The sequence below is a fragment of the Lytechinus pictus genome, chromosome 8, assembly GCF_037042905.1.
Source record: "Lytechinus pictus isolate F3 Inbred chromosome 8, Lp3.0, whole genome shotgun sequence".
In the NCBI taxonomy this organism is placed as follows: Eukaryota; Metazoa; Echinodermata; class Echinoidea; order Temnopleuroida; family Toxopneustidae; genus Lytechinus; species Lytechinus pictus.
The window spans coordinates 32097302-32169390 of NC_087252.1; the positions used below are offsets into that span (position 1 = coordinate 32097302).

Sequence of the window (72089 nt, forward strand, 5' to 3'; positions counted from 1 at the left end):
ACTATTATTATTTACAAATAATGAAGTATTACTTGGAATTATATACAAATAATTAGAAATGTTATTTTATATAATAGTAATTATTTACAAATAAAATGTAAATTATATATAAATAATAGTTATTATTTAATAAATAATGATTATATAACAAATAATTGTTCGATATAATATTGGTACAATCGGCGCCTCATAGAAACCTCGGATGGATTTCTAGTCCGAGGAGACGACTGTAGTTAGACTTCCTTGTATTGTGTGTTGGGTCTTTTGCACGCCATGCCAGCAAGAGACTATACCAGGGCTTGCTCTTTTGGTAGTCTGGTTGGTCTGGAAGCGGACGGTTCTGAATCTTTAGCAGACGGCTGGTGGTCCGGAGCAGACAGGTTGGTCTGAAGCGGATGGTTGCTGGTCTGAAGCAGACAGTCGGAGGTCTGGAGCAGACAACGGTGGAAACTACAAGCAGAGCCAATGGGTATGGTCGTGAGAGCCTGACTGCAGAAGGATCCATACATATGGTCGAAGAACCAGACGTAGTTTCCGGTACTGAACAGATGTCAGTGGTTGCAGTACGGACTCAGACGTGGTCGCGGTATTGAACAGACATGGTTGCAGTACGGTCCAGACGTGGTCGCGGTACTGAACAGACGTGGTTGCAGTACGGTAACAGACGTGGTTGCGGTACTGAACAAACGTGGTTGCGGTACGGAATTAGACGTGCATGGCTGCAGTACTGAATGCAGTCGTGGTTGCAGTACGGAGTAGACGTGGTTACTGGTCTGAAGCAGACAGAATGAAGTCTGGAGCAGACGACGGGGGAACCCATACCTTTGGTCGAGAGAGCTTTAACTACACAAGCTAGATGCATATGGTCGGGTGAGCTGCAGGAGCTGACGGCAAAAAGTGTAGCCGTCTGGAGGTTGACTGGTGGTGGTACTGGCTGGTTCGAGGCTTGTGCAAGTGTTTAACTGCGGCAGTATATCTCTGCCAAACGGATCTGCGACTAAAAGTTTGGAAATCGACGTGGAAAAACGACCCGCCGGCGGCAGGCATCCTGACAAGAGCGAGCTAAGCGGACCACCCAACAGCCCCGCCAGTCGAATCCGTCACAGTATTCATTGTAGTGTCCCTATTTATTTTACACACTGTCATTTATGTCCTCTTCAGATTTCTTGCAACGTTAGTCTTCTTGGATAGAACCCTCAGGTCTGATTGTATTTTTTGTTTATCTTGCAATCAAATGTGCAAACTCATATAGAAAGTGGCATATTTAAAGGCACCATCTTATGCATTACTCACTGCAATTACCATGTTAATTGCATCATTGCTCAGATCACAGACAACATGTATTCCATCTATACTATACATAGAGCTAACCTATCATGTGAACCACAGGCAGATTAATTTCTTATGTTTATAATGATATTTCATGGAGCACAAAAATATCTGATACGGAACATGAATTAGACAGCCATATGAACTTTCCTCAGACATCACTTTCAGCTATTCAATCTTCAGTCAACCAACATGTTTTCAAAAATTTAGTAAATGAGGCCTGTTTATCGAGCATTTTTCCAGCAAAGCCTCTGAGGAATCACTTGTATTAATAAAGCATAACATGCCCGAGGTTGCTCTCTTAATAATTTTCCCCCCAAATATAGGTTTTCCCGTCCAATTTCAACAGAGTTGCATTTAAATTAATGAAAGGACGTTCAAATTCAAAATATTTCATCCACCCTCTGCACACACGGTTCATTTTCATTTATTCAGCATTCAATTCCGTTCTATATCAATCTTTTGAATTTTGTAGAAATTCAATTTAGAGAGAAATTCGTTCAAATTAATGGCCCAAAGGTGTCATTTAATTTCGCGACGACGAACTGATCGTTTAATTTCGCCTAAAATACCATTTTCAATTTCATTTATCGGCACACATATTTGCACTTTAAACGTCCAAATTCAGATAACATGTTTCTGTGTTCATTTTTTTTATTACGTTATACAATATTTTTTTTCAAACTTTACCCTAACTGTCTGTTTTTTCTGATCTTTTCAGTTAGAATCATTTTATTCCATTATGTTTGATAAAGACGTATTAAATGCATGTAACACTTATAGGATATGGTTGTGAATGCTTATTCTTTTAGTGATTGATGAGTGGGTGGGGGCACATTTTCCAGAGGAATTTGACGAGCGAAAAAAAGAAAAGAATTTTTTTTTTAAACCAAAGAATAACGGTATTTCGTCCACGAAAAAAATAATTGTGCCTCTGAAAGGGGGGGGGGGGCACGGGCCGGCTGTGCCCCCCTGGATCCGCCAGTGAGTGGGTGGATGGCCTATGCCAATGGTGGGTATTTTTTCTTCATTATCTTGTTCTTTTTTATCTTGCATAATTGTAATTTATATTCTTTTGGGAGAAGGGATAAGAAACATTGTATTGGCCATATAGTTATGAAAGTGGAACAAAAACGAGTTGCTGTTCCGATGATGGTTTGTCAGATGGATGATACATTTCAGTAAAATTGTAAACATCCAATTTAGAAGTAAACCCATTTCCATAATTATTCAAAATAAGTAAAAACAACAACAATGAAAAACACTGTCCATATGATTGCATATTAATGATTTTGAATTCCTAAACGTTCGCAAGGAGGGTACATTTGATCGTTCTTTATACATGTTTAAATGAGATAACCATGAAAGCGCGTGCGAAAATAATTAAACTGAATTAAGTATTTGGCTATTTAAATGCTGATCTGATAGGTCATTCAGATTAGTTGCAAATTGAATTATTACATCATTAAAATGGTTGAAATTTTGACGAAATTATACATTATACAGATACATGATTACAACAAAATTTCAGTATTTGGAACATTTATTATGTTCTTCTCATGCACAGCTTTCTTTATTCCACGGGAGATCATCAAACCACTTCTGTAAATGGTACCACTAGATTGATTACTAAAAACCTTTGTATGGTATGATACGAGAGTTGATTCTAGCATGAATATAAACATTCATGAGAGCGCTCTTGGAGTTGGTGTGTGTCAACTTGTATGTATTACAAAAGTTATTATGATTTATAAATTACCAATCTGTATTGATTTCCAATCAATCTCAATTGTCCATCTTTTCCCCAACCGGAACATAGCTCTTTTGTGAACACTTATCCAATCATTTGACCAATGATTACATTGTACTAGAATACAGTTCTTTTAGAGGTGCCTCTCCTTGTCAGTTTAAAAAGCAAATATTTATGTCTCAATTTTCAAATCCACTCAGCTGACCAATCAGGAATGTGATGTAAATATTGCAACCAAACAGCTCACTACAATGAAGAGCAAATGTTCATTGTTATTACAATCTAATTTACCCCCAAAATTTGCATTTCTAAGTTTGTGCATCACATTCACTTGATTACCTATCAAATATGTATTGCAATCAACACAGCTGTCCGAAGTCACAAACTGAAAATTTACAGCAAAGCGCTTGTTACATGCATCCATATTAATTCATGGCATGCTCTTGCCAGGCAATATACCAAACGTTTCTCATTATCTATTAAGATTGGACTATTTAACATGCAAAATACATATAGAGTAAGGTTTATTCACCTAGTAGATTTTTTGGTTTCATTCATATTTTCTTTTCGCCACCCCCCCCCCCCATAATCACGGCCCACCCTTTAACCATGTTTTACAATAAAAAGAAATGAATGTTTTAATGACCATTAATTAAATTTCTGTCTTTTAAACTTTTTTAACCAGTTTTATTTTGTTTTACATATTTTGTTTTCCTTTATGAATTTGACATAAATTCATTACTTCATTTTGGAGCTTACTGCATGTCAATGTCATTTTATGGATTTTTCAAGCATATTTAATTCATTATAGCAGCTTTAATATCACTGGCGTAAATCCGTGTTGATGGGTGGGGGGATGACTGAAATATTTTGTCATTTTTTTTGCAATCATGTTTTTAGATATTCAAGGAATGGTCATTGATATTTCCACAGTGGCGTACCGTGGGTCACGGAATGGGGGGGGGGGGGGGGGGGGGGGGCATCAGCTAAATTTTTGAATCACTGAGTGAGCGCGCTCAGTTGCCAGTTATTCTGACCTAATAGAGACATGGACAATGTCATTAAAGGGATATGTATCTCACTGATCAAATAATGCGAGCGCGAAGCGCGAGCTGAATTTTTTTATACTCACACCTAAAAAGGGACATTGTAATCAAATTTGTGTAATCATGATAGGTACCTGTCTCGCTAAACAATGCGAGCGCGAAGCGCGAGCTGAAGTTTTTGTATATTTTGACCCCAAACAGCGAGATTTTACGGAATATATTTTAGGAATCCATTAAGAGCATGCATATCTCACCATAGTCATCTAATGCGAGTGCCAAGCGCTTGCTGATTTTATCAGAATTACATCTGAACACATAAAACACATTTTGTAGTCATTGCAATCATGATTATCATACGCATCTCACTAATCAAATATTGCGAGCGCGAAGCGCGAGCTGAAAATTTAGATAGTTCAGACCTGAAGTGGACATTCTAAGGTTTCTTTGTAGGAATTAACTAGGACCATACGTATTTCATTAACCAAATGATGCGAGCGCGAAGCGCGAGCTGAAAATTTTTTATATTCAGATCAGAAGAAGGGACATTTTAAGGATAAGGAATTCATGAAGAGCAGACATATTTCACCAATCCACTAATGCGAACGTAATCACAGACAGGAAATGTTTCATATATTTTGACATTCGATCTTGATCGATCCCTTCCCAAAGACCCCAACATTGATGAATTGGAAGAAACGGGGGTTTCTCTTCAATGTTATAATAAGGACATAAGTATTTCGTTTGGAAATGGTGAACTGGCTCTTTATTTGCATTTTATGATTCAATAAAATTGTTTTATTTGTTAAGCGGTATTTCAGGAAGAATTTTCACCAATAAACAAATTATCTTTTGTGATTTTTTTTCATTTCTTTCGTAAAAAATGGGGGGGGGGGTGTTTGTACAGGCCACCCCCCCCTCCTCGAAAAGTGGGGGGATATATCCCCCCATCCCCCCGGGATTTACGCCAGTGTTTAATATCCATGTACTTGAATCAATACCTTGCATTTTATTCATATGATATGGCTGATGGAACTTGTTTTGATGAATATAGTTTATAGTTTTAATACCTTTTCCTTAACTTTTCTTCATATACATCTCATAACGTTCTGTAAATGCTGCAATATTGGAGTATGTGAGTAAAAATGAATAAGGGTCTGCCAAATATACCAATCAGCATAAGGTTATTCACCTACGTCATAGGTCACATGGTAAGGTCAAAGGTCATTTTCAGATCAACATTAAAGTTTATGTGCAAGACTCTCTTATGACACCTAACTCCGCAACCGCAAGGCACTTTTCAACCAAACTTGGATTGTAGATGTTGTTAAGAGACCTGCATGCCATACTGCAGTCGAAGGTCACATGGTAAGGTCAAAGGTCATTTTCAGGTCAACATTAAAGTTTTTGTGCAAGACTCTCTTATGACACCTAACTCCGCAACCGCAAGTCACTTTTCACCCAAACTTGGATTGCAGATGTAGTTAAGAGACCTGCATGTCATGCTGCAGTCGAAGGTCATATGGTAAGGTCAAAGGTAATTTTGAGGTCAATGATATTACACATAACTCTGCAACCATTAGTCACTTTTATACCAGACCTGCATGTTGTTGTGTTCGGAGGTCACATGGTATGGTCAAAGGTCTTTTTGAGGTCAACATTAAGTTTACGTTAAAGACTCTTATGACAAGTGTTATTCTATCTCAGTCATTTCACAATGAAGTTTCGATACAATTCTGTTGCGTGCCCTCGCAAACATGAAATTTCTGGATATTTTCATAAGTGGGCGAGACACGAAATCAACTATGTCTTGTCTTATTTCATTTTTTATCATTTTTTCAATAATCTATTATTTTTTATTGAAGACCTTTACAGTTTCAAATTCAATGACATCAACTCATGTGTACTAATGATCATTACAGGATTGAAACAAACTTTCATGTCATATGTATTTTTATATTTGCCTTTTCCAGGAATCTTAGGTACTGAAGTACAAGAAGCAGGTAGAAAATGAGGTTCTTCATTTGCTTTATTGGGAAAGATTTTTTTTTTTAAATGGCATTCATCAATTCAATCATCTTTCGTATATTCTTTGTTGCATTTTCTTTTCAAATAATGGTTTGGATATCTTTAAAAATTAAATTACAATAAATGAGCAATTGATAAAAAAGGAAATCAATAAGAGGCTCAGGTGAAATAACCGTTCTAAACACAGGGCCTATCTGAAACTAGGTTGAATTAAAACTCTGGTCCAAATTGGGGTTTAACCATGGATAAACAAGTGTGAAGCAAATCTCTGTAGGAGATTCAAATTATATGATGAGGGAACAGAAATGTGCAATGTAAACAAAGTTCTTACCTTTTTGGCTTCCATAAATTATTAGAACAGAGTAAGACCATTGTCTTAAAAATGAAAATGAAACTGCTCATCATACTATGAACAATGCTATTTTTGCCATTTTTTTTCCTTTTTCAAGAAGCGAATAAATAATACATGCGATATATTAAAAGTATAACCTTCATTCTTATGTTGATAAGAATGTTTTAATTATAACATGCTTTCAAAAATCTGCATCATGTTAGCTTTTACTCTTAGTTACTTGGATAGCTATTTAATTAAATGAAATCAACTGCTTTCATACTTTAGATATAATGCGGAAAGGGTACTATAATCTTTGCATTTAACTTATATCTTTAGCTCAGCCGCATAGTAGCAGGAATTTCGATAATTTGGATTTATAAAGCTTTTTTTTTCATTTGCCCCTTTGATATTGATTAGAATAGACAAAATAACTACAATACCATCACTTATAATTTGTATTTTATATCTCTTTTGAAATAGAGCCATAGACCTATCACATTCAAACCAAATATATTTTTAGAAACTTTGCAAATAGATTACCCTTATTGGTTCACAGTTCAATTTTTTTCAGTAGTTTCAGAGGTGGTTGTCATTTAGCTATCTAGGGTACTTTTAAAATGTATCATTGGTTTGATTCGTTGGGTTTCAAAGGGTTTTCAGATAAGTGTACAGGTATTCAGATTCCCTTTTCGAGAAAGGTTGTAAAGACTTACAAGTAACCAAGTTAAAGGAAAATATGGGTTGAAGTATAATTTACACATGATATCGCTTATGTCTAATATTTCTGAAAAGCTTGTAAGTGAACCATAGGTTGGTATACTTTAAGAATCAAAGTCTTATATTAGAGGTTTGGATCTCTCATCAAAGTTTCTAAATTGATTTATAATTTATATAAGTTATTTATAGATATGTAAATCTTTTTAAGGATCAAGTCCACCCCAGAAAAATGTTGATTTGAATAAATAGATAAAAATCAAACTGGGAAAACTCTGAAAATGTTATTAAAATCGAATGTAAAATAAGAAATTTATGACATTTTAAAGTTTTGCTTATTTCCCACAAAAACAGTTGATGCACAATTCATTAACATGCTAATGAGACTGACTATTTCTTTTGGTTTTTATTGTTTGAATTATACAATATTTCATTTTTTTCAGATTTGACAATAAGGACCAACTTTACTGAACTATGTAGTATTAAAACAGTGCTATATTTTAATTTTTTTTTCACTTCACAATTAGAAGAACATTAGAATATTTCATATTTCATAAAACAAAAGAAATAGTGAGTGGATGACGTCATCAGTCTCCTCATTTCCATACCAACCAGGATGTGCATGTAACTGTTTTGTGAAATTAAGCGATACTTTAAGATGTTAAAACTTTCCTATTTTACATCCGATTTTGATGAAATTTTCACTGTTATGCTTGCTGAAATTTTCTCTTTTTATTCAAATCAACTATTAGTTGGGGTGCATAAAACTTATTAGTAGTGTATGATAAGGCTCTTCATGTTTTCTTTTATTTCATTTTGTGCTTTTTATATCTTATCCATCTGGTTTTGCAATGTGTGGGCAAAGTACACATTTTTTTGTTAGCTTTTCTTTTCGACTATGTATATGTATCGTTATTAAGATTATATAGCCATAAACGATATCAATTATGTAATCTCTAATCTCAGGCTAAGCAAACAATTTTTTGGGAGGTAGTTTTATGATTTGGTGTGACATTCGGATAAGTACTTGTTACACAAATGCAGATCTATGCTAATTAAGACTTAACATCTTGACATGCTTCAAGCTGTAATGATTATAAGACTATCATCTCTTTTCTTTTCCACGCATGATGCATTATCGTGTATGAAGAGCAAATGTAATTGTATTTTGAAATTCAATTTTCTTACAGCTAAATCTTCAGATTCCTCTTCCTCTTCATCATCTTCCGCTCTGCCTCCGATTCCAAAGTCAAATAGTCAGGTTAAGCAGATGAAACAATCCCTTGCGTAAGTATTCTTTTCTTTTTTCACTTTTTGCTTTCTTATTTTTAATTGATTTTTTTTCCAACATCATGTATTTTTATCCATTTCTTCTTCTTTTCCTCTTCACGTTTTTGTTTTCTACTTCTTTCTCCTTATTCTTCATCTTTCTCCTTCCATTGATTTCTTCTCTTCTTCTTGTTCTTGTCATTTTTTCGTAGTATCCTAATTTTCTTCTCAGTTGTTTTTAACTTGTAATTGTCTTCTCTTTCTCATTTTTGTTGCTGTAACTTCTTTTTTTTTGTTTACATGCCCCATCCCCTTTGTTTCTCCATTTCTTCATTAGTAGCTTCGTTTTCCCATTTCCCATTGAGACATTGTGTTTCTCTTCCAAAAGTTTCATATATCTTTATTTCTACCTTTTCACAATTTTCTCTTTTCTTCTCTGATAGATATTTTTTTCTCTCTTTGTACCCTTTTTCTTCTTTCTTCATTTCTATTCATGTTTTTGCATCATTCATATACTTAATTTCCCTTATTTTTTTTTCTTTATTGTATATTCACTGTTCTTTATATGAATTGTATTTTCCACTTAACTGTCTGTATCATGTAAATATCCATATTTTTCTGCATTCTGTTTCTAATCCATCCATCTGATAAAGGCCCATTCATGAATGTATTTATCCTTCCAGCTAATCAGAGCTGACCATCAAGCAAATATTTAATTTTAATATCTAATTGATTTGATACTGACCTAGCTCCTATGATAAGAAGAAACATACATTTACCTTCTAAAAATTTAGTTAAGTCTATTTGTATTTTTGTATTTATATAATCATTTTTATTATATCTAATACGCGAAAGCGGATGAATTTTTTTGTACATCTAAGGCAGTGCATACTTAACTATGTAATTTGCTCAATTCATCTAACAATTGTCCTGTAGATATTAGTGGAATGATAAAAAAGAAAGATAACCCTTATTTAGCATGATCAAATAAATTCATCATCGTAGATTAGGCTTGGAAAAAAAGAGCTTAGTATAATTCATTTATTTGGCTTACACGAATGTTAACAATATTGAAACTTGGGTAAATTTAATTATGTACATAAATGTAGGAATCTCATATGTCTTCCAATTGCAACAATGTCAAGTGTATTTTTTAATCACAAATAAATCACAAATATGCATCCCATGTACGTTCAACACATGTGTGTGGAATGTAAATTTGGTGTTCATATACTGCATGACATGGCATCACAACATCTCATCACCTTAACCAGATATTAATGTTGACTTTTGATAATGGATTATTGTCATTTACAAATTCTTTGAACAAAATTGCTTGAGGTTCTTACACTTCTACATGTGTATTAAAAAGATTTTATTTTGATTGAAAAGATTTACATTTGTTTATTCAATTAGAATTATTATTTGTATCTTCAGCTGAAAAATTGAATAAAAATTAAATTTTCAAGATCAATTTGCAAGGTTGTTACCGTTCTTGCCAAAGGTGATGATGTACAGGAAGCCCATTGTATGTACCTATCCTTTTATCCATGACAATGACCCCCATGACCCCTAATAATCCTCCCTACTCCTCCAACTTCATGTCTCGACAAACAGCTTGAAAAATAGACGAGCTTCATACTCCCAGTCCTACGGCCGCTGGTAATCACTGCATCCGTATTTGATCTATTGGCTAATTCCATACAAGAAAAGTTACAATTCATTTTCCAACCATCTTTTGGCATTCAGCTTCAATATCATGCATGATTCCCACAACGTCTACTTGAAATGATACAAAAGCAGATCATGAAAGAAAGTGTTATCGATTTTAAACTCCATATCGTACTCATTTGCAAGATGTGTCTTGCCAACCCAGCACAGTTGCAGTGTGCAGCTTACTGTAGTCATGAAATGGCATAGACATCATGCACAAGTGTTTAGCTGTAGGCCTGAAGAGGGTTTAGACATAGCCTCTTGTCGAGGCCCTGTCGGCTGCTTTCCGAGCGAACATGGCGAAGCAAGGGAGAGAGCGAAGCAGAGCGCCGCGAGACAGGGCCTCTTGACATCTGGGCCGAATTTCACCGACTTTCTTTTGTTAATTTATTGTTTTTACCAATATACCGACCAAAAACTAAAAACTGGTCGGTGAAAATCATCCAATGAGAGCGCGGGCTGCTATGACGTCATATTGAATATTCATGAGCTCATCTTGAATGGCGACCCGTGGATTCTTGGCGAAGAGTGACGACGAAATATCAAAGAGCATTGAATATGCCTCTAAAATGCTATATATTGACCGATTTAAGGATTTGCAAGTCGATAAAATTAAATCTGCACTGAGAGGACGAGATGATTTTGTAAATCTACTCACATGATATGGACAAAATGTTATCTTTCATGCGATTCCACTATGTGTCGATTATCTATCTCCGCGGTGCAGTGAGGGAATGCTGGAGTAGAGTTGTTTCCCTTGACTCGAGTCTGACCAGCGGCTGACCAGTATCTCCAGGGAAGTTTCGGGGCGGTGATGGGTCTTTTACGGCCAGTACTAGTAGTAGTAGTAGTACCACTGCTTGTAGCATTTTGCTGGTTATATCCCCTTTAGTGTCCCGCAATTAATCCCCTGCAGAATAGTGGACTACTATAGTATTCCGAACCCCGGACGAAACAGCTTCGACATTTCATTGGTTTACTAGGTGACCGGCGATATTACAACTCATGTATATTCATTAGGAAGACGTTCCTCATGAATATATAATTCAGCCCAGATGTCAAGAGGCCCTTGCTCGCGCCAGGCCTAATTCTAGGAAAGCCCTCGCTTCGCCTGGGAAGCAGCCGCCAGGGCCTCGACAAGAGGCTAGTTTAGACATGGCTTTTTAATGAAGGGTAACTTTGTTAGAATGACCTTCTGTCTTGCACAGAGATTTTAAATTCCAAACCGCTGAATGATGCTATTTTCTTGTAAAGTAAAGTCTTGAAAAAGCTTTTAAATATGATTTTGCTACAGCAAAGTTTTATTTTTATTTTGCACCTTTTGAAGCAGTGAAGAAATTGGATGTTTTACAAGTAAATTGCCAAGTGATGCTTTTACATGTTAATTGAAATAATGGTGTGACAGTCTATTTTCATTATTATGCATACATTTATATCTGAATATGCCAAAGGTACAAAATGGCACTTCAAAATATCGTAAATCCCATAGCGTTGCAATTATTTTGGCATGTTAGAGTTATGCCTACTAGATTCTGTAAATACATAGGCTTTGTACAGGGACAATGCACTTCAAACTGACAACTGGTTAATTTGGTATCCATTTGAAACCGGCTATGAGCAAATTATCAAGACATACACTTTTCTCAAATACACATGTAAAATATAACAATGCCTTATACAGTGCGTCCCACAAAAAACGAAACCGAGATTTACAGATGACTTATCCTTAATCGCAAATACAATAGACAAATGACCTATCATTGTAAAGCGCAGGGTCTCCTCTTTCATTTGTAATAACTTCGATTATTCTTCATTCGTGCATGAGTGAGCAAAACCAATTTGAAGAAATGAAACCAAAAAGTCACTTGGTGGGCGGTGTCCGAGTTTCAAAAAGAAAATCACGTTTAAAAAAGTTTAATATCTGCTCTTTAATTTGATACCTGAATTACAGAAAACGGTCAAGAAATAACAAAGTTCTGTTTCCAATTCCAATAATTTCATAAAGTGAAGAGGTTTTACAGGATAGCTTTTAGACTTACTCGACACTCCGTTTTGTTGACGATCAGCTTCGGTGGGAAACCGGTGAAAGCACGTATGTTTCATGAAATTATGGAAATACAAGCGTTATTTCGAAGAAACATAACTTTGTTATTTCTTGAACATTTTCTGCAATTTAGCTATCAAATTAAAGATCACATATTGAACCTTTTAGGCATGTGATTTTCTTTTTGAAATTTTGATACCTCCCCCGCCAAATGACTTTTTGCTATCCTTTCTTCATATTGTTTTTACTCACTCAAGCGAGGATGAAAAAATCTTGTATGTTATACCAGCTAGGAGAGGATATTCTAAGCTTTACAATGATAGGTCATTTTTCTATTGTATTTGTGATTAAGTTATGATAAATTATCGCTAAACCTCGGTTTCGTTTTTTGTGGGACGTAATGTTCTTACATGTGCAGTCATCATCCCAATTTTTAAAAAACCGGTATAAAATGCATGTCATACAGATGATTAGAAGTAATTAAGTAGGGCCTCAAGAATAATCAGTTAACAGCTCTAATGAAGACACACTTTCAAGAAACCCTAATTATGATTTCCAAGCTACTGCAAGCTGCAAAAAAAGTGAAGGCATGAATAATTTGATTATTTTTCTGTTTTAGACTTCTTTATCTTCAGCTTTCTTGTGCATGTTGCTACTTTCTATTGCTCAAAAGCATTTCAGAATCCCAGTTGATGATCGTACGCATCATCACGTTCTCTGCTCTTTATGCTTGTTAATGTTTTGTAACAGCCAACGTTTAGTTTTAAATTTCAAAATTTGATATCCTTGTCAGTTAAAAAGAAAGATTGTATTAGTTTGTAAAACGTTCATGAAAGTGCTTTTTATAGATTACACGTTTTGTTAAAGTTTACTTTATAACAAAATAAACAAATCAGGTTTCCAAAAGTTCATTTGTCTTGATAAACATCTCTTCACAAGAATGTTATTAGAAAAAAATTTAACGGATATAAATTATCTTCTTTCTTTTAATTTTAGCATTCTGATAAATTAACTACAATATATTTATTAAGAGGATGGATGTGTAACTCAGAGAGGCTGCAAAATCAGATTTAACAGTTCTATTATTTTTTGCAAAAAATCAATGAAAATTAAATAATGGTAATATACCCTTGCTTTTTTAACAGCTTAATACTGCAGTATTTTTCAAATCTAAAATAAGTTTATTGTTTGTTGCATTTTGATCCCCGGGGGGGGGGGGCACTTACATGGACGAGTGGATACCATGCGCGACCCAAAAAACACGTAAAAAAGATGTCTTTTTCAAGATAGCGCACGTTACGTACGTAACGTAATAAGGATGTCAAAAACACTAAAATAATGAAAAAAGGGTATCTATTTTCGCTAGGAAAGCTACGTGTTTAGGGTCAAATTTGCGAGGGTACAATAACTTAAAAGACAAGTCCAACCAAACAAAAAAATTGATTTTATTAAAAAGAGAAAAATCCAACAAGCATAACACTGAAAATTTCATCAAAATCGGATGTAAAATAAGAAAGTTATGACATTTTAAAGTTTCGCTTAATTTAACAAAACAGTTACATGCACATCCTGGTTAGTATGTAAATGAGGAGACTGATGACGTAATCCACTCACTATTTCTATTGTATTTTATTATACGAAATATGAAATATTCTAATTTTCTCCTCATTGTCGAGTGAAACAGTGATCAATTCCTCCCTGAACATGTGATATTAGCATTGCCTAATACTATATGATTCGGTCAAGTCGGTCCCTATGGTCATATCTGTAAAAAATGAAATATTGTATAATTCAAACAATAAAAAACATAAGAAATAGTGAGTGGTGGACATCATTGACTGACTAATTTGCATGTCACTGAGTTGTGCATATCACTGTTTTGTGAAAAATAAGCGAAACTTTAAAATGCCATAACTTTCTTATTTTACATCCGATTTTGATGAAATTTACAGTGTTATGCTAGTTTGATTTTTCTCTATTTATTCAAATCAACATTTTGCTGGGGTGGACTTGACCTTTAAGACTAAAATGTTTTATGAAGGATGTACTTTTGCCCCAAGAGTTAACATTACGTGTTTAGAGTACGATTTGCACGAGATGTGAGGTGGGGCTGTACTAAACCCAATGATGTAGGTAAAACCGACGACCGATTGAAATATCGCTGTACTTGTTTAGGGGTCCAATTCAGGGAATACTTGCCAAGAGTATCGTTTTTTTTACAATACTTGTTAAGGGTAGGGTTTTACACGCCAATACTTGTTAAGGGGTGCATTTTCAGAATAAGGAAAATACGTGTTTAGGGTGCTTTTCGAGACCCCATGGTCGCGCATGGTATCCACTCGTCAATGGAAGTGGCCCCTCCGGGATTTTAATACCTAATATCTAATATTGGCTTCATTTGCGTTTCAGATGTTTGTACTTTTCAATGTTTTCTTTTTTATGTAAAAATAGTACATTATTTAGTCTATTGAACTGATGGAATTATCACTTTTATAAACCATTTTAGTAGAGCGGATAAGACGAACAATTGTGCAAATTATGACTAAAGCATGAAACTTTCACAAGTATTAGTATATGCTGTAAGATTTATTTTAAAGATGGGAGGTAAATTTATAAATGACATTTTCGGCCGTTGCCATGGCAACGATTAATTTATCAAAAATAACATATATTCCCATGTAAATGGTATATAAACATGATATAAATGACCAAAATGATAATTTTCAGGCTCCCAATTGAAAACATATGAAATTTAGAGATATTCAAGATCACCAAGATAGTTCCAATTGGTCCGTTGCCATGGCAACGGCTTGTTTTTCCCAGAAAAATAAAAATTTTGATTAAAAAAACGTTGTAGAATATGATTTATCTTTAATTTTCCATAATTTTACAGTGTTAAACAAAGATATTTTGGTTGCTAAATGTATAAATTACATCTCAAGCCATTGCCATGGCAACCAAATAACATCTAATTTACAAAAATAACATGGTTGACAAGACAATGTACAGGTAGAAAATACAATTAATCGAGATGTTTGTGACTAAATTTATAAATAAAGCATCTTAAGCCATTGCCATGGCAACCAGATAACATCTAATAAAAAAAAACAACATGGATATGACAAGGTTATGGATAGGTGAAAAATACAACGAAAATTAACTTAATGTACATGCATAAGGTTTGACCTACTCAATTTATTTAGGGAAATAATACAGTGAGTGTTCTGCATGAACTAATTAGAATGATACAGATTGATGATGCCTTGGTAATACTTGAATTCAACGATAAATATCAATGTTGCAAATGGCCTGTTGCCATAGCAACGGATTTCTTTTTATCAGTTTTAATAAAAAAAAGGACTGTAGAATCTGATTTTTCTTGCATTTCCCCTAATCTTAGTGTGCTAAACATAGATATGTTTGATGCATAATGTATAAATAACATCTGAAGCTATTGCCATGGCAACCAAATAATATCTAATTTACAAAAAAATAATAATTTGGATGACAAGATTATGGACAGGTGGAAAATCAATTACAGATAACTGTGCGAAAGGCTTTGCCAGTCATTTAATTTTGAACAAACAACTGGATATTATTGTAACCAGTCTAAACGTATTTTTAAACCTTGAAACAAAAGTGTGAACACCAAAATCATTTTTCCTTTTTAATTAATGTTGCCTTTGTAATACTTGAATTTAATGATAAATATTATTATTTCAAATGTTCCGTTGCCATGGCTACAGCTCATTTCCCCCCCCCCCAAAAGTATCAGCAGCTTTGGTAAACAAAAACATTGTAAAATCTTATTTTTCTTTCATTTCCCCTAATTTTAGGGTGCTAAGCATATATATGCTTGCTGTTAATATATAGATAAGATCTTCAGCATGTCAAAACTATGCTAAATGACTTCTAGGCTGTCAGCAGTTTAGGGGGTGAATTATGGTTCTGACAGTTTACATATGCATTAATGGTATAGGCCTACTTTATCCCTAGAAGATCAGATAACACTAAGAATGCTGTTAATACTAAGAAGCTATAATTATTTCCATGCAAGTAAAGAAATTAATGTTAGTGAAAAAGAATGTAATTGATAATAATGTGAGTAAAATTGTAAAATTAAATTATTAAGGTCTTCTGGCAAACTTATTGTTTGAAAAAATTGAGGAAAGGTTGTGCATAAAAGATGGACCTCTTGTATGAATTTGGCAATCCTACCTCGAAGATATAGAAAGTTATTGTGTGTACAGCACAGCACAGTGCCAGTCATGGAAAGTTCATTGACCTTTGACCTTATTCAAATTCGGCTCACATTTGAACTTGACCTGCACCTTCAAGAGATGGACCTCTGTTATGAATTTGGCGATCTCACCTCGAAGCTATAGAAAGTTATTGTGTGTACAACATAGCAGTGCCAGTCATGGAAAGTTCATTGACCTTTGACCTTATTCAAATTCGACTCATATTCAAACTTGACATGTGCCTTCAGGAGATGGACCTCTGGTATGAATTTGGTGATCCCACCTCAAAGCTATAGAAAGTTATTGGGTGTACAACACAGCACAGTGCCAGTCATGGAAAGTTCATTGACCTTTGACCTTATTCAAATTCGACTCATATTCGAACTTGACCTGTGCCTTCAGGAGATGGACCTCTGGTATTAATTTGGTGATCACCCTCGAAGATATAGAAAGTTATTATGTGTACAACATAGCAGTGCCAGTCATGGAAAGTTCATTGACCTTTGACCTTATTCAAATTCGACTCATATTCAAACTTGACATGTGCCTTCAGGAGATGGACCTCTGGTATGAATTTGGTGATCCCACCTCAAAGCTATAGAAAGTTATTGGGTGTACAACACAGCACAGTGCCAGTCATGGAAAGTTCATTGACCTTTGACCTTATTCAAATTCGACTCATATTCGAACTTGACCTGTGCCTTCAGGAGATGGACCTCTGGTATTAATTTGGTGATCACCCTCGAAGATATAGAAAGTTATTATGTGTACAACATAGCAGTGCCAGTCATGGAAAGTTCATTGACCTTTGACCTTATTCAAATTCGACTCATATTCAAACTTGACATGTGCCTTCAGGAGATGGACCTCTGGTATGAATTTGGTGATCCCACCTCAAAGCTATAGAAAGTTATTGGGTGTACAACACAGCACAGTGCCAGTCATGGAAAGTTCATTGACCTTTGACCTTATTCAAATTCGACTCATATTCGAACTTGACCTGTGCCTTCAGGAGATGGACCTCTGGTATTAATTTGGTGATCACCCTCGAAGATATAGAAAGTTATTATGTGTACAACATAGCAGTGCCAGTCATGGAAAGTTCATTGACCTTTGACCTTATTCAAATTCGACTCATATTCAAACTTGACATGTGCCTTCAGGAGATGGACCTCTGGTATGAATTTGGTGATCCCACCTCAAAGCTATAGAAAGTTATTGGGTGTACAACACAATTGCTGACGACGACGCCGACGCCGGAAATAGTGATACCTATGTCTCGCTCCGCTACGCAGGCGAGACAAAAATGAATTTTGCTCGATACGTCATATCTGGCCCCCTCAAAATTACACTACTGATTTTGACGAAGAAAATTTTGAAATACTGTGATAATTATTAAAGTAACATATAAATCAATTCAACACGAAGTGTAATCTATTCACTGGTTATTTTACATGAAAAGTAGACTGGTCAATATAAGATCAAAAATACCCTTACTGGTTGAACGGTTGAAAATAATTTAAGCACTCCAGGGTAACAGGAAAATCCAAGATGGTGTCCTCACTGGCTGCCGTAGGCTAAAAATCAACAATTCATCCATTACTTGAAAAAACGGCTTTAATTTGGTTTCTATTCATTGGTTTTAAGGATCAAGTAGTACATTAGGCCAAGTTACAGGGAAAGCCAGTGGTCTGGACCTGGAATGTCCAAAAATCCAAGATGGCTTCAAAAAATTGAATCTAAAATGGTTGCTGATACCCAAAGCGGACGTAGCTCATTTCATATTGGCCTGGGGGATGTGATTTTGGTGTCTAAATAATTAGTTTCAAGAGTCTAACAATATTATGACAAGTTACAACGACAGTCAGGTATGTTCGAAAATCCAATATGGCTTCCAAAAATGATTCTAAAATGGCTGCTGATACTTAAAAGGGGAATAGCTCCTTTTATATACACCTGTGAGATATAATTTTGGTGTCTAAACTACAATTTTAAAGGTCAATAATACATTAAGACAAGCTACACGGACAGTCAGTGGTCTAGTATGTCCAAAATTCCAAGATGGCTTCCAAAAAAGGTGTAAAACAATGTCTAATGTTATTAACAAATAAACATAGTTTGTACAATATCTGTCTGGGGAATATGATTTTGGTGTCTAAACTATAATTTAAAGGGTCAAGTAATGCATTAGGACAAGTTACAAGGAAAGTCAGTGGTATGGTATGTTAAAAAACGCAAGATGGCTTAAAAAAAATGGGGTCTAAAATTGACTGTTGTTACTTAAAAATTGACATAGCTCATTCTATATACGCCTGTGAGATGTGATTATGGTGTCTAAACCATAGTTTCAAGAGTCAAATAATAAATTATGACATAGTTTGTTCAATATCTGTCTGGGGAATATGATTTTGATGTCTAAACCAATAAAACTATGGTTTAATGCATTCGAACAAGTTACAAGGACAGTCAGTGGACTGGTATGTTAAAAAATCCAAGATGGCCTCCAAAATGGGGTCTAAATTGACTGTTGTTACTTCAAAATGGACAATTAGTTCATTAATAATACCCATTGGGGATATGTTTTTGGTGTCTACACTAGTGTTTAAAGGGTCAACTAATACTGTACATTGTGTCAAGCTGAAATGACAGTCAGGTGTCAATTGTGTCCAAAAATTCAAAGATGGCTTGAAAAATGGGGGTTTTAATGTTACTTAAAAGTGGACATAGTACATTAAAAATACACCTGGGGATGTTATTTTTGGTGTCTACACTGGGGTTTCAAGGATGATACTTTGGGACTGGTTACAATATGATGTATAGTTGTCCATTTTGCCTAAAAAATCCAAGATGGCTTCCATAAATGGGTTCTGAAATGACGACTGTTACTTTGAAGTGGATATAATATCCACTTGTGAGAAATAATGTTGGTGCCTACATTCAAAATGCAAGTAGATAAGAGTTGGTAACAGCACCCATTTTGATGTAATTTTAAAATCTACCTTGGATTTTGGACAAAATTGAAAACTAACCATCCTTGTTACTTGTCCTAATGTAATAGTGGACCCTTCATACCGCAGTGTAGACACCAAAATAGACACCAAAATTGTTTCTCACAGGTTGATGTTGTATGAACTCTGATAATTTTTGAGGGATAGAAGTAATTTTAGATGCCATTTTGAAAACCCTCTTGGATTTTTTAGGCAAAATAAACAACTGGATATTATTGTAACCAGTCTAAACGTATTTTTAAACCTTGAAACCAAAGTGTGAATACCAAAATCATTTTTCCTTGGTGGATTTTAAGTGAACTATGTCAATTTTTAAGTAACAGACTCAGATTAGACTCCAATTTTGGGAAGCCATCTTGGATGTTTAGACATACTGGATTACTGACTGTCCTTGTAACTTTGTCCAATGTACATGATGTATTTACTGACTTTTAAAAACCATGGTTTAGAACTTTAGATATCAAAATAATATGCCCTTGGCAGATATTACACGAAATATGTTGATTTGTTAGTAGCAGGGGCTATTTTATATTCCATTTTTGGAAGCCACCTTGGATTTTTTAACATACTTGACCACTGACTGTCCTTTTAAATTGTCCTGATGTATTACTTGACCATTGAAACAATAGTCTAGACACCAAAATCATATATCGCAGACGGATATGAATGAGCTAGGTCCATTTATATATCAACAGCCATATCAAACTCCATTTTTGGAAGCCGTCTTAGGGTTTTGGACAAATCAGACCACTGGCTGTCCTTGTATCTAGTCCCAATGTACTACTTCACCCTTAAAACCATTGCATAGAAACCAAATTAAGCCACTGAAATTAGATGTTATTTGGTTGTCATGGCAATGGCTTAAGTTATTTGTATATCAACAGCAAACATAATGCTTTGCACCCTAAAATTAGAGGAAATTTATGACAAAATGCAGATTCTAAGCTGTTTTTCGATCAAATTTGGTACTTTTCTTGGAAAAAAGGAGTCGTTGCCATGGCAACGGGCCATATGCAACATTGATATTTATCATTGAATTCAAGCATTACCAAGGCAACCTCAAATTTTATCATTCTAAGACACAAATACGAAACACTGTAATCTTTGTTCAAAATCAATTGACTGGGTCAAACCTTAAGTTAATTGTTATAGATTGCAATTTCCACCTGTCCATTATTATGTCAGCCATGTTATTTTTTCAAATTAGATGTTATTTGATTGCCATGACAATGGCTTTAGATGTTATTTGTATGTTAACAGCAAACATATCAACTCTCACCCTAAAATTAGGGGAAATAAAAGAACAATCAGATTCTACACTCCTTTTTCTAATCAAAACTGGTACTTTTCTTGGGTAAATGAGCCGTTGCTATGGCAACAGGCCATTTGCAACATTGATATTTATCGTTGAATTCAAAGTATTACCAAGGCAACATCAATCTGTATCATTCTAATTAGTTCATGCAGAACACTCACTGTATTATTTCCCCTAAATTAATTGAGTATAGGTCAAACCTTATGCGGGTACATTAAGTTAATTTTCATTGTATTTTTTCACCTGTCCATAACCTTGTCATCCATGTCGTTGTTTTTTTTTATTAGATGTTATCTGGTTGCCATGGCAATGGCTTTAGATGTTATATTTATAAATTTAGTCACAAACATATCTCGATTAGTACCTTACAATTATTGAAAATGGAATGATGATCATACATGTATTCTACATTTTTATAAATATTTTTACCTTTCTATAGGGAAATAAGATGTTGCTATGGCAACGGGTCCTTTGCAACATTGTTTTTTTTAAGGTTTAATTCAAGCATTACCAAGGCAACATAATTCTTTTATCTTTATAAAGAACTCCTGCAGAACACTTTCTGTATTTTTTTGTTCAAATGAGGGGTTAAAACTCAAGCAAACAGATTAAGTCAATTCTACCTGTCCATTTTCTTGTCACGCATACATTCGTAATTCCGAAGCTTCGTTATTCCGAAGGTTCGGATATTCCGAAGGTTCGTATTTCCGAAGGTTCGTATTTCCGAGGGTTCGTTATTCCGAAGGTTCGTTAGTCCGAAAACGAAATGAGGTTCGTAATTCCGAAGGTTCGTTAGTCCGAAAACGAAATGAGGTTCGTAATTCCGAAGGTTCGTTAGTCCGAAAACTAAATGATTAACTAACCTTATTTCATTTTCGGACTAACGAACCTTCGGAACAACGAACCTTATTTCGTTTTCGGATTAACGAACCTTCGGAACAACGAACCTTATTTCGTTTTCGGACTAACGAACCTTCGGAACAACGAACCTTATTTCGTTTTCGGATTAACGAACCTTCGGAACATCGAACCTTATTTCGTTTTCGGATTATCGAACCTTCGGAATAACGCCACAAATGTTCGGATTAACGAACCCTTTTACGTTTTCGGATTAACGAACATCGAGGTATAGGCAATTTACGTGTTTCGGAATTACGAACCTTCGGAATAAAGAACCTTCGGAATTACGAACCTTTGGAATTACGAAGTGTAACCGTCTTGTCAACCATGTTATTCTTGTAAATTAGATGTTATTTGGTTGCCATGGCAATGGCTTGAGATGTAATTTATACATTTAGCAACCAAAATATCTTTGTTTAACTCTGTAAAATTAGGGAAAATTAAAGATAAATCATATTCTACAACGTTTTTTTAATCAAAATTATTATTTTTCTGGAGAAAAACAAGCCATTGCCATGGAAACGGACCAATTTGAACTATTTTGGTGATCTTGAATATTTCTAAATTTCATACGTATTCAACCGGGAGCCTGAAAATTATCATTTTGGTCATCTATATCATGTTTATTTACCATTTACATGGGAATGTATGTTATTTTTGATAAATTAATCCGTTGCCATGGCAACGGACGAAAATGGCATTTATAAATTTACCTCCCATCTTTAAAATAAATCTTACGGCATATACTAATACTTGTGAAAGTTTCATGCTTTAGTCGAAATTTGCACAATTGTTGTGATTTTTGGAGCTTATCCGCTCTACTATTTCCTTTTTTGCACTTGAACTTGTTCAGAAGACATAATTCTTAAAGCTTTTATCAGGGGCGGATCCAGCCTTCGCCAATAGGGGGGGGGGGGGGGGCCCGGATTTTTTTTCAGCCATATTTTCCCCGATCGGCCGCTCGATTTTTGGTTTCTTTGAAGGGGTAGTCCTAATAGTCACTTTTTAGCTTTATTCTTATTAATCAACATAAATACATGATCCTGATTTATATAATGCGAGCGCGAAACGCGAGCTAATTTCTTTGGGAAATCTTGTGCATTTTTTCCTAAAATTTGAACATTCTGGGCAATGTTTATTATCCTGAAAAAGATGTGTATGCAACTAAACAATTACTACGAACACGAAGCGCGAGCAGAAGTGAACTGATGGAAAAGGCACCTGTTAAAGACTGCATGCAGTTAGCCATGAAGTCGTTATATATTTTAAAAATCAAAAAATTCTAAGCACTTTTTGTAACTTAAACAGAATAGGTTTATAAACTAAACAATTAATGCGAGTGCGAAGCGCGAGCGGAAAAAACTGAGATTTAGACCTAAAAACGGGACACTCTATTCATGTTTTGTAAATCATGAAAAGAATGAGTAATAGGGGATCTTTCTACATTTATAATGAGAGCACAAAACACGAGCAGAAATTTTTTGATATTGTGATCTGAAACTGGAAATGATAATGTCCTTAGGACATTTCATCATATGAAAATGAAGACTGTCTTCCTATTCCTCTTGCTAAGCTCGAGATGCAACAAAAGGGACAATTCAATTATTAAATTAATATCTTATTCATTAATGCCTAATGAGGGCGCGAAATCTGATGATATGCCAGATGGCCTGAAAACTGGACATTTCAATCACTTTTGTAATTATATCTAGGATGCATCAGTTAATATGTTATTTACCATTAATGCGAGCGCAAATTGCGAGCCTAAATTTTTTTATACACTGTCATGAAAAGGGGATTTTAAGTAGTTTGTTGTATAATCAATATTGAGACATACCTCGCCAATCAAAATGCGAGCGTGCAGTGCTAGCTGATACGTTTTAACAATCAGACCTGAAAAGGGATATTTTGTAAACTTTATGAAATACACGAAAATAATAGGTACCTGCTAAATCCAAATTTGCGAGCGCGCAGCGCGAGCAGAAATCGTTAATATTCAGACCATAAAACTGACATTTTTACAGAGCACTTTTTAAATAATCAAAATAAATCACACCAAATAATGAATGTTCGCCAATTTCCGAGATGAAATATGTTTTGTATATTGACTTCCAAACTTGATATTTAAACTCCATAATGAACAAGATATGTAAATGAGCTAAAAGGCAATGCGAGCGCGAAGCGCGAGCGAACATTTTATTTTTAATGACATGAATGATTTTCTTAATTATTTTCCAAGTCTTCCCCTCATCTTATTTTATTCACTCATCTTCTTCCTCTTATGTTTCCCCTTCTTTTTCTCCTCTCTCCTCTCTCCCCTTCTTTTTCTTTTCTTTCTTTCTTTCCCCTTTTTTTTTCTTTTTTTGCTCCGCCAATAGGGGGGGGGGGGGGCGGGCCCCTCAGGCCCCCCCTGGATCCGCCTATGTTTAATGACGAATAAAGTACTACTTGTAGTTCTGTGACAAGTATTGTGACTTCAAATTTCAATTGAAACTGTGAGTCATTTATTTATATATAGGTGTGCACAAAGAAATTTCGTTTTAAACAATGTCCACTATTTAATATCTCTCAGTTAAATATTGAACAAGGTTCATTATAAGTCTGCCAGGAAACTGTCCGATTACTTCAATAGGATACAAAACGTAATGTAAAAGCTAATAATAATGCAAAATACAAATACTCATTATTTCATTCAACCCAAGCCTGAAAAAATACTTTTTTTGAAAGATAATACTAGCATTGAATACCATTCCTAAAGCACTCTCAAACCAAAGCAAATCAATATATATTACAAGTGCTAAGATTATATTAATCAATTGAAATGTGTGTTGAATATTGTCTTTTTAACAACAGCTCAACACGGCCACCGAGTGTTGACAGCCCTCCAGCAAGTAGGTCTTTCTTTATATGTCGTCAGTTGTTTCAAAGGAATGAATTATTTAAAGAAACAATTCATTTTCTATTATCAGACTTTCATATTGGAGCCAAGAAGATGTCAAGAATTTAATTATAAAGCAGAGTTGGTGACCATGATGTCCCATTTAAAAAAATGATATGAATTTGAATATTTATCATGCTGTTTTAGATATTTCACTATTTTGAAATTCAGTCATACACATTTTATGTGTCAACAATACATGTACTTTAACAGTTGATGGAATGCATGTTTGAAGTTGTATGTAAAAGCTACTATTCGAAGGAACAAAAATAAAATACATTTACTTACAAAAAACCGAAGAAAGAAACGAAATTAAAGAACCCTCCAAAAAAGAGATAATAAAAAAATTAATTTAAAAAAAATATATGAAAAACAGTTGGTCTATGAAATCTCCTAAATGTGACTGATATGGTATTGAAACAATTATCTGCTTCAATGTCTTGTAAAATATAACTGAAGAAATCGGCAAGAGATAACTATCAGTCACCTCACTTTCTCCTTTTGCCATTCATGTAGTTCCACCAAAGAAATTCCAGACAACTGACAGCAACGGGACGTTGGGTGCAAGTAGCAGACCCAGTTCCCAGGCCAGCTTCCAGTCTAATAGTAGACCAAACAGTCAGCAAGATCTACCGACAACACTCAGTAGTAGGTCTCAGAGTCGTCATGGTAGTTCTACCAACTATGCATCCAGTAGTAAGAGTAGTAGCAGCGGTCCACCAACCCCACCCCCAAGGGTTCCAAAGAGGGTGAGAATTGGGTGCTTTTCTTGGGCATGGAAATTCTTTAGCTGTGAACGTTACCTATGGTGATGTTGATGGTGAACAGTGTGGTTGTTATACACCTACTTCAGTTGAAATGGATTGGTTTCATGTAAATTGTTTATGATTGATTGATTGATAACGAATTTATTCATTCCAAAATTTCAACAAGGTTACAAAGTAAAGCAAAACATAATATAACATTATGAAATGAAATAGAAACCTTCTGAAAAGCAAAGCTTGTTGTTGAAGGTTTCCTTCAATAAATAAGACATATTAATGCAAAAAACGAAGTTCAATATATATATATATATACAGTGCGTCCCACAAAAAACGAAACCGAGATTTATCGATGATTTATCATAACATAATCGCAAATACAATAGACAAATGACCTACCATTTTAAAGCTCAGAATCTCCTCTTTCATCTGAAATTACTTAGATTATTTCTCATTCACGCATGAGTGAGCAAAAACAATTTGAAAAGGGGATACCAAAAAGTCACTTGGCGGGCCGTATCTAGGTTTTAATAAGAAAACCACATTTTAAAAAAGTTCAATATCTGCTATTTAATTTGATACCTCAATTACAGAAAATGGTCTAAAAATAACGAAGTTCTGGTTATTTGAAATAATGCTTGAATTTCAATAATTTCATAAAATGAAGAGGTTTTACAGGCTAGCGTTCAGACTCACTCGACACTCCGTTTTGTTGACGATCAGCCATGCATTAAGTCTTTTGTTACCGTGCGATAGCTCCTGTGGGAAACCGGTGAAAACACGTTTATTTAATGAAATTATGGAAATACAAGCATTGTTTCGAGGGATCATAACTTTTTTACTACTTGACCATTTTTTGTGATTTAGGTATCAAAGAAAAGAGAAGATATTGAACTTTTTAGTCATGTGATTTTCTTTTTGAAATTCAGATACCCCCCGTCAAATGAGTTTTTGGCATCCTTTCTTCGAATTGTTTTTGCTCAATCATGCGTGAATGAGGAATAATCTAAGTAATACCAGATGAAAGAGGAGATTCTAAGCTTTACATTGGTAGGTCATTTGTCTATTTTATTTATGATTAAGTTATGATAAATCATCGCTAAATCTCGGTTTCGTTTTTTTCTGGGACGCACTGTATATATAATATACAAATCATATCTTTCTTGTTGAAGTTCAAAATATTATTAGATTAGAACTTATTTTTTTAAATTCTTTGATCGGATTTGATTTGAATGTTTCCTTTGAGTTGATTTGATTAGATTTGACTTTGATTTGAATTTAGTTTGTATTTGATATAAAGTTTGGACTTGTTTCGATACTTGTAACGATATGATACTCCTTCACATTGTTCTTTTCTGATTTAGAAACCAAAATCAGTTAGGTCATGATGCGGTTAATGAAGCAAAGAATTCAAAATTGAATTAATTTTAATTGATTTCAATTTGACATGATGTCCTTACCCTTTCTGTTAAAGAAACCGAAAAGAGTAAGGATGCTAAGATGAACTCACATTTGCCAAGGACAGATTTGATGTCCTTTTCTCTATGCATGTTTTATAGAGACCAAAGAGAGTGCGGGCGGTGTATGATTGTCAAGCCGATTATCCAGATGAACTCACGTTTGAAGAAGGCGAGACTATAGTAGTGACAGAGGAGGCTGATGCAGAGTGGTGGGTGAGTAATCACAAGGAGAATCAAAGGCAAGAATGAAATGAAGAAACAAAGATAAACAATGAAAGAAGGAGATGAAGTAGGTAGTAGGTAGAACTAGAAGGTGGAAAAAGGCCACGAGAAGAAAACAAAAGAGGATATGTAGGAGAAAGAGGAGGTTCAGAATAATTCGGTGAAGAAGAAGTGAGAGAATTATAGGAGGACGCCCCCCCCCCCCAAAAAAAAAAAAATAATAATAACAATAAATAAATAAATAAATGAATGAATAAATAAATAGGAGGAAAAAACAAGCAAGAAGGAGAGAGTGATGAAAAAGGAGATGGAGAATGATACTTAATTTCAAGAAGAGAGAATGAGAATAAAAAAAAAATTCACTGACACCATTTGCATCTGTATCTTCCTATTTTCCAGATTGGAGAGATAGAAGGCACACCATCACGGAGAGGGATGTTCCCTGTGTGCTTTGTTCATGTTCTAAAATGACGAATGCTTGCCACTTCCAGTCCCATGCACTCCAATCTGTGTAGTCTTCTATCTTCACATTGGTCCACCCACTACATTTGATGTCATATATTGCATAGTATACATACAGAATTACCTGAACTCGGTAGACTAATTTAATATGCTTTCAATGTGGAAGAGAGTAAGTTTCAAAATTTAATCTTGTCACAGCACAACTCTCATATTGTGCATTTTCCTAGATTTAAATGTAGTGGAGAATCTGTGACTGTCATGAATGAGTGCTAGAAACTTACATGTCTAGAATTTGAATCAGTAATATTTGTATACACAATATATTTCTGGACTAGAAAATATCTTTCACACGGAGTTGACTGTAGAGACTTTTTTTCATATTTGGGAAATGTGTTCAACAACCCAATCTTTCACCTTTATTTGCCTGAAATTTTGCTGCTATTCTGCCAAAACTTTTTACATGCAATCTGAATGCATACCCACAGGTTGAAAGCTATGCCAAAGCAACTATTGAAAATTGGCCCTATATATGTTCTGGAACTTTCGGTTTCCTCATTTTCAGGAAGTAATAATTTGAAAATTGTTTTTGAAATTTATAATTTATGATTTGGAAAAACAAAATCAGTATTCAAACTATTTTTTTTATAGCAACACATGTAATCTCACCCATGAAGACATCATAGAAGTCAGGCCAGTAAGAAGATCTTAAAAGCCCATTTTACAGACTAGCAAATTATAAAAATACTCAGCTGAAATCCAGTAAAATACATGATACTTGTTTTCTCCTTGTTCTTGCCTGTGTTCTGTTGTTCAGGCTTCCCCTATAGTCTTTATTAAAGAAAGATTTAATTCTTTGTATCAGATTTTCATTGTGTGAGCTGTAACATGAAAATGTTAGTCATTCGAGATTTCTATGAATGGCAACTTGTAGAGAATGTGATTAATACATAAGCCAACTGTACAAGTTGCGTGTCATTGGGCCTCGTACATGTATATGTGGAGGGTTTTTTCTGTTAGCATTATGTAAAGGGCATTTATGTGTGGGGGGGGGGGGGCGTCATGGTCTATGACTCTCGTCTTTCAATCTGAGGGGTGTTGATTCGATTCCTAGCCATGGCATGTATTCTTTCAGGAAGAAATCTACCAAAATTGTGATGCACTTAACCCAGGTGAGATGAATGGGTACCCGGTAGGAACAATTTTCTTGAATGCTTGAGCGCCTGTAGCCAGCACAGTTATAGCTGTGGTAATAATAATAATAACATTGTAATGAGCAGTTAGGTATATACCTATAGAAATTTTGAAACATAATTGTACAACAATTATTATTATTATAGTTATTAGCTACAGCCAGTGTTAAAAGATAAGAGGATACCATTCAGCGCATTAGTATTTAATTCATATAATGCATGCTCTCAAGTTTAATATTCCATAATGTAGTGAGAGATTCTTAGAATTTCTCAAGTGAATGTTGTTATTAAGGCCACAGGCCGAGATGAGACATAATTCATGAGAGAAAGTTTATTGCTATGAATGCTCGTTTGATTGTATTGTGTTACAACATAAGGCAATGTACTAAAGTGTTATGGTTAAAATCACAGAAACCTAACAAATTGTTAAGATTGGAACATACATGTACGTTGCAGTCATACAGTGCAGCATAGTTGCATTACAAAGGCAGTTGAAAGATTTTATGCAAAGTATGTTGAAAATTAGTGCATGCTGATTGTTATTACTATTTTAACTAACTTCATGTGCATCATTGACTTCGTTCCCCCTTTCCTCTAAAAAATGCAGCAATTTATAACTACATGTAGATCGAATAGTCACAGGGGCGGATCCAGCCTTCGCCAATAGGGGGGGCCCGGAATTTTTTTTTCAGCCATATTTCCCCGATCGGCCGCTCGAAGATGATTTTTTGTTTGTTTCTTTGAAGGGGGTAGTCCTATAAGTCACTATTTAGCTTTATTCTATAAATCAACATGATGTATAATAACATAATCCTTATTTATAATGCGAGCGCGAAGCGCGAGCAATTTTTTTGGGGAAAATGTATGTATTTTTTTCTAAAATTTGAACATTCATGGCAAAGTTTTTATCCTGAAAAAGATGTGCCTGCAACTAAAACATTACTACAAACGCGAAGCTCGAACATAAATTTTTGATACACGTTTTGAACTGATTGAAAAGATAGGCCTACCTGTTAAAGACTGCTTGCAGTTAGCCATGAAAATATTTGATATTCCGATCTGAAAAATGGATCAATTTCAGCTTTATATTTCAAGCACTTTGTAGGAAAATTGTAAGGTGGATATAAATCGCACTTGATAAAGAGCTGATATTTTTCATTATTATTACTTTGAGACATCCTTAGGACATGTTATCATATGAATATGATGACTATCTTCCTATCCCTCTTGCTAAGTGCGAGATTAAAGAAAAGGGACAATTTAATTATTAAATTGATATTTTATTAATACATAATGAGGGCGCGGATTCGGAATCTGATGATATTATGGCCTGAACACTGTACATTTCAAGCACTTTTATTATTATGAATAGGATGCATCAGGATTCAGTGATATATTTTTTAACCAAATTGCGCTAAAAGACATGTAGCAGCATGAATATAATTTGGTATATTTGCCATTATTATGTACTGTTTACATGCATGTATCTTGTATACAGAGTCAGTGGAAAAAGAAAGTAAAAAATGTCAATGCAAGATTGTACACAGCGCATTGCTTGTTGTGGTCCTTGATTCCAAGAAGTCCAGGAGAAGATGAGTCAAATGGGTGAAGCATCACCCAAAGTATAGAACAAAGAAAGTAAGATTCAGAAGTTGCAAAGATTCAGAAGAAGATAGTCAAGAAATTAAATTTATTCCTGTAAATTGTGAAATTCCCCAGGATTGCAAACAGTTGGTAAGTTTAAATTGCATTATTATCAAAGTTTATATATGTGCTGTCAATTATACCATAATACATGGTTTCATAAGTCATTCACATAAATGTAATTTTGGCTCAAATTTGAGTGATGGAATTTGGCATTTTGCTCTCTATCGAGCATTACTTCATAAGGTATTCTTGTACACACAGACCGATAGAAAGTGATTGGTGTTCAGTCAGATTTAATTACCATTAATAAGTTATAAAGAGATAATTATGCTTCGTATTATTGTGTGCTTATTATGTTGACATGAACTTATTCTGTGATTATACAAGAAGATTATATTGCATTTATTTTCTGAGAGTGATATATAATGCTCGCTTCATTTAGTTGTAGTAGTCAACTGGTGTTATTATGTAGGGTGGTAGGGTCTCCTAGCTTAGACATGAGATCATTGGTTTATTACTCTATAACTATGATATGTTATTATAAATGTGAGGCCCCTCCAAAAATAGGGCACCCCTACAAAATTCGCTCGGAGTACTTATTCACATATACCATTCATTCATTTTCAGTGTATTATATAACCCTCAATTAGAACACTTGCACACCCCTATTTTATAGTGGAGCAACCCAAAACCTCCATCTCAGTTGTCAAGCATGTGGTTGGTCATCATTACCTTGTTGATGCCCATACAAACTACATGTGACTGACAATTGTTTCTCTCTTCATTATTATTTACAGGTAAGAAAAGATACATTGTTATTGTTATTATTACTCAAAACTGTTGTAGAGATATATGCTGTTAATATGATTGTGATGATACTTTTGTTGTATATGTCTTCCTGAGAGTATATAGACTGATTGGATAGGATGAACATTATAATTTAGAGTATACTGTTATATATCACTGACATCTCAATACAGAGATATTCACCAATAGTTAGAACATATATATTATTAGCTATAGTTGTTACTGAGGCTTTTGGTATAGAAATAGAAATAGGTATTGATCAGTAAATTATTTTGACATTTCTTTCTAAATTTATACTTGAACTGTATATAATATTAGATTCTTTACTAAGAGGTGCATGGGCATATATATACCTGTACTGCATACTCTTGTTCTTTGTTCTTCTCAAGAAAGTATCTGTTATCAACGTGTTATGTAAATAGGCTCTTCAACTTTCAGCTTGTTACCTTGACTCCTGGAACTTGTGTTTACTTTTAAGATATGTTAGGAGTTAGTGGTAGATTAGGAGTTATTAAGCCATATAGCATGCTGGAAGACAGTGGTAGTATGTTAGTGTATATTGGTTAGTGATTCCAAGAGTGAGAGAGTTAACTTAGAGAGAATTAAGGGATCACCTCAGAAATGGCAAGGGATTCTTTTTGGATGTCAGAACAAAGAAAGTTATCGACTTGTACGTAAAAGTTCCATAAGAATCAGGGACCATCTTAACAGTTTAGATCTGAGGCTTTATGATGTATTCCCCTGTATCCATTGGCCATGTGTTCTCTTATCATTTAGTCTAGTAGTTCAGACTTTATTTCTTTAATGTTTGGTTATTAGAATTAGAGATTATTAATAAGAATTAGGAGATATTCTAACATGTAATTTAGACTGAATGTTAGACGTTTAGTTGTATTGATTAGTAGTTACATTCGTTTATTATCTAAGTATGTTAAATAACAAGTAAATATAATCATAAGTTGAGAAATTAGTTTGATAGATAATGTATTTCCTTGATATTGATTGTTATTTGACATGGTTCTTGTGACATTCTTTTTAATAAACGTATGATCATTACCTTGTTGATGCCCATACAAACTACATGTGACTGACAATTGTTTCTCTCTTCATTATTATTTACAGTATTACAGTTTAACGCCCATCCCACCCAGGGAGGGGTAACATTTTGGCGACCCTGCCAGGACAGCATCATTAGATGTAAATCTTCACGACTGCTGTCTATGGACGACCACCTGGAATCGGTGAGGATGCGACCACGAAAAATAGTAGCTTAAACATCTGAACTCAAATCATTGATGCTGTGAAGGTGACTGGAAGAAAGGTGTGGACAGGGAACTGTAAGACTACCTAAGAGATCTCCAAGGGCAGACCAGTGGTAGTAGAACCAGTTAGAGGATCCACAACATAGCTTTCGTCAACATGGCAGACATCGAGGATTTGGTGTTCGAGGTGGAGGAGGCGATATTTGGTCTGGCAGTAGGACAACTGCCAATGGTTTGCACTCGTCTAGCTATCCCGTCATCGGAGACAGAGGGGAAGCCCAGGAAGTTTTTGGTCCGTCGACTTCAACGGCTAGTGAGGGAGCTCGGAGATAACGAGGAGGCTGGTGCAGCCACGTTGGCTGCATTAAAGGACAGTTTTCAAGGGTTGAAGGACGAGAGTCCAGAAGGTGTAACAGACCAGCCTATGCCTGTTGTAAAATATGCGGTGGAAGAGAAGCCTACGATTCCAGTCCCGGCTCAACCCATGCAGATGATCAGAAAGGAGCTGCGAATCAGTGGCCAAGTGGGTGATTCGAATCACAAGGACAGGCTCACTCTATCTAGCCTCAAACACCAGATAGACGCGGCCCAGGTGAAAGGATACTCAGAAGCTGAGGTGGTGGAGAGCGTTTTAAAGGCCATTCACCCCAGCCTCAGGCTTCGATCGTATTTGGAAAGCTGCTCCAACCTCAATCTCGGGACTCTCAAGGCATTCTTGAAATCGCATTATCAGGAGCAGGATGCAACTGAATTATATCAAGAGCTTTCGCAGGCAACCCAGGGGAAGACTGAATCAGCGCAGAGCTTCGTGATGCGGGCTCTGGATCTGCGTCATCCGGGCCTCCGAGGACACAACCACTGGACTGAAATATGATGTCAGCCTTGTGCAGAATATGTTCGTCCACACGATCATTACTGGGTTGTGCAATGACCAGATCAGACAAGATCTTAAATCATCTTTGTCTGTCACAACCAGTGGTGAGGAACTCCTGGAAAAATTGCACACTGCAGTTGCCCTGGAATCAAAGCGGCAACTGAAAGCTGGGATCCGACCCGCAGCACGGGTGAATGTCATCACTGAGGACAACGCAGAACAACCTGCAAAACAAAAAAATAAGAGCCAGCACCCGGAGTTCGAGATGATGAAGGGCTTTGCGGCACAACTGTCTGAACTCAAAGCGTGTGTGGCAGCCTTGCAGGATCGGACACCCGCACCTGGAAAAACGCCGGCAGATGGCAGGCCTCCCCGGCCTAAGGGATGTGAGAGATGCCGAGAGCAAGGTCGGGGAAATGACTGCCGTCACTGTTTCAAGTGTGGTTCATCTGAACATTATGCCCGTGGATGCAGGAAGAGGAACCAGGGAAACGGGCAAGGGTCAACCCAAGGGGACCGGGTTTAACCCTAATTGATCAGCTCCCCAAAGAGAATGTGACATTGAACCAGATGTACGTAACCCCAAGACACCGGAAACTTGTTGAACTCGTTGGAGAACGTTGCCTGGTAAAATGCACAATGAACGCCATTGATGCAACAGCATTGTGGGACACAGGAGCCCAGGTGTCTGTGGTGACGGAGGCATGGTGGAAAGAAAAGCTACCTGATGTTGCTCTTCAGAAGGTAGAAGATCTACTTGGACGTGGACTCAGAGTGGCAGCTGCAAATGAGACTGTCATGCCTTACATTGGATGGATTCCGATTGATTTGCAGTTGTCCTCTAGGAGCCCAACGTTATCGGTGCCATTCCTTGTTGCTACAGATGACCTCCGAGAACCCATCATCGGCTCCAACGTCATTGGAGAGGTAATTAACAACTTCAATGGTGATCAAATCCCACTCAGTACTCTACAAGCATCAATTCCAAACCTATCCCAAGACAAGGCCCTAAAGTTGTTGAACGTCATCAAAGCAAGGGAGACTGAAGACATCTGCTGTGTGCGGACTGGAAGATCAGTTGTGAGAGTTCCAGCGAACTCAACAATCAACCTAGCTACCATAGTACGAGCCAGGTCGAACATCGAAGACACCCAAGTCTTATTTGAGCCCAACTGTGATGGCGAGTGGCCTGAGGGACTAGAGATTGAGCCGTATCTACTGCGACTTTCTCAAGGGAACTCCTGCCGGATTCACATTCCTGTTTCGAATCATTCCGACCGACCACTCGTCATTCCAAGCCGCACTATACTAGGCCAGGTGCTCCATGTTCGGTCTGTTTTGCCTGGCTACCCTCCACCTGCACATGATGAGATGATTGTCAACTCTAGTTCAGTGTCTGCAGAGTCTGCCGATTCTTCAAACAAGGACCCGACATTTCAACTCCCCCACTTGCCTGAGGAGCAGAGATCGGCAGTGCAGGAGTTACTCAGACAGGAAGAGGCGAATTTCTCCAAGGGCGACAAAGATATGGGTTCAATTCCTGAATTGCAGATGACTCTGAGACTAAGCGACGATACTCCAGTGCAGCGTACTTACCAGTCGATACCACGTCCATTGTATCAGGAAGTAAAACTGTACCTGCAGGATCTCCTGGATAGAGGGTGGATCACAAAGTCAGAGTCCCCCTATGCCTCTCCGGTAGTCTGCGTGAGAAAGAAAGATGGAGGATTACGTCTCTGCATTGACTATCGTGAGCTGAACCGGAAGACGATTCCTGATAGACAGCCGATCCCTCGTATGCAGGATATCCTCGACAGTCTCGGAGGAAATTGCTGGTTTACTACTCTGGACCAGGGTAAGGCGTACCACCAAGGCTACATGGCAGAAGAGAGTCAACCAATGACAACATTCGTAACTCCATGGGGACTTCATGAATGGAAACGGATTCCATTTGGGTTACGGAATGCACCAGCAACCTACCAGAGATGTATGGAAACAATCCTTGATGGCTTAAATCACAACATCTGCGAGGTATATATTGATGATATAATCGTGTATAGCCAGAGCTTTGAAGAACATCTCACACATCTTAAAACTGTCCTGCGACGCCTAAGTGAGCATGGGGTGAAGCTGAAACCATCGAAGTGTAGCCTCTTCCAGAGCGAAGTCAAGTTCCTGGGAAGAATTATCTCAGCAGATGGATATCGAGCGGACCCCAAGGAGACACAGGCCCTCACAACCATCAGAGATAAGAAGCCAGAGACGGTAGGTGATCTGAGGAAACTTCTGGGTCTCACAGGCTACTACCGAAGGTATCTTCAGGACTATGCCACTATATGAGCTTCTAAAATCACAGAACCCACCAAGTACCCCGAAGCCTAGAGCAAAGTCTAAGGCGGGAAAGAAGCAGCAACATGGCCAAGCTCCATCCAGTACCAGAATTATATGGACTCAGAAACATCAAGCTGTTATCGACTCTATGATTGAGGAACTTATCAACCCACCTGTCATGACCTACCCAGATTTCGACCAGGAATTCATACTTCACACAGATGCATCACAGGAAGGTCTTGGTGCCGTGCTCTATCAGCGAAGAGAAGGAACTTTGCGGGTAATAGCATATGGATCACGGACCTTGACCCCAGCAGAGAAGAATTATCATCTCCATTCCGGGAAGTTGGAATTTCTTGCTCTGAAATGGGCCATAACAGATCATTTCAGGAGCTACCTCCTCTATGCAAAGAACTTTGTGGTCTACACCGACAACAACCCACTCACGTACATCCTTTCAACAGCCAAGTTGAATGCGATAGGGCACAGATGGGTAGGTGAGTTGGCAGACTTCAACTTCACTATTCGCTATAGACCTGGCAAACAGAATGGAGATGCTGACGCTCTCTCCAGGATGCCAAATGATCCTGAAGATGCTAACCAGACCTTCTCGGAAGAGATCTCGCCGGATGTCATGGGAGCAGCCATTCAGGGGGTTCAAACAACAGAGCATCCATATTTCTCCTTTGCCCAGTCTCTACCTCTTGATGTCGGAATTACAGGGATAGATGCAGAGATGCAACCAGCTATCTTCAGTCCAGCCGAAATCAGAAGAGCCCAAGCGGAAGACCCTGCTATCTCTAGAATTCTATCTTACAAAAAGAAAGATAGATGGCCTAAGACTCAGGAGAGAAATGGTGAATCCAAGATCACCACCACAATGATGCATGAATGGAGAAATCTGAGGATGGGAGACGACGGGATTCTCCGACGACACACTAAAACCAAGACACAACTAGTTGTACCTGAAAAGTGGTGGTCTCTCATTTGTGGTGAACTCCATGGGAAGATGGGACATCTGGCCACAGATAGGACACTCCATCTCGCTAGGGATCGTTTCTACTGGCCCCATATGGAGAGCTACATTAGCAACCATATCGCTAGCAGGTGTAGCTGTGTCAATCAGAAAGTACCAACCAGACAACCCAAGGCTCCGCTCGTTCCAATCGTCACCACTGAACCATTTGAACTTGTCAGTATTGACTTCCTTCACCTTGAAAAAAGTAATGGAGGTTTCGAATATATTCTCGTCGTCATGGATCATTTCACGAGATTTGCTCAAGCATATCCAACTTCAAACAAGTCTGGGCGAACTGCTGCTGAAAAAATCTTCAATGATTTTGTACTGAAGTTTGGCTATCCGAGGCGTCTCCACCATGATCAAGGCCGGGAATTCGAAAACAATCTCTTCGCCAAGCTGAGGGAACTGACAGGTGTTGGGCACTCGAGAACTACTCCGTACCATCCCCAGGGAAATGGACAAGTGGAACGCTTCAATCGCACCCTGCTGTCTATGCTGAGAACTCTCACTGAAGAACAGAAGCAAGATTGGAGACAGCATCTGAACAAAGTAATCCATGCCTATAACAACACCAGGCATGAGACTACTGGGTTTTCTCCACACTACCTTCTCTTTGGACACTCTCCTAGACTACCGATTGATTTGGCCTTCGGTTTGACCCCTGCTCAGTCCATTCCGCCTCGTGACCTCGGAGAGTATGTGCGGAAATGGAAGGACAGACTCAATGAGGCTTATGCTATTGCCAGGAAGAATGCACAGAAGTCGTCAGAGAAAGCAAAGCAGCATCATGACCGGAAGACTACTGCCAGCATCATTCTTTCTCCTGGAGATCGAGTTCTCATAAAAAACTGTAAACCAAGAAATGGTCCGGGTAAGCTGAGAGCTTATTTTGAAGATGAGATCTACGTGGTAGTTGCGAGAAAGGATGACTTGCCAGTGTATGAGCTGCGACCTGAGAGTGGTGAAAAGAGAACCAGGACTCTTCACCGGAATCTTCTCTTTCCCTGTGACTCTTTGGACAGCAGCCAGACGACACAACTTCCTACCACAACTAGGAAGGTTACCAGACGCTCTATTAGGAAGGAAGAACAACTTGAGCAATTCCATCAAGCAGAATTAGACAGCTCAGATGACGAAGATGCGTACTTGACTGAGTATTATCGTCGAGCAGCTTCTGATGCACAGGAAGAGACATCCAGGGTAGACTCGCCGGTGGCAGAGCAGGCACCTTTAGACTGCTCTGACCCGGTTGAGGACGTTCCTCTGCGAATTCCTGAACCTGAGGACTGTCTCTATGAGGGCACCAGGCTTGATGAAAGTACTACTTCTAAAGGAGGTCAACCTCTACCAGACCCGACAGCGACTGTAGATAGAAACCAGCCACCAGTGGAAGCATCTGGGTATCCCAGAGCTGATGCTTATCTTGATATGCAGCCAACCGGACTGGATGAGATGCAGCCTGTCGACAACCCAACAGACCAGGTCCTTACACCGGATGAGGTTAACTTGCCACGATGGCCTGTAAGGGATCGACGACCTCCTAACCAATTCACCTACAGTGGACTTGGAGAACCAGACATGCAAAGTATGAACTCGAATATAGGTGGAATGTATGTCCACATGCCCCCACAACAGACGGTGTATTCCCCAGAATATGTGCCAAGCAGTAATAGCATTTACTCTTACCCCAACCAAGGTGGAGTATATCTAAACCAACCGTCCCAGTATTCCACGCTGAATCAGCATGTGTACCCGAACTTCGTGTGCTGAAGAACTCTTGATTGAAAATCATTTCCGAAATTGATAGTTTTGGAAGAACTTTTTAATGATCAGATAGAGATTTGTTTTGGGAGATGAGATGCACAGAGACTTAAATTAGACACTGCGCAGTTGGGATAGAAACATAGGCATTTCTAAATTTCATTTTTTTTATAGTTATATAGCTATGAAATGTAGAATGCATTAGTTATCAGGCATCTCTCTCAAGTGATTTTTTTTTAATGGACTGCTCAACCACACTAATGTGTTGTATGAATTATTTTTTTCGTATAAAGATCTAATTGATCGAGAGTTGTATACTATCAGGAAAGGCCGCCTGGTATGTTTACACTTTTCATGCAATGTTCTTGAACTTGCGATATTTAGGATATTATTCTTCTGCGAAAATTCATTGAGTAGACATGTGTTTATACACGACCATTTTGCATCCAAATTGTAGAATTTTGTGTCAGGAGTAATCCCCTTGATAAATTGGACAGCTATTTTGTATCAATATTTTTTTTTTTTCGTTGATTACCATCTATGTATTTGTTACTTGTAAATATTGTTGTAAATGTCGAGGACGACATTTCTTTGAGGAGGGAAAGATGTGAGGCCCCTCCAAAAATAGGGCACCCCTACAAAATTCGCTCGGAGTACATATTCACATATACCATTCATTCATTTTCAGTGTATTATATAACCCTCAATTAGAACACTTGCACACCCCTATTTTATAGTGGAGCAACCCAAAACCTCCATCTCAGTTGTCAAGCATGTGGTTGGTCATCATTACCTTGTTGATGCCCATACAAACTACATGTGACTGACAATTGTTTCTCTCTTCATTATTATTTACAGGTAAGAAAAGACACATTGTTATTGTTATTATTACTCAAAACTGTTGTAGAGATATATGCTGTTAATATGATTGTGATGATACTTTTGTTGTATATGTCTTCCTGAGAGTATATAGACTGATTGGATAGGATGAACATTATAATTTAGAGTATACTGTTATATATCACTGACATCTCAATACAGAGATATTCACCAATAGTTAGAACATATATATTATTAGCTATAGTTGTTACTGAGGCTTTTGGTATAGAAATAGAAATAGGTATTGATCAGTAAATTATTTTGACATTTCTTTCTAAATTTATACTTGAACTGTATATAATATTAGATTCTTTACTAAGAGGTGCATGGGCATATATATACCTGTACTGCATACTCTTGTTCTTTGTTCTTCTCAAGAAAGTATCTGTTATCAACGTGTTATGTAAATAGGCTCTTCAACTTTCAGCTTGTTACCTTGACTCCTGGAACTTGTGTTTACTTTTAAGATATGATAGGAGTTAGTGGTAGATTAGGAGTTATTAAGCCATATAGCATGCTGGAAGACAGTGGTAGTATGTTAGTGTATATTGGTTAGTGATTCCAAGAGTGAGAGAGTTAACTTAGAGAGAATTAAGGGATCACCTCAGAAATGGCAAGGGATTCTTTTTGGATGTCAGAACAAAGAAAGTTATCGACTTGTACGTAAAAGTTCCATAAGAATCAGGGACCATCTTAACAGTTTAGATCTGAGGCTTTATGATGTATTCCCCTGTATCCATTGGCCATGTGTTCTCTTATCATTTAGTCTAGTAGTTCAGACTTTATTTCTTTAATGTTTGGTTATTAGAATTAGAGATTATTAATAAGAATTAGGAGATATTCTAACATGTAATTTAGACTGAATGTTAGACGTTTAGTTGTATTGATTAGTAGTTACATTCGTTTATTATCTAAGTATGTTAAATAACAAGTAAATATAATCATAAGTTGAGAAATTAGTTTGATAGATAATGTATTTCCTTGATATTGATTGTTATTTGACATGGTTCTTGTGACATTCTTTTTAATAAACGTATGATCATTACCTTTTTGATGCCCATACAAACTACATGTGACTGACAATTGTTTCTCTCTTCATTATTATTTACAGTTTAACGCCCATCCCACCCAGGGAGGGGTAACATAAACATATCGAAGTGGTGTTTGGTTAAATTAGGAATCACATATATGATTCATCATGGTTTATTGTTATTTATCCATTTATTGTTAATTGTCTGTTTTATATGTTCTGTTTGCTTATATTAGTTTCAGTATTATTTGCTTTATGATAACTAAGGGCATTAAAGGGACGATGATGTTTATTCACTATGAATTACAATTATTAGGCCAACAAGATAATGAGTTTATATTGCACATATTCAGATTCAATCTGATATTAATTACAGTTATTGATTACCAATCTATTATTGTTAACCAAATAACAATTATTCAACTAAATAATATGATCAATTATTCAGGTTTTCTTTAATCACGTTAATATCCTTGACCGTTGTATATTTCATTAGTATCATTGAGACTTATTCCCTGTGGGTATATAAGAAGTTATCTACAAGTTATTCAGTCATGTTTGAATTATGTTATTGTTGGCAAATGAATATTAACACTGTGTTTATATGTTTATTTGTTTATTCAGCGAACCGCTCAATCGCTCAATCGTCGCTCAATTGTCGTGCAATTGTTGAAGTACTGGTTGTTGACAGTTGATGCTGGTTAAAGGTTTCTTCGCTGGTCGTTGGTTATGTCGACCTAGAAACTTCATTACAAGGCCGTATTTGATGTCAAGTTGTTGATTTATGTGTCGTCATTATTACGGAAGAAGTTGAATAAAGAATAAACAGACAAGTAACTGTAAAGCCGTTGTTTGAGTCTTCAATTAGCGTGTTCGAACTAAGCAATTAAGAATTTCCACGTGTAGTTTAAGAAATGCAGCTACACGACAGAAAAAAATGAAGATGATTTAAGACTTTGTGTATCAATCAACTTGTGAAGATCAAACCATCATTGAAATAATATTTTCAAATGCATTTCATGGCTTTCCAGATCAGCAAGTATGAATATATCAAGGCTTTAAAAAGGACAAAGGAACATCTAAAAATACCTATCTGTTCATGTAGTCAGATTTTACAATGAAAGATGACCTCAGAAAGAATCTCCTTGGGCAGTCAAGAGCCGCGCGGCTTCATTGAAAATTATCTTCAAATTTATTTTTAGTATTATTGGGAATAGATACTCATTATTGGTATGTACATGGAAATATTGACCAGCAGCACTGGCTGGACATGTCAATTTAAAAATGAGAGAAATACAATCCGATTACAAAGAAAAATCACATATAAATACAGTAAATGTAATTTTGGTATTTAATCGGAATGTATCTTAGATTAACATTATGAAATGATTTCCCATGTAAGATCATTTTCGATGCACAGCTCTCAATATTGCATGCTGATAAAGGGGGATATTTTGCAAAGAAGTCTTTCCTATTTGTGGGATTGTATATGTAATTTACCATCTATTGATGAGAAAACTCACAATGTTATTGCTATTAGGCAAATGTAAGATAACCGATGTGTGCTTTATATTTTTGTTCTTCATTATTCATTTTTAAGAGAGGATTGAAAAAAGAAAGACAGATTCTTTTTGATGGACTAAGTCTTCCGCAAGGTGTACCAACTCCACTTCATGGGGAGTATCCTTACTAAATCATCACTCCCAGGTAAAAAAACCAGTTGAAACCAGTTGAAATTTTAACTGGTTTCAACTGGAGTCAACTGGTACCAGTTGAAACCAATTGGCACAACTGGTAAACTCCCACCATGCCAGTATATTCCAGTTGAAACCCATTGTCTCAACTGGACATGCTGAAAACATACAAGTTTATTCCAGTTGAAACCAATTAACTATACTGGTATAAATTAGTACACCAGTTAATACCAGTTAAAACCAATAGGCCTTTCTGGTTTATCTACCCAGGACCAAAATCCAATTGAAACCAGTTGGATTTCCAACTGGTTTCAATTGGTTTCAATTGGTTTCAACTGGTTTCAATTGGTTTTAACTGGAATTTAACAATTTCCAGTTGAAACCAATTGAAACCAGTTGGGCAACTGGAAATCCTAACTGGAACCAGTTGGGTAACTGGAAATGACTTCCAATTGGAAATGATTTCTAACTGGAACCAGTTGAGTAACTGGAAATCCCAACTGGAACCAGTTGGGCAACTGGAAATCCTAACTGGAACCAGTTGGGTAACTGGAAATGACTTCCAATTGGAAATGATTTCTTACTGGAACCAGTTGAGTAACTGGAAATCCCAACTGGAACCAGTTGGGCAACTGGAAATCCTAACTGGAACCAGTTGGGTAACTGGAAATGACTTCCAATTGGAAATGATTTCTAACTGGAACCAGTTGGGCAACTGGAAATCCTAACTGGAACCAGTTGGGTAACTGGAAATGACTTCCAACTGGAAATGATTTCTAACTGGAACCAGTTGAGTAACTGGAAATCCCAACTGGAACCAGTTGGGCAACTGGAAATCCTAACTGGAACCAGTTGGGTAACTGGAAATGACTTCCAATTGGAAATGATTTCTTACTGGAACCAGTTGAGTAACTGGAAATCCCAACTGGAACCAGTTGGGCAACTGGAAATCCTAACTGGAACCAGTTGGGTAACTGGAAATGACTTCCAATTGGAAATGATTTCTAACTGGAACCAGTTGGGCAACTGGAAATCCTAACTGGAACCAGTTGGGTAACTGGAAATCCTAACTTGAACCATTCAGTTGTGTAACTGGAAATCCTAACTGGTACCAATTGGGTAACTGAGATGACTTCTAACTGGAAAGATGGGTAACTGGAAATGAATTCTAATAGGAACCAGTTGGGTAACTGGAAATTATTTCCAATTGGTTTCCAATTGGAAATTTTCCAGTTACCCAACTGGATCCAATTGAAACCAGTTAATTTGCATATTATTTGCCAGTGTGCACAGATTAATGTTTTATGAGATTAATCATCATTATCAATGTATCTATTTAATTCTTTACAATTTCAAGTACCACACTTTTTAAAGATAAGTATTTAGAATACTTAGCAGTGAAAACCATGTTCATAAATGTTATAGATTATAATTAAAACAGATTAAAGGGTAATTAGTACACCACTAACTGTTACCAAATTACATCAAATAAAAGTACATTATATTTGAAGATCTTCCATATAAATATATACACATGAAAGTCTGATTTTATCAATGCCCTTTACATTGGTATTAATAGACATATAACACTGCTTCTGTGTTGGCATGAGCAATAGTTAGTGCAAATGCTAATTAATTTGTAACTAATTAAGTTCGTTCCAACTGGAAGTTCCAATTGGATCCAGTTGGAAACCAATTGGTTTCAACTGGTTCCAGTTGAAACCAGTTGCCTCCAATTGGTTTCAACTGGAACCAATTGAAACCAGTTGCCTCCAATTGGATTCAATTGGTTTTAATAGGGAAATTGGAACAACTGGAACCAATTGACAACAATATTGCCAACTGGTTCCAGTTGCCCAATTGGTTTTAACTGGAACCAATTGGCAACTGGTTTTCAATTGGTTTTTAACTGGAACCAATTGGCAACTGGTTTTCAATTGGAACCAGTTGTTCCAATTTCCCTATTGAAACCAGTTGGCCAACTGGTTTCAATTGGTTTTGCCCTAATTGGTTTTAACTGGATTTTGGTCCTGGGTACCAATAGATTCCAGTTTAAAACCCATTAGCCAAACTGGACCATTTGATGCCAGTTGGAACCCATAGAAACCCAATGGGTGTATATACCAGTTAATGCCACCTTAAACCCATAAACCATACTGGTATATCATTAAACCAATTGATACCAGTTAGAACCATCATGCATTACTGGTATACCTACCAGTTGATTCCAGTTAAAACCCATAAACCATACTGGATCAGAGTGTTCCAGTTGGAACCCATAGACCTCCCATAACCCCACTTGAAACCCATTAACCATACTGGAATATCAAACCATACCAGTTAGAACCAATATAGGCATTACTGGCATATCTACCAGCTGATTCCAGTTAAAAGCCATAAACCATACTGGAGCAGAGTATACCAGTTGGAACCCATAGACCTCCCATAACCCACTTGAAACCCATTAACCATACTGGAATTTCAAACCAATTGATACCAGTTAAACCAGCATACATTACTGGTATACTACCAGTTGATTCCAGTTAAAACCCATAAACCAAACTGGAACATATTTTACCAGTTGGAACCCATAGACCTCCCATAACCCACTTGAATTTACCCATTAACCATACTGGAATATCAAACCAATTGATACCAGTTAAAATCAACATACATTACTGGTATACTACCAGTTGATTCCAGTTAAAACCCATAAATCAATTAAACTGGGACATATTTTACCAGTTGGAACCCATAGACCTCCCATAACCCACTTGAAACCCATTTACCATACTGGAATATCAAACCAATTGATACCAGTTAGAACCAATAGGCATTACCAGTATATATCTACCAGCTGATTTCAGTTAAAACCCATAAACCAAACTGGAACAGATTATACCAGTTGGAACCCATAGGCCACCCATAACCCACTTGAAACCCATTAACCATACTGGAATATCAAACCAAATGATACCAGTTAGAACCAATAGGACTTACCAGTTGATTCTAGTAAGAACCCGTATATACATATATAATATATACATATATATATATGTATATTAGAGGCATAGTGGTAATGCATTGTACTTATTTCCAACAGAGTTTATATATATATATATATATATATTATATAAGAACTATGTTTTCATACCTTTGTTGTTTTATTTGTCGCTTCTCTTAAACTGACTTTTGAAATATTTTTGTAATTGTTGATATCTGCAGTAATCATTCAAATTTCTTATCCGACAAGTCACTGGCTCAATATAGCTGTAACCCACTTTACATTAATATTTATATTTTTTGTACAGATCATATTACTTCAAAGTCCTCTTATCTTTGTTTTTAATTCCTTTTGAGATAATTCTTTATGATTATCATTCATGAATGTGTTTCCTATAACTATCATTATTGTTACCATCAACAAAGCGTTACTTTTCTTAAAAAAAAAGCAAGTATTATTTCATACAATCCACTCTTTAATCTACATGTATTGTTATTCATTCAACATTGGTTAAATATATATTTATGTGAAAATGTTCATTATGTTAAAGGTATATACATTTAGCCTACTCCCAACCTTTGCCCGTTCCTGCTTTTGACATTACTCCCCCCCCCCCTCCATGTATACTTTTCTTTTTGTATCCCCTTTCCAATATTATACATTAGTATACTTTGTTATTTTTTTGTTGCTTATTTGTTTACTGAAATTTTGCTCTGTACAAATTCATGTAATTCAGCCTTTTACCACAATAAATGCCATGCATTTATCCATCCTATACACAGCTCGATTGAGGATAAGAGGAAAAAATATCTACATAATAACTAACTTAATTATTCTTTATGTTAATTTTAATATTTCCACCTTGAAAAGTTTCATTAAAGTATGTGGTTCGATATTACCATATAACTTGAATCGAAACATGTTATTCTCAGTGAAATTTTCTAGTTTACATTAAAAAAATTGTTATCCTAGATATTTGTTGCGAGAAAAAAATTTCTTCCTATTTAATCCCTTTTTTCTAATTTAAGTTAAAGAGGACTATTTTACACTATTTTTACAAATCAAATAAAAATTAATGTATTTTTCTTTTTTTAACTCACTGATATTTTAAAAATATTTTTGAAGGTGAATAGAATAGCTATTTTTTTCTATTTATAACGCGCATATTTATTGCTAGTTTACAACCTTGCCATGTTAAGCAAGGCTATCTTTATCTTTCAAATAAAAAGAAAATAAATAAAATAGAAATAAAGAACAAATATTAAGCTAATTCATTCTTAAACTTTCAAAGAAAAAAAAAAGCTCCAAAAGCAGAGGCAAAAATCGTCATTTCTTGACTGGTTGCCAACCAAAACCAAACAAGAAGAAATTTGTATGTTAAGAAGTTCGTATTTCTATTTTAAAACTTCTTTCTTGCTTTAGACCCCCCCCCCCCTTCGTTATTCCTGACTCAGCAGATCTTCCTTCAATCACCGGGCGCGGGCGGGCCTGCGCATGCGCACTGAGTGCCACTGATCGCTATCGTCCGTATAATTATGCAAATTAACCAGCGCCGCCAAACGCAAACCGCCAATCTAATTTGAATTTGAAAGAGCCATCTTCGCCGCGCCGTTAATTTGCACCGCACTTTTATCGAGTGCTAGTGCGATAAAGAAGGGTAAAGAAGGCCGTTTTAATAATAATTCAACCACTGAAATCACACGGACCAGATTTGGACAATGACTTGAAAGCTAAGACATTCGCAGTAGGCTCTACAGGTAAGTTAACAATTTTCTATGATTTTCTTTTCGTAGTTTGTTAAATGGCGCGGCTCGCAGCTAGCTGCGGGGCTAGCTGTAACGTTAGAGTTCGTCAGGACATCCTGTTACTGCCCCTCAGCGCTGCCTGCTGGCCGCGACTAGCCGGGCGTTGATGTGTGGCTGCCATGCCGGTGCAAGTCTGCGCACATACATCATATTGACCTTACGATTTGTGTTAAGATTTAACATGAATTTCTTTTTATTTCACAAAATCTTTCAGTTGATATTGTTCCATATATTGTTATAAGTAAATGAGAGAGATATGTGGTCGAATGTGAAACTGATTTTCTTGGTCTTGGAAAAAATCTGAGACTCAGCCAGTTATGATTTTCAATTTCAGATTTAACATTATGATAGTGGCCAGCGCCTCGTGTCTGCGCACCAATCACTTTACACACGATTTTAGGATTTTGATGAGATTTTGAAATGCCGAAAATCGAAATTCATTATTTTTTCCACCATTTTAAGAGTCTGATTTTTTCATGAATAGCTGTTTATCACTTTTTGACTGTGTATTTCAGGAGAGAGGGAGACCCAAAACCACCTGGAGTCATACTGAGCCTCGAGGAGGAGATGAAGTCAGTGAACATGACCTGGGGTACCGGTAGTTTCCAGAAGAAGGCCCAGCTCAGAACCGCCAGGACTCGGGAGTCGGGAGCTAGAGTGGAGATCCGAATACTTCGTTGCTGCCCTCCATATGAGGAGGCTGTAAGTTAGGTAATTCAGATGTCAAGTTTTCTTTTGGGGTCTTTGTGTATCTTCTATTATGAGAATTATGGAAAAGAGATGGTGATTTAATGGTTTTAAAGATGTAAATATGAAATTCTAGCACTTTTTTTAGGCCTAATATGAGTTCGGACACCCTACTTATAATTTTTTTTTGAGGAGCGCGATATTTTTGTACATGACCCAAGCCTAGTTTCACCACAGATTTATTAATAGCTACACAGCTGTTGCACTTACAATTTTAATAACAATCTACAACAATTGAGTATTTTATAAAATTGAGTGTGTCTAGGAAAGCAAATTCGGAGGCATAAGGAGAGCCATTTATTGAGCTCCATGGAATTATAAACATGAAGGACTGATCTCTGCGACATCGATTTCAGAAGTATTCCCAAGACCAAGTGAACTTACTCATTTTTTAAATAAATATGATGATGTGCTGTTTATCATTATAGTTGAATCATTGATTCACAATCCCATGTATTTTTCTTAATGTGCAAATGGAATTTTACAACACTCTGTAGTAACCCTTGCCCGCCTTAGGTGTAGACATGTATTGCTATTCACTGTAATATAGACGTATTTTTATTCACTGTTCACTGTACTGATTATTTTTCTCTCCATTGTTTTAAAAAAAATTATTCAGATACATCGCATCTACCAGCAAAGAACGTGTGCCAGTACAGGGAAGGAATGTACCTGTCGCACGTGAACTCTTCAGAGGCAGTGAGGACAACAAGATCTGCAAGCAAGTGATCCTTTTTGTAAGAAAATTTCCAATTTGTACATTTCACAATTAATTTTTTTTAAAGCCTTTGTACACATTTAGAGTATCAAGGCTTACAAAATGTAAAAATTAAATGTTTGCCCAAAAATCATTATGGGAAAGATGGATTTCCGAGGAAAAATCAAATCTATCTTTGTTTACACAGTTGTACGAGCAACCTTATAGGAGGCTTGTCTAGGCTCCGTGATGAAAATACAATGTAAAAATTGATTCACAATCCCATGTATTTTTCTTAAAGTGCAAATGGAATTTTACAACACTCTGTAGTAACCCTTGCCCGCCTTAGGTGTAGACATGTATTGCTATTCACTGTAATATATACGTATTTGTTATTCGCTGTTGTTCACTGTACTGATTATTTTTCTCTCCATTGTTTTTGAAAAAAATTATTCAGATACATCGCATCTACCAGCAAAGAATGTGTGCCAGTAGAGGAAAGGAATGTACCTGTCGCACGTGAACTCTTCAGAGGCAGTGAGGACAACAAGATCTGCAAGCAAGTGATCCTTTTTGTAAGAAAATTTCCAATTTGTACATTTTACAATTAATTTTTTATAAAGCCTTTGTACACATTTAGAGTATCAAGGCTTACAAAATGTAAAAATTTAATGTTTGCCCAAAAATCATTATGGGAAAGGTGGATTTCCGAGGGAAATCTATCTTTGTTTACACAGTTGTACGAGCTCCGTGATGAAAATACAATGTAAAAATGATAAAATTATCTTCATGGAGTCCTCTAGGCTAGCCAGTGACATGGGCCCATGCCCATCAATTTTAATTCATGCTTTTGCATAACCAAATGGCGTGAATTTGGAACTGGAAGTATAATTTCAGATTGACCTCCGAAATGAAACGTGCACAATTAGTCTGAACTAAAATAACATTTCCTGAATTTTTTCTTAAATCTGGAGGCTGAAGTATTTTTTTATCTTTGAAATTAAATTGGTTCTCGTTGTTTTTTACCTCTGACTTACCAGTATGTGTGGGGGTACCGTAGAAGTAGTATTAAAGGGATGGTCCAGGCTGGAAACATATCTCAATAAATAGAGTAAAATTCACAGAGCAAAATGCTGAAAACTTGATCAAAATTTGATAACTAATTAAGGTTTTGAATTTTAAAGATTTGCATTATTCCGGTGAAATAGTTCTAGGCATGTCTTTATGAATATTCATTAGGTTGGCTGATGATGTCATATCCCAATTGCCCTTTTGTATTTTATTATATGAGATTAGGTTTATTAAGATATTTTTAACCAAGAACTATTGACAATTGGATTGACAACTGATTAGGTGCATTAGTTATTGACGCAACTTATTTCATTACAATGGAGACGCGTCATTTACACATGTATGAAAAAATCAAACATTTATGATTTCATCTAGTAACATAAAAAAAAGGAAAGTGGAGATGTGACATCAGCCCACCTAATGAATATTCATGACGAAGTGCATACAACTGTTTTCACAAAGTATTGATAAACTTTCAAATTCAATAGCTTCTTGTTATCCTATTTTGATGAAATTTTCATCATTTTGCTCTGTGAATTTTACTCAAGTATTATTTAGATGTAAATATTTTCGGCCCGGACCATCCCTTTAATCCTCGGATAAAATTTTGTATTTCATTATTTTTTTTTGCTTTGTCTTGCGTTTTTAAACATGTTCTGGGAACTGCTTTTTGAAAGTTGTCAGCATTAACAAGTTGTCTTTTTCCGACAGTTACCAATAGTAACAGTCAGAGGCCAGTGCTTCTCAGCCAATCAAAAGCAATGATTTCACTGAAATAGTCGGCACTGACAATCATGAAATACCCATCAGATGTTAGCAGATAATGTGCAACATAGACTCCTAGATACATATATGCAAACATACATAGTCTAAGTCTTTATTATTAAAATAAATGTATAGGTATAAGGTCGAGGCAATTTCATCTCTGCGATGTCAATTTCAGAAGTATTCCCAAGACCATGTGAACTTACTATACATGTTGTAATAAAAATGATGATGTGCTGTCTATCATTTATAATTGAATCATTGAAATATGGAACTTAGAGAAGTTTCACTATCCCATGTATTTTCTTTATGTGCAGATATAATTTTACACCACTGAAATTTTGTATTACGGTATTCACTGTACTTATTATTTTTCATTCCATTGTTTTTTTTTTCTAATCTTCAGATACATCGCATCTACCAGCAAAGATCAAGTGCCACTACAGGAAAGGAAGGTACCTGTTTCACGTTTCCTCTTCAGAGCCAGTGAGGGCCCCAAGATCTCAATAAATAATAATTAAAAAAAGACTCCTTTATCATTCCTTTAAAAATAGTACATATTATTTATTGAAGGTAAATGCTTAGATGCATTATATTCAAATTTTGTCTCCAAGCTAGCATGTAAAAATTGGATTGACTACATATTTACTGTGTAAGTTAATGATCTTTGTTGACACATAATACAAGAATTATACACAGCATGTTACAGTTTGTAACATAATTTTCTTTCATTAAATTCCTAGTTTAAATACCATATAGATGTTTTTTGTGACTTTTGTCATTCTCTGATGTTTTTTGGTACAGATTTCAAGAGACTGAGGGATTGATTTACCAGAGCAAGTTTACAGTCCAATCCTGTTATATTGTGCATGTGGAAATTAACAAGGTTTCAATACAATGCTACAAATTTACCTTGATTCATTTCATCAGTCCTATGTGCAAGGATAATTATTTCACTTGTCCATGCACATTGTTATAACAGGAGTGGACATTCAATGTAAAGATAATTGAAGATAATTTATAATTGAAATAACCACCTGAGAGGGGGGGGGGTGTTGGTACCAATATTCTAATGTGTGTGTGCGCAAGGAAAACGAAGGAGTGATTATATGAGAAGAGTAAAAGATCGGGAATGTACATATCCACATGATTCATTTTTGTTTATGCTATACATTGCAGGGTGTTTCTAACTGGTACCACTTGACAATTTATGTTTCCAACTGGTCCTAACTGGTGCTTCCAACTTGTTCTAACTGGCACCAGTTGACAACTGGTGTTTCCAACTGGTTTTAACTGGCACCAGTTGACAACTCATGTTTCCAACTGGTCCTAACTGGCACCAGTTGACAATTGGTGTTTCCAACTGGTTTTAACTGGCACCAGTTGACACCTCATGTTTCCAACTGGTCCTAACTGGCACCAGTTGACAATTTGTGTTTCCAACTGGTTTTAACTGGCACCAGTTGACAACTCATGTTTCCAACTGGTCCTAACTGGCACCAGTTTACAATTGGTGTTTCCAACTGGTTTTAACTGGCACCAGTTGACAACTCATGTTTCCAACTGGTCCTAACTGGTACCAGTTAGGACCAGTTGTCAACTGGTACCAGTTGCTAACTGGTACCAGTTAGGACCAGTTGCCAACTGGTATTTCCAACTGGTACCAGTTACAATTTGTCAACTGGATTCCAGTTGATTCCAGTATTGGAATCAACTGGAATCCAGTTGATTCCAGTATTCCAATTTCCATATTGAATCCAGTTCGCTAACTGGAATCAACTGGTACCAGTACCAGTTGGATGAACTGGTCCTTAACTGGTTTTTTGACCTGGGCTGTAAAGCCATGTGGCCGATACCAACAAGTTTTGTCATTGTACCATGGAGCTATTAATTGTACCAAGTGTGGTATAAAATGGTGATTTAAAATGAATTTGTTGCCTTCTCATACTGATTGGTCCCTGTACAAGCTAGCATGAGAATTACAGAATTCAGCAGTTCACCGACAAATCATTTCGGAAATTTATTTTCATGTCCATTTTCAAGTGTGTTTGAATACTTTCGTTACAGCACCTCGGAATGTGGACATGCCTTATACCTTTCTATAGTATGCTTCGGTCACATGTTTTGCTTTATATATGGCAAGCTTCAGTATTAACCAAGTGGATAATCGAAAGAAGGAACACAAACCGTCACATCCCGCTGCGGCGCGCCGTACCGATATAGAACGTAATGAAACGTATATTTATTCGATCTGTTTGAACAAAATATAAAACAATAATAAGTCTTTGTTTACATAAATTATTTCATGGTTCAGTTTACAGCATGTTTATAAATAAAATTGTTATCACACAGCATCTTGTTTCACGTGTAATTATTTCATTGTTCTCATATATGAACACTCATTGTCTATTGTCTTTTAAAACAATTCATTTGCCAGCAATTAAAATACGACACGTCTTTTCGTTTGTAAATATAAACGCAATAACCAAATACTTTTCTTCATACATCAATAAAGCTAAACATTCATTTGATTCCGAAATGATTTGATTCTAGATCAAAACTTGTTTTGATTTAGTGTCCATACGTTTATCTATTTATACGAATAATATTTTGCTCTGTTATATCAAATTCATAATATCATATTCCTTTTCATTTCACAAATATTAAGTTCTTAATACAAATCATACAATATTTCACTTTGGTGGATCAACGCTTTCAGTTAAGCATAATTTATAATGAATCTAGACAAAAACTAGAAACCGGAAATCCGAAACCGGGAACCGGGCCGATAACCCGGGTCAAAAACCTACACGTCCTGCTTTTATTCCTAAACCGGGCAAATCGAGACATTATGAATTGAATTTATCTAACTTGTCAGACAAAATATGAAACATATCAAAGATTAAATGAATTCCAGAAGACTTACTCTTTTCTGGCGGGACATAAAACCACGTCTAAATCACGTTAAACAACAGAAAGTTTCCCCCAAACTGCGGAGGCCGATACAGGCGTCTGACTCCTGAACCTTTCAAAAATGGAGTGCGACACGTCAACGTACCTATGCACCGAACTCCACTAAGTGGACTTAATTTGCATAACAAAAATCGTATGTCATTCTATACGGTATCCTAAATAAATGAAGGGAAATAAATTCAAATAATTTAATGTTTCCGATATTGGTATTATATAAATTCAAACAATCTTTTCGCTGGCGAAACACCAAGTTTTTAATGCTTTATAATTATGTTCAGTGCATGTTTAGTTATCATAATTTTTCCAGTCATTATTATGTGTTTAGCTTTTAACATTGATAAATCATGTATTCATTTTCTTGTGCTCGATTGTCCATTATAGAAACATGTATTTACTTTGACATTTTACTTTTTAATGTTCACAATTACTATTACCATGTATGCACCGCTTTGTTCAAATTACCGATATATATTTCATGTTGTATGTTATTGATGTTTTTGAGAACGGTATATAATTTCTTCGTCTTCTTATTATCATTACAATCCTTTTTTCTTCTTCTTTTCTTCTTCTGTTATCTTCTCCGTTGTCTTTTTCTTCACCTCATTTTTCCTTTCTTCTTTCTTTTTACTTCTCCTCCCCTCCTCTTCACCTTTCAATGATTCCTTTGTAATATTTCATTGATGCTTCTGTTTAGGTTAACATATTCTTTTCATATATATTGTTTGTTAAACACTGGTTTTAAAATGTTTACTATGTCAATTGTATTGTCACGCATTTTGGTTGATGTTCGATATTCTCTTATCATGTTTATGTATATATTTCTATTCTTATGCTTTAATTAGTAGTGTTTATTATACTAAATTGTATTCTACTCATTCATGTAATGAATGTCTTGCTAAGATCAATTGTGAATGTCACTTTCAACTTGCCCAGTAACCTCCACACAGCCAAGCCCTCTCTTGTACTGTAATCCAACTTGCTCAGGGTCAAACTCTACTGTTCTGTCCACTTTTCTCCACATTTCGGCTTTCCGTCGTCTTTCAGAAATCGCTAACAGTGCATCTCCGGGTGTCTACAAAACGAAGACCTTAGACCTAAGACCCAAGACCCCATATATATACTACAAAAAAAAACTACAAAACTAAGACCCAACCAACTACAAAACTAAGGGTACCACCGGCCTAATTCATTCCCCATAGACTCGTGTGTTAAATTGGCACTTAAAAAAATTCATAAAAAATAAGGATGAAATTCGGGGTCGAATGTTTACTACCAGTGCATAGGATATATATCTGGCAATCCATATCTGACCAGAAAAGGGTCCCTCGACCGGCTCATTTTAAAAATAAATTGGCGTGTTTGAAGACACCGTCGGGGGGAGCAGATTCATCACCTCAAACAGCAAAATAGCCCTAATCCTTCCGCCAGTCAAAATATAGTCCAAAATTTGTGATATTTCTTCCCAATTTGGGAAAAGGAAGTTCAGTAATTACCAAAAATAGAATCAGTGTTAGATGGACAATCATATGCATACAATTTGTCAATCAGCCATATCAAAAAAAAAAAAATAGCATTGGGTTGGCTCGAATGAATATCTCTTGCTTTCCCAATGTTAATAGGCCCGTGTAGCCTGTAATATCTCACGTGTATTTCTTTTTCATTATTTCAGCCTCCTTGCTATTCCTTTACACCTCCATACTCACATTATAACAAAAAATTGCACCAATAATTCCAATGTATTTGGTAATGACTCATTTAATGGAGCCCATAAATGTACATGTTTATATGTGTTTTACACAATCCTTACTGTATCCCCATAAATGAATGCAATGTACAAGCAGATGTATTTAGCAACATGGAGGTATAAAGATGTACAATTTCTGATCATAACTGGGTGCTAGAGGACCCAAGGCAATGTCCTTCATCATACTAAAATAATTCGCAAATGAATAATAAGAAAACAATACAGCAATCTGTAATGTATGCATGCTTTAAACATTTGTCTTTTTCTTCTGCAGTTAATGTGCATTATATTAATATGGAGAGAGAATGAGGAAGAAATATGAGAGAGAGAGAGAGAGAGAGAGTATTAAATATTAATATATACCCCCTCTCTCCCCCCCCCATCCCCTCTTTCTCTACAATATCATATTGTAGAGAAAGAGGGGATGGGGTGAGAGAGAGGGGGGGGGGGGTGGAACCGGAGGAATGGATAGATGGATCAGTTACTTACCTGCTTACTGCCTGCTTAGCCCAATTCTCCCACTTTACTGCATCTCCTGATGATTGAAATGTGGATATCAGTGAAAATTAAGTATTTTTGACAAGTTTAAGTACATATTTCATCGACTTACTGAAAACTGAGATTTTCACCTATTTTGGATTACAGGTATTACAGGCCTAATTCATTCCCCATAGACTCGTGTGTTAAATTGGCACTTTAAAAAATTCATAAAAAATAAGGATGAAATTCGGGGGTCGAATGTTTACTACCAGTGGATAGGATATATATCTGGCAATCCATATCTGACCAGAAAAGGGTCCCTCGACCGGCTCATTTTAAAAATAAATTGGCGTGTTTGAAGACACCGTCGGGGGGAGCAGATTCATCACCTCAAACAGCAAAATAGCCCTAATCCTTCCGCCAGTCAAAATATAGTCCATTATCACCCGTATCAGACATCCCTGTATTTTATTATTATCAGGAAGGGGTAGGTATACTGCAACGAACGTAGAGGGCAGCAACACACAAGCGTGTTGCTCTAAGGAAGGTCAACTCCGCTCGAATTTTGTGACCACTTTAAAAAATAAGGTGGGGTTTTGGGAAATTTGTCGAGTTGATTTTTTTTCATTTGTTAATTTCAAATATTTTTTAATGAACAATTATTAGATCGGTTATTCTGGGTATAAATATTAAAAACATTACTTACATTTTTAAAGAAAATATTTAGCTTAAATAATCATGATTTTGACATTTTCCCTCATTTTGGAATATTAAGCCTGTGACGAGGATACCTCATATCTCTTATTTTCTTCTGCTGAATTTCGCTGCACCACTAATAAATGCATAGACAACCACCGTAATAATCGAGGTCATTTTTCTGGCCTGGGTGCGCCGAGTCTGGGCCGGTCGCGCAGCTAGCTAGTGACGTTGATGATGCGCTGGGGCTTCAGGCGACTCGTCATAGATCTAGCAACTTAGACAATGACGTCTAATTTGCCTGGCCTGATTTGAAGTGTAATGGCTTCAGGGCTGATGTTTATCAACGATGATTGTTCAAGGTTAGATTTCAAATTTTAAATGTCATTTGACTTTTAAGTCTATAAATCTGAAATAAAGGCGCTGTATCCCCGAAATCCGGGTCTAAATTTCAACTCTGAGTCCGAGACCATGGCATGGACGGCGAAAAAACAACCCATGCATCGGATGCATTGCATTGGCTGCGCGCTGCGCTGCAGCTGCATTGTGATGATGGGTTCAGCGAAGAGCTCAGAGAAAATAAGGTGGTTATATTCAATCCCGAAATGCTTTGCGAGTGGTCACAAAATCGTCTCGACGCAAATCACCTAATACAGCCGTCTGGTGAAATCGCTGATAACAACAATCACCGATTTGGTAATGATTTTAGTTTCCTATGTTTTTATATGTATGTATATTCCTCAACATATTTTTTAAGTTATCTTTGATATTGTTGTAGTCATATTCTTTCATATTCGTTTTTTGATCGCTACTAATTTGTTGTTGTATTTGATCGGCATTTGATTTCGTTGGCATGAACCAACGAACGTAGAGGGCAGCAACACACAAGCGTGTTGCTATAAGGAAGGTCAACTCGATACGCGCATGCAGCTGAGCTGCGCGCGTATTTTATTGTTCATGCCAACGAAATCAAATGCCGATCAAATACAACAACAAATTAGTAGCGATCAAAAAACGAATATGAAAGAATATGACTACAACAATATCAAAGATAACTTAAAAAATATGTTGAGGAATATACATACATATAAAAACATACTTTGATATTTAAAACTTTACAAATATAAGTTTCAGGAAACTAAAATCATTACCAAATCGGTGATTGTTGTTATCAGCGATTTCACCAGACGGCTGTATTAGGTGATTTGCGTCGAGACGATTTTGTGACCACTCGCAAAGCATTTCGGGATTGAATATAACCACCTTATTTTCTCTGAGCTCTTCGCTGAACCCATCATCACAGTGCAGCTGCAGCGCAGCGCGCAGCCAATGCAATGCATCCGATGCATGGGTTGTTTTTTCGCCGTCCATGCCATGGTCTCGGACTCAGAGTTGAAATTTAGACCCGGATTTCGGGGATACAGCGCCTTTATTTCAGATTTATAGACTTAAAAGTCAAGTGACATTTAAAATTTGAAATCTAACCTTGAACAATCATCGTTGATAAACATCAGCCCTGAAGCCATTACACTTCAAATCAGGCCAGGCAAATTAGACGTCATTGTCTAAGTTGCTAGATCTATGACGAGTCGCCTGAAGCCCCAGCGCATCATCAACGTCACTAGCTAGCTGCGCGACCGGCCCAGACTCGGCGCACCCAGGCCAGAAAAATGACCTCGATTATTACGGTGGTTGTCTATGCATTTATTAGTGGTGCAGCGAAATTCAGCAGAAGAAAATAAGAGATATGAGGTATCCTCGTCACAGGCTTAATATTCCAAAATGAGGAAAAATGTCAAAATCATGATTTTTTAAGCTAAATATTTTCTTTAAAAATGTAAGTAATGTTTTTAATATTTATACCCAGAATAACCGATCTAATAATTGTTAATTAAAAAATATTTGAAATTAACAAATAAAAAAAAATCAACTCGACAAATTTCCCAAAACCCTACCTTATTTTCTAAAGTGGTCACAAAATTCGAGCGGAGTTGACCTTCCTTAGAGCAACACGCTTGTGTGTTGCTGCCCTCTACGTTCGTTGGCATGAACAATAAAATACGCGCGCAGCTCAGCTGCATGCGCGTATCGAGTTGACCTTCCTTATAGCAACACGCTTGTGTGTTGCTGCCCTCTACGTTCGTTGGTATACTGTTTGTATTTCCCTCGGTCTCAATGCGCGTATTGACTTTGCATGCAGAGACGACGCAAAATATACCTTTGTATTTTCCCTGGTCTCACATCCGGGCCTTTGAGGATGCGAATGAAGTGATACGCTCGGATACGCTTCATAATGTTCCGCGCACCAACGATCTACGCCACAATAAAGACAACGCTGGATCTGGGCGCTTGCAAGTACGTCATAATGGTAAAGTGCAGAGCATAGCCACTGATATTATCATGACACAACAGAACTCTATTCTTAAAAGATATCACTGTTATCATGATTTTTGCTCTAGATATCTGATTTGGATGATAATAAAAATATTGACTGCCCTTCTTTCTGGGAACATCAAATATATTGCCCTTAAAAGACCCATATTGCCCTCGTCTAAAGACTCGGGCCAATATGATTCTTTTGCTGGCAATATATTTGATGTTCCCCTCAAGACCAGTCAATATTATATAAATATTGGTGATATTTCTTCCAAATTTGGGAAAAGGAAGTTCAGTAATTACCAAAAATAGAATCAGTGTTAGATGGACAATCATATGCATACAATTTGTCAATCAGCCATATCAAAATAAAAAAAATAGCAATGGGTTGGCTCGAATGAATATCTCTTGCTTTCCCAATGTTAATAGGCCCGTGTAGCCTAAGACCCTGTGTAATATTCATTTGTATGCAGCCTAGTCTGTACTCCATACTCAGTTATTAAGAAAAAAACTTCAAATCTACAACATATATCCTATGTACTTAATACAAAACTACTAAACTAAGACCCAACCAACTACAAAACTAAGACCCTGTGTAATATTCATTTGTATGTAGCTTAGTCTGTACTCCAGACTCAGTTATTGAGAAACACTTCAAATCTACAACCTATATCCTATGTACTTGATACAAAACTACAAAACTAAGACCCAACCAACTACAAAACTAAGACCCTGTGTAATATTCATTTGTATGCAGCCTAGTCTGTACTCCATACCCATTTATTGAGAAACACTTCAAACCTACCACCTTTATCCCATGTATTCGAGACAAAACTACGAAACTAAGACCCGACCAACTACAAAACTGAGACCCTGTGTAATATTCATTTGTATGCAGCCTAGTCTGTACTCCAGACCCATTTATTGAGAAATACTTCAAACCTACCACCTATATCCCATGTATTCGAGACAAAACTACAAAACTAGACCCAACGAACTACAAAATTAAGACCCCGTGTAAAACTCATAGGATGCAGCCTAGTCTGTACTCCAGACTCAGTTATTGAGAAACACTTCAAAACTACAACCTATATCCTATGTACTTAATACAAAACTACAAAACTAAGACCCAACCAACTTCAAAACTAAGACCCTGTGTAATATTCATTTGTATGCAGCCTAGTCTGTACTCCAGACCCAGTTATTGAGAAACACTGCAAACCTACCACCTACATGTATATCCCTGTATTCGAGACAAAACTACAAAGCAAGACCCAACGAACTACAAAACTAAGACCCCGTGGAATACTCATAGAATGCAGCCTAGTCTGTACTCCAGACCCAGTTATTGAGAAACACTTCAAATCTACAACCTATATCTTATGTACTTGATACAAAACTACAAAACTAATACCCTGTGTAATACACATTTGTATGCAGCCTATTTTTATTTTTCCTTCCTTCCCTGCTATTTTCTGATTATTCAAAATCGGCCGCATGTATTTTAAATTTGAGTTATTCGTGATGGAGATGCATGTCATAATTTAACACATGCGCCCTCACCATGATAAACAACAATATCTATGTGTTTTGCTGTTTCTTATGATGTAGAGAATTTGTGTGAATTGAAATTTTTGATTGGATGTTGAATGTATTTTTATGTAATATTTTGTAAAATGTTATGCATTTCTGTTTTTCGGCCGATATAGATTCCCTTGTAACAAACAAATTTAAATGAATAATTAATAAATATATAGATAAACTTGCTTTATAGCCATAGTATATTGTCTTGGCTGTAAAGCAGACCAAGAATATACCTCTGAGTAACAATGTCCTTTTTGTGTGGTTATATATAGTTTTGTCTCAAGTTCAGACTAGGATGAAGGTTTTAATTTCATTTTTTTTCAATTCATTATTTATTAACAAATTCATTAAAAAGAACAAAATGAGAACAAAATAATATATACACAAAAAAAATATCAATAGCATAAAACAAAGCAAAGGTATCAACAGAACATAACTGAAAAAAATAGTGGTATTGATAAAATTATGGTAGGAACACATAATTATAAAAATATATATGAATAAAATAATGAATGGAATTGGGCATGCACAAAAAAGCCATAAAAAGGCTTGTTAAAACGCACATACCCAAGATATATAAAAATAGAATTCAGTATATGGTATGGATGCGGCAAGTACCAAATAATAAATATAGATAAGAATAATGGTAGGTTTGAATTTTTTCAAAATATCTAGGTCTGGGACACAGAATAAGCTGCATACCAATGAATATTACACAGGGTCCTCCTAGCTATGTAACTGATTGGGTCTTAGTTTTGTCGTTTTGTCTCGGGTACATAAGATCAAGGCGAGAGGTTTTAATTGTTTCTCAATAACTGGGTCTAGAGTACAGACTAGGCTGCATACCAATGAGTATTACACAGGGTCTTAGTTTTGCAGTTGGTTGAGTCTTAGTTTTGCAGTTTTGTATCAAGAACATAGGATATATAGGTGGTATATGTTTGAAGTGTTTATCAATAACTGGGTCTGGAGTACAGACTAGGCTGCATCCTATGAGTATTACACATGGTCTTAGTTTTGTAGTTGGTTGGGTCTTAGTTTTGTAGTTTTGTCTCGAATACATGGGATATAGGTGGTAGGTTTGAAGTGTCTCTCAATAACTGGGTCTAGAGTACAGACTCGGATGTGTACCAATCTTAGTTTTGTAGTTCGTTGGGTCTTAGTTTTGTAGTTTTGTATCAAGTGCATATGATATAGGTGGTAGGTTTGAAGTTTTTCTCAATAACTGAGTCTGGAGTACATACTAGGCTGCATCCTATGAGTATTACACAGGGTCTTAATTTTGTAGTTGGTTGGGTCTTAGTTTTGTAGTTTTGTATTAAGTACATAGGATATAGGTGGTATGTTTGAAGTGTTTCTCAACAATTGGGTCTGGAGTACAGACTAGGCTGCGTCCTGTGATACACAGGGTCTTAGTTTTGTAGTTGGTTGGGTCTTAGTTTTGTAGTTTTTTTTGTAATATATATGGGGTCTTGGGTCTTAGGTCTTCGTTTTGTAGACACCCGTGTATCTCCCTTCTATGCGACTTTGCATCTATTTTCAGAAGTTTTACTCTCCTCACTTTCTCTTTCTAGTGACTTTCTATGGTGGCCCTGAAGGGACATCGCAAATAGACCAAATCGCGAATATTCACGACGAAATTGGCGACGAAATTCACGACGTCGCCAATTTCGTCGTGAATTTCGTCGTCAATTTGAATATTCACGACGAAATTGGCGACGACATTCACGACATCGTGAATTTCGTCGCGAATTATTCACGACGAAATTCACGACGTCGTGAATTTCGTCGCCAATTTCGTCGTGAATTTGTTTTGCTTGCCTGGGCGGTATGCGGGTTGAAACCAATTCGTCTGCTGCTAATTCCTCCACTGCAGGGTCGATCTACATTCATTTACTCTAATGCAATTCTGGCCATTAACTTTTCGCCTAACGACCATATGGTCCAATAACCATTTGGTCCAGTCATCATTTCGTCTATAATCACCAGTTCGTCTATGACCATTTCGTCTCACAACCAGTTGGTCTAATATCAATTTTATTTTCCTTAATTTCGCCCAATTAACACTTAGTTCAATTAGACAAAATGGCATATGGAATAAATGGCAATTGGACCAACTTGGTTATTAGACAAAATGGCAGTTAGACCATGTGGATAGTGGACGAACTGATGGTAGACCAAATGAAAGCTGACGAGTTGGCATTAGACCAATTGAAGAAAAAAACATTGAAACGACAGAACGAGGTCCGCTGCTATCCATATGCACAGGCGGATCCAGGGGGGAGGGGGGCCGAGGGGCCCGCCCCCCCCCCCCTATTGGCGGAGCAAAAAAAAGGAAAAGAAGGAAAGAAAGAAAAAAAGGAGGGAAAAGAGAGTAGAAAAAAAGAAGAGGAGGAGACGAGTGAATAAAGTAAGATGAGGGAAAGACATGGAAATAAAAAGAATATTTCATGTCACTATATAAAATTTTCGCTCGCGCTTCGCGCTCACATTGCCTGTTAGGTGATTTTCATATCTTGTTCAATATGGAGTTTATATATCAAGTTTGGAAGTCAATATACAAAACATATTTCATCTCGAAAATCAAACTTTCATTATTTTGCGTGATTTACAAATTTATTTTTAAAAAGTGCTCTGTAAATATGACAGTTTTATGGTCTGAATATTAACATTTCCCGCTCGCGCTGCGCGCCCGCAAATTTCGATTTATCAGGTACCTATTATTTTCGTGTATTCCATAAAGTTTTCAAAATATCCCTTTTCAGGTCTGATTGTCAAAACGTATCAGCCAGCGCTACACGCTCGCATTTTGATCGTATGTCTCAATATTGATTATACAATCCCCTTTTCATGACAATGCAAAGATTTAGGCTCGCAATTTGCGCTCGCATTAATTGTTAAAATATATTAACTGATGCATCCTATTTATAATTACAAAAGCATGAAATGTCCAGTTTTCAGGCCATCGACTTCAAGCCCTCATTAAGCATTAATGAATAAGATATTAATTTAATAATTGAATTGTCCCTTTTGTTTCATCTCGCGCTTAGCAAGAGGAATAGGAAGACATTCATCATTTTCATACGATGACATGTCCTATATGTCCTAAGGATGTACCGGTCCTATGTCAAAACTCAAAGAATTATAATGGAAAAAATAAGCTCTGTATGATCCATATCCATTTTACAATTTTCTTACAAAGTGCTTGAAATATAGAATATCAAATAGTTTAAGCTCGCGCTTCGCGCTCGCTTTGATTTTCATGATAAAAGATGTATTTAGAATGCCTAGATTCTAGGTCTAAATATGAAACACGCGCGCGCATGTTTATTCAGATATTCAACTTGTTCTCTATTTAAATCATTATCCAGTTTCAGATCACAATATAAATAATTTTCTGCTCGCACTTTGTGCTTGCATCATTAATGTAGGATTTACTCATTCTTTTCCAAATTTACAAAACATGAATAGAGTGTCCCGTGTTTAGGTCTAAATATCGATTTTTTTCCGCTCGCGCTTCGCACTCGCATCAATTGTTTAGTTATATAGCTATCCTGTTCACGATTACAAAAATTGATTAAAATTTTCCATTCTTTATGTAGAAATGTCAAAATTTTTCAGCTCACGCTTCGCGCTCGCATCAATTGTTTATTATATACCTATTCTGTTTAAGTTACAAAACGTCCTTAGAACTTCAATTTTTTAAGTAAAAATGTCAAAAAAATTCAGCTCGTGCATCGCGCTCGCATTATTTGATTTTTAAAATATATAACGTCTTCATGACTAACTGCATGCTGTCTTTAACATGTACCTATTCCACCAGTTCATTTCTGCTCGCGCTTCGCGTTTGTAGTAATTATTTATTTGCATACACATCTTTTTTTAGGAAAACAAACATTGCCCAGAATGTTCAAATTATAGGAAAAAATACATAAGATTTCCAAAAAAAATTTAGCTCGCGCTTCGCGCTCACATTATATAAATAAGGATTACGATATTATATATTTATATTGATTTATAAGAATAAAGCTAAGAAGACCACCCCTTCACAGAAACCAAAAATCATCTTCGAGCGGCCGATCGGGGTAAATATGGCTGAAAAATAATTCCGCCCCCCCCCCCTATTGGCGAAGGCTGGATCCGCCCCTGGAACACCTAACAGGCAATGCGAAGTGATGACTGGATCAAATGGTTATTGGACCATATGGTTGTTAGGCGAAAGGTTAATGGACAGAATTGCATTATACTAAATGAATGTAGATCGACCCTGCAGTGGAGGAATTAGCAGCAGACGAATTGGTTTCTCAACCCGCATACCGCCCAGGCAAGCAAAACAAATTCACGACGAAATTGGCGACGAAATTCACGACGTCGTGAATTTCGTCGTGAATATTCGCGATTTGGTCTATATTTGCGATTTCCTTCCAGTAACTTTCACCCCTCCTCTCTTTCCCTTTCCAGTGACTTTCAAACCTGTGTAGTTCTCTTTAACCTTGCGACTACTTTCAGAAACTCGTTCTTGTTTATTACCTTGGCTACACATTTATCAGTAACTCCCTCCGCTTTCTCTCTCCTCACTTCGACTTTGCCCTGCCCTTCAAAGACTTCTCCCCTCGAGCTTCGCGCTCGCTTTGATTTTCATGATAAAAGATGTATTTAGAATGCCTAGATTCTAGGTCTAAATATGAAACACGCGCGCGCATGTTTATTCAGATATTCAACTTGTTCTCTATTTAAATCATTATCCAGTTTCAGATCACAATATAAACAATTTTCTGCTCGCACTTTGTGCTTGCATCATTAATGTAGGATTTACTCATTCTTTTCCAAATTTACAAAACATGAATAGAGTGTCCCGTGTTTAGGTCTAAATCTCGATTTTTTCCGCTCGTGCTTCGCACTCGCATCAATTGTTTAGTTATATAGCTATCCTGTTCACGATTACAAAAATTGATTAAAATTTTCCATTCTTTATGTAGAAATGTCAAAATTTTTCAGCTCACGCTTCGCGCTCGCATCAATTGTTTATTATATACCTATTCTGTTTAAGTTACAAAAAGTCCTTAGAATTTCAATTTTTTAAGTAAAAATGTAAAAAAAATTCAGCTCGTGCATCGCGCTCGCATTATTTGATTTTTAAAATATATAACGTCTTCATGACTAACTGCATGCTGTCTTTAACAGGTACCTATTCCACCAGTTCATTTCTGCTCGCGCTTCGCGTTTGTAGTAATTATTTATTTGCATACACATCTTTTTTTAGGAAAACAAACATTGCCCAGAATGTTCAAATTATAGGAAAAAATACATAAGATTTCCAAAAAAAATTTAGCTCGCGCTTCGCGCTCACATTATATAAATAAGGATTACGATATTATATATTTATATTGATTTATAAGAATAAAGCTAAGAAGACCACCCCTTCACAGAAACCAAAAATCATCTTCGAGCTGCCGATCGGGGTAAATATGGCTGAAAAATAATTCCGCCCCCCCCCCCCCCCTATTGGCGAAGGCTGGATCCGCCCCTGGAACACCTAACAGGCAATGCGAAGTGATGACTGGATCAAATGGTTATTGGACCATATGGTTGTTAGGCGAAAGGTTAATGGACAGAATTGCATTATACTAAATGAATGTAGATCGACCCTGCAGTGGAGGAATTAGCAGCAGACGAATTGGTTTCTCAACCCGCATACCGCCCAGGCAAGCAAAACAAATTCACGACGAAATTGGCGACGAAATTCAAGACGTCGTGAATTTCGTCGTGAATATTCGCGATTTGCCCTGCCCTTCAAAGACTTCTCCCCTCAACTCCTGATGTCCAAACTCCTAGTTTAACCTTGTGGTCAGTGTATTGGTCGTTATGTGCTTATTCTATTACTTGACTTTATCCTATCATGGTCCATGATCCTATCCTTGTTTGGAATGATTTATCCTCTCTCTCTCTCTCTCTCTCTCTCTCTCTCCTCTCTGAATCTGGGTTTTCGCTGTGTGCTGGGGATGACCTTCATGCTATGTCCAGAAATTGTATATAAGCAGCAGCATCTCAGTCAAGTTTAGTTTTTAGAGAGTTTTCCTTATGATTCCAATCTTACGTATATTCGAGCTTTTCGAGAGTCTTTTCCGAGCGTAGTCTTACATGTATTCCAGTTTAGTTTTCATCAAGTTTAGTCCAAGTCTAAGTTTAGTTCAGAATTATCACAAGTTAAGTTCTTATCATTGTTCCAGTATCGTTCGAAGTTATCTCAGTTACTATTTTTCCATTTATCGCTGGAGTCATTGATTTATCATCATCACATATTCAATTGCACCTACATGTATATCACGTTTTGAACAGTAATAAACTACTGAACTTTAATTTTATGTGTAGTGACCTTTATTTCGCTTCATCTATACTTATTAAGCTATGGCCATCCTCGACATTATACTCTTAGGACAAACCGAGCCGTCTTTACAGTATATTATGTTCCACACGGCCCAATGTAAATCAGTCTGTGAACTGTTTGGGCTTTTTAACCGTGTATGAATAAAATCAATCTTATCTTATCTTAACTGTGGATGCCATATAATGAGTTAAATGCAATTTCAACAACAATTTTTGGTCATCATACATGTAACTATGCATCCTATGATATTTTATGTGCACAATGTCTGTATACATATATTTCGTATGGACCCTAGGCTGTACAGAGGCTGTCTGGAGATCATACAGATATTGTGCAGCATCAGCGCTGTTACGCTGTAGTCATTTTAGCCTCAACAAATATATCGGAGATCATACAATTTGTGTTCAGACGTTGCATCCACAGGGTGGTTATGCAGTGGTGGCAGAATCTCCATTTTAGATAATTGTTGGCTTTTTTGTCTACCCTAACAACTGTACCATTTAGGAGTAACCTCATGGGCATGTCTGTTCAAATGCCCAAATGGAAAACTAGCGGACAGAAAGTCCTCGCTGCACGCGCGCACCCTTAACATGCATAATTCCCTTGCATCATACCCTTTTTTCACAAACAAGTGTGTATCAAGGACAAGCATTGATTCAGTTAGAATTTCCGTCCCCCTGAAATGAATGTTAACAACTTCTTCTATCAGATGACCATAATTCTATTTACATTCAATTGGTGGGAAATATGGCACTTTATTACATTAAAATCACTCAAAACTATCCCAAGTCAGGAATATGTATTGGGATGATGGGTTTGGGGGACATATTTATAGTACCCGGGTGGATTATATCCCTCGTCACATCGGCGGGTGATGGTATCAAGAATTTCCGTTCATATTATAATAAAGGGCACATTGGTAAATAAGGAAATAGAGCACTTTTATCATCAAATCAGAGAAGATTTTATTTGTGATAGTGATGTCCGAAGAGCAAACCTACACTCGTGACGGGTCCATTTTGTATACGAGGGGTGCATCCTAGCTTACCACTGCATAGGTAAGTCTGAAAATTAAGTTTTGCTTATTTCTTTCATTTTATAATGATGTTTAAATGTTCAAACAACGATAATTCATGAAATTGACACAAAATATTGCGAATCAACGCTGAAACATTATCTGTGTTTATATTTTATCCCTTTGTAATGCTATTTCCCCCATAAAGCCGCAATGGAACATTCCGCACCACTAGTCATACGATGATCGCGACGTCTGCAAACGTCGTCTGCTATGTTTTCACATGTCCGGTACACTGTATACAAGTTTTCGATATGTGTCTTTTCTTTCATTAAGATCGGCTAATTTAAAAGCAAGGTATTATGTAAGCATGCCTGACATAGCAGGATGCAAAAAATGCATAGACCAGGTGACTAGAAAAACACATCAGTGAACACATGAAAGTATTTGTTGCACTTCTACTTTGAATGCATTAACGTAATGCTATTAAAATGTACTTGGCGAACTGTTGCTAATGGACGCATCGTCGCTTTCCAGTGGAGCACAATTAAAAAGCGTATATTAATAATCAAGACATCAAAGTTGGTACCTATTGCTTATCGAATAAATCACCATGCTATTTGAGTTCAAATTACCATATTTTGATCATGGCAGAGTGGAACTACTAACTGGTCTATTTAAGCAGCATCTGTCTAGTGCCCTTGATGGGATAGTATCATGCCTTCTATGAAATATGTATGGGCTCTTTGAAATATTTCTTTGAAAGTATATAATAATAATAATGGCTGGATTTAAAAAGCTCTTTTTGCCTGAGGATACAAAGCGCTGCTATTATTACCCCGGCTTTAGCTCGAGCTACCATCACCAGCGCTTAGTGCATTCAAGGAAATAATCCTGCTGGGTACCCATTCACCTCACCTGGGTCGAGTGCAGCACATTGTGGATAAATTTCTTGCATATATCTATCAAACTTAACACTTCATAACATTGTACTGGTTGTGATGCCTGTAAGGAGCAATGACATCGTTTTAAAAATATTGTGTCCTTATTGTGATGTCAACCTCAAGCATTGATTGTCAGAGATTAGATTGATCAACCCCAGTGTACTCAACAGCATGCTTTAATTAATTTCCAGGTTTTTGTCTCATCTGCATAGCAGAGTGAGACTATAGGCGCCGCTTTTTCGACGGCGGCGGCGGCGGTGTCAACACCAAATCTTAACCTAAGGTTAAGTTTTTGAAATGACAGCATAACTAAAAAAGGACCTAGTATAAGGACCTAGTTCATGAAACTTGAACATAATGTTTAACAAGTATTATTAGACATCCTGCCCGAGTTTCAGATCACATGATCAAGGGAAAAGGTCATTTAAGGTCAATGAACTTAGACCATGTTGGGGGACATGTTGGTTTGCCGAGCAAACCTTTTTCTTTAGATTTTTCCTTTTAGATTTGGCTTTTTAAATCGACCGCATGAGGTCAGCGCACTTGCCGAAAGCTAGAAAACGTGAAGGTTTCTCTTCGACGATATGTCAGAATAACCATGAATTACCCCAAACTGAAGCAGTTAGAATGCCGAACAAGAAGTAAGTTTGCATAATTAATACTCATTGTATCTGTATATGTCTTAGAAAGAATGATATTTTGTTTAGTTAATGTAAAAAAAGGGGAATTATTTTTGGTTCATTTCATAGAAAGTCAAGGTCAATTTAGCGTAAGAGTGCTTACGTGTCAATGAAAGTAAATCAGGCAAATTATGCTAATGAGTATAGTAGCGTAAAGACGTAGAGGGCGTAAGAGATGTAAACAAACCGTATTTGGTGAATGGATGTTAGTTTATTACAGATTCTGATATTGAAGGTTTAGATAAAGAAGTCTTATGACCTATCAGGAGAAATTGACCTTTAGCTTAAAGTGAGGAATGAATATATAAACATTTTGCATTAATTCATAAACCATGATGGTGATGTAGCTGGCAGTTTATGTGCAAAGCATGAGGGTGATTTTAGTTGTAGCTTATCAGCTCTCATAGGATTTTATAAAGACAAAACCATTTATGACTATTGAGAATGGATTAGATAAGACTTTGAGAGCAAATGATATAAGGCGATACTTTACATAAAATAAGCCCTATTTTACTGCTTATCAGACTCATGAATAATTATACGAGTCATCAGAGGTACTGAATTCTTTTGAAGAATGTTTACATTTAATATTTAGACGAAAGGTACTATTTCTTTTAAGAGAGTTTCGGTACACAAATAATTAGTCAATGAAGACTTGATTTTAGTTTGAACAAGTTTATTTCTAAATGACAACATAGCAAGGAGTTATGATAAGGTGTTACATATAAACATAATTCAGCTTAAATACATAGAATAGCTGTCATAAAGATCAAGGCATGAATGTTAAACGATAATTAGATTCAGTTAATCGAACCGTACAACAAACGAGTCAAATAATGTTTTTTGACAAAATAAGTGTATTTTGCACTTGCAGCATACTTATGATGTTTTTTCATTTGTTTTTCTGATTATGCAGATTGAATAAAATCTACCTATACAATTATCGGTACTTCTAACTTCTGAGCTTAAAGTCCCCTTTCTCCGGTGATCCACAAATTCAATTTCTTTTGGGGAGACGGATCAGAAGCTGTAACGTCTTTATCTGGGATCTGGAATGAAGGAGATATGGATGAATCTACTGCGAAAGAGATTCCTGTGTCCAAGACTGATATTCTTAAGAGTCAACGCCACCAACGCCGAGGTGCGAAGGGCAAGCTTACAAGAATAAGACATGCCTTGAAGAGCTTGATAGAAGAAAGACGGCCTATTTCAGAGGTGCAGGAGATCTATGAAAGGTATCTTCTTGCTTATGAAGAATTGCAGAATAGGCATGAATCATTTTCAGAGCTTATTGAAGATGACGATGAATACGACATGGAAGAAAGATGGATGGATGAATGTCAGCAGTCTTTCCTTAGCCATCAAATTTCTTTCAGAGATTACTGTAAGGGAGAGACAGAGAAAAATGTTTCAAGGCAGAAACTACGAAAACAGATGACGAATGAACAGCCAAGTGATGATAATTCAGAAGCTAGTTCTGATGAAACAGCATCAAACGCACAGCAAGATGGAAGTCATACCCAGAGTCTGCAGATAAGAAATGTACAGAAGAGAGTGGGATCCATGTTCAAAATGGAAAAGCCAAAGATGCCCACATTTAACGGAAATGTGCGAGATTATTGCATATTCAAGGCTGACTTTCAACATGCTCTGGGAGAAGTTTTTGATGAAAGAGATGCTCTAATGATATTGCGATCATGTCTGCAAGGTAAACCCCTACAGATGATTCAAGGAATAGGACGAGACTTCAAAGCAGCTTGGGAGCAGTTAGATATGGTGTATGGAGACCCAAGGTTAGTTGCAGACGCAATTATTCATGACATCACCAAATTTCGCTCCTTGAAACCAGGTGAAGATGATCGCTTCTGTGAATTTGTGAACATAGTACGCAGAAGTTACAATGTGCTCAAAGAAATTGGGAAGGAGAACGACATGAATAACAGTCACATGCTGGCTATCATGGAGAAGAAACTCACCCCTGAAGATAGAAAGATCTGGTTCAGGAATCAAGAATTGGGTGAAGCTTCTGCAACATTTGAGAAATTTCTTCAATTCCTCACCCTAGAGTTGAAGGCAAGGATGAGATCAGCAGCTCCGGTAAGAGGTGAAGTAAAAGCAAGCGTCAACTTTATGACCAAGAAGCCCAGCCCAAGTACCAATAACCAGGAAAGGAAGTTCGACAGATGCTGGCTCTGTAGAGATGATTCCCACTGGACTGACCAATGCAAGTCATTTCTGTCCAAGTCGTTCAAGGAGAGAATGCAGCTTGTCAAGGAAAATAAGGCATGTTTTGCTTGTCTGAAAAAGGCTACCTATGGTCACAGAATGTCTACTTGCAAAAGACGACGGCGCTGTACCGAGAGCGTGAATGGAGAACAGTGCAAGTACTACCATCATCCTCTTCTACACAATTCATCAGATGTTAGAGAAGTTGGTGTAGCCTGTGTTGGTGCAAAGGAAGCTCTCCTACCAGTGGTGACAGTGGAAGTGGCTGAAAAGAAAACCTGGAAAAAGTGCAATATGTTACTAGACTGTGGAGCCCAATTGTCAATAATAAAACAGTCACTTGCAGACAAGTTAAAGTTAAAAGGCAAGGAAGTCACTATTGTAATATCAAAGTTGGGAGGAGTGGAAGAGGAGGTGATCACGAATGAATATAAGGTCAGCGTAAAGGAGTTAGGAGGACGAAATTCCTTGCCAGTTACGGTGATTAGCCTGCCTCATATCAGTACCACAGACAGTGTACCAGAAGAATATCTACAGTCAGCAGCCAAACAACTTAAGATTGATCGAAAGATGTTCAACAGGCATGGTGGAGAGATTGACTTACTAGTTGGCAGTGATCATCCCAAGTTCCATGGAGGTGAGTCAAAGGAGACCCACAACTTTACTGCTCGTCATTCACCTGTTGGATGGGTGATACTAGGAACATTGCCGCATAGAAGGATGGAATCAAGTAAAGTTTTGCATGTGCAGTTAGCCAAGCCAGTGGATCTGACTGAGTTCTGGACGACGGAGTCGATGGGAGTCAAGGACATCGACTGCCAATGCCAACCTACAGGGATGACCAAGGCAGACAAAGAGGAGTATGAT

At 36.6% G+C, this 72089-nt stretch overlaps 2 protein-coding genes and 1 long non-coding RNA gene across 3 annotated transcripts in view; all 3 read left to right on the forward strand.

The window, feature by feature from the left end:
* The first annotated feature begins 395 nt into the window (after positions 1 to 395).
* LOC135155277 (arf-GAP with SH3 domain, ANK repeat and PH domain-containing protein 2-like) lies at positions 396 to 27540 on the forward strand. The gene is made up of 5 exons (XM_064104213.1): positions 396 to 586; positions 24542 to 24579; positions 25143 to 25375; positions 26947 to 27060; positions 27469 to 27540. The coding sequence occupies exons 1-5, from the start codon at positions 396 to 398 to the stop codon at positions 27538 to 27540; spliced, it is 648 nt and encodes a 215-aa protein (XP_063960283.1).
* Positions 27541 to 46627: 19087 nt separating this feature from the next.
* On the forward strand, positions 46628 to 50874 carry LOC129265653 (uncharacterized). The gene is made up of 5 exons (XR_010294494.1): positions 46628 to 46788; positions 47352 to 47547; positions 48203 to 48320; positions 48738 to 48855; positions 50523 to 50874. It is a non-coding gene; the product is annotated as an uncharacterized LOC129265653 (long non-coding RNA).
* A 17931-nt stretch (positions 50875 to 68805) lies between these two features.
* The window catches only part of LOC135155155 (uncharacterized), a 7757-nt gene continuing 4473 nt past the window's right edge, over positions 68806 to 72089 (forward strand). The window contains exons 1-2 of the mRNA XM_064103940.1: positions 68806 to 68957; positions 69913 to 72089. The exon at positions 69913 to 72089 is cut by the window's right edge and continues 4473 nt beyond it. Of these exons, the coding sequence (XP_063960010.1) occupies positions 70062 to 72089 (2028 nt within the window). The 5' untranslated portion in view covers positions 68806 to 68957; positions 69913 to 70061. The remainder of the gene's footprint in view (positions 68958 to 69912) is intronic.

Bases quoted from the DNA above. Each gene is read 5' to 3' on its own strand.
- LOC135155277 (XM_064104213.1), top strand. From the start codon at position 396: ATGGTTGCTGGTCTGAAGCAGACAGTCGGAGGTCTGGAGCAGACAACG. The intron at 24,580-25,142 runs GTAGGTCTTTCT...CCATTCATGTAG, and splicing joins TGTTGACAGCCCTCCAGCAA to TTCCACCAAAGAAATTCCAG. The intron at 27,061-27,468 runs GTGAGTAATCAC...CCTATTTTCCAG, and splicing joins AGGCTGATGCAGAGTGGTGG to ATTGGAGAGATAGAAGGCAC.